This window comes from Bombina bombina, chromosome 3 (assembly GCF_027579735.1).
Source record: "Bombina bombina isolate aBomBom1 chromosome 3, aBomBom1.pri, whole genome shotgun sequence".
Lineage (NCBI taxonomy): Eukaryota > Metazoa > Chordata > Amphibia > Anura > Bombinatoridae > Bombina > Bombina bombina.
This window is the reverse complement of record NC_069501.1, coordinates 283,224,768-283,296,856: the sequence shown is the minus strand read 5'-3', so window position 1 is coordinate 283,296,856 and position 72,089 is coordinate 283,224,768. Positions and strand designations below refer to the sequence as shown.

The window sequence follows — 72,089 nt, the reverse complement described above, 5'->3', positions numbered from 1 at the left end:
GCATAACTCCCACTGCAACCTAAGCCAACTATACAATTAACACCTTAAGCACCATAACCCCCACAGCAAGCTAAACCCTGTACACTATTAGCCCCTAAAGTGACATAAAACCCACCCGCAACCTAAACCCTCTACACTATTAGCCCCTAAAGTTACATAACCCCCACCGCAACCTAAACCCTCTACACTATTAACCTTTAAAGTTACATAATCCCCACCGCAACCTAACCCCTCTACAGTAAACAAACAAAAAATAGCACAGATTAAAAAAGCAAGAACCACACAACAGTAAAACACAACAAATTAAATAAAACATTAAAAATAATGCATAAAAATAAATAAGCACAAAATACACAACAATAAACAAGTAACAACATAACCAACAATACACAACAATAAACAAGTACCAACATAACCAACAATACACAACAATAAACAAGTATCAACACAACTAATACTCAACAATAAACAAGTATTAACACAACCAATACACAACAATAAACAAGTACCAACACAACTAATACTCAACAATAAACAAGTACTAACACAACCAATACACAACAATAAACAAGTACCAACAGAACTAATACTCAACAATAAACAAGTACTAACACAAGTAATACACAACAATAAACAAGTACCAACACAACTAATACTCAACAATAAACAAGTACTAACACAACTTATACTCAACAATAAACAAGTACTAACACAACCAATACACAACAATAAACAAGTACTAACACAAGTAATACACAACAATAAACAAGTACCAACACAACTAATACTCAACAATAAACAAGTGCTAACACAACTTATACTCAACAATAAACAAGTACTAACACAACCAATACACAACAATAAACAAGTACTAGCACAACCAATACACAACAATAAACAAGTACTAACACAACTAATACTCAACAATAAACAAGTACCAACACAACCAATACACAATAATAAACAAGTACCAACACAACCAATACACAACAATAAACAAGTACTAACACAACCAATACACAACAATAAACAAGTACCAACACAACCAATACGCAACAATAAACAAGTACCAACACAACCAATACACAACAATAAACAAGTACCAACAGAACTAATACTCAACAATAAACAAGTACTAACACAAGTAATACACAACAATAAACAAGTACCAACACAACTAATACTCAACAATAAACAAGTACTAACACAACTTATACTCAACAATAAACAAGTACTAACACAACCAATACACAACAATAAACAAGTACTAACACAAGTAATACACAACAATAAACAAGTACCAACACAACTAATACTCAACAATAAACAAGTGCTAACACAACTTATACTCAACAATAAACAAGTACTAACACAACCAATACACAACAATAAACAAGTACTAGCACAACCAATACACAACAATAAACAAGTACTAACACAACTAATACTCAACAATAAACAAGTACCAACACAACCAATACACAATAATAAACAAGTACCAACACAACCAATACACAACAATAAACAAGTACTAACACAACCAATACACAACAATAAACAAGTACCAACACAACCAATACGCAACAATAAACAAGTACCAACACAACCAATACACAACAATAAACAAGTCACAACTAATACTCAACAATAAACAAGTACCAACACAACCACCAATGCACAACAATAAACAAGTACCAACACAACAACCAATGCACAACAATAAACAAGTACCAACACAACCACCAATGCACAACAATAAACAAGTACCAACACAACAACCAATGCACAACAATAAACAAGTACCAACACAACCGGCTCCTAAGCTTACATTTCTGCTTTTTAAAATAAAGATACCAAGAGAATTAGAAAGTTGTTTAAAATTGCATGCTCTATCTGAATCATGAAAGGTAAAATTTGGGTTTCATATCCCTTTAATGTTAGGAAGGGTTTACCACAACATGCTTCCACCACCACTATTGCTATGAACGTGACAATGTAAATCGCAAAATTTCTCATTAAAAATACAGTCACCACAGTAATTGTCCTGGCAATATTACATTTAGGATAATATTATTGGTTAGAACCACCTTGCCTTATAACTAGCTTGTGTGTTAATAGAATATATTTTTTATATATGTCCTTAGCTTCCTCATATCCAATATATTTCTTTCCTAATAATGCTTAAAGGGACATAAAACCCAAATTTTTTCTTTTATGATACCGATAGAGCATAAAATTTTAAAAAATGTGTAATTTACATCTGTTATCAAATTTTCTTTGTTTTATTGTTATCTTTTGTTGAAAAGCTGAGATCTAAGCTCATGGGTGTGCACATGTCTACAGCACTACTGTATATGGCAGCAGTTTTGCAACAATGTTATACATTAGAAGGAGCACTAGATGGCAGCACTATTTCCTGTCATGTAGTGCTTCAGGCATGTTTAATGTCCCTTTAAGAATACTTTTTTTTTTTTTTAAATGTCCAAACATTTTTTACCATGAATATTTAGTAATTTGTAATTTGCCTTTCCTAGGAAGTGTGCTAAAATAACTTATAGGAACATCTAACTATTGTGTAGGCATTTAATCATTTATGTTGCATTTATGTTGCTTGATGTTTGATGTTTCTGCTGCATGGGAATGACAGTAATTCCTTTTTTTTCTTTTCCTGTTTAACAACACTAGTGTGATCAATAATATATTTCATTACATAATGGATGGTGGCATTATATATAGCTTTATTCTTCTGCCAGACAAAATATAACTTAGGGGACGCTACAGCCTTTTGATTTGTTGAAATGTCATTCTCCTCACAGTATGTAAGCTATGCTTCTGACTGATTCAGATAATTGGACTCTAAAGAACATGATGCAAAGTGAGACCATGTGAAATTACAGGCTGTTACTGAAGGGACAATATGGTCCTGCTTTTAAACAGTGGAACAGCTCATGTATATGATATAAATGTAATGCTTCTGTCTTTATCTGCTAATATTGTACAGAATATTCCCTTTATTATTATTAACATTTATTTATGAAGCGCTAACATTATACACAGTGCTATGAACATTACAAATATGATCACATGGTACAAAAAAAACAAAAAACAAAAAAACAATTGCATGACGGATAGATTCCAGCCAGTGCAAAATGATCATTTTTGGATTTTTGGATTTGACTTAAATCATAAATAAAGTGCATTTCAAATGTTTTAAACTGTGCATAATTTGTTTTTTTAAGGGGAACTGTATTTTGAATTTGATACAAAAGGGACACAAAATCAAAATTAAGCTTTTATGATTCAGACATTGGGGCTGATTTATCGATGTCTGGTAGACATGATACGCTGTAGCGTATCATATCCGCCAGACATCACTGAATGACGACAGCATACGTTCTTGGCATTTAACATTGCACAATCAGTTCTGGTGAATTGCTTGTGCAATGCCGCCCACTGTAGATTCGCGGCCATTCGGCCGCTAGCAAGGGGTGTCAATCAACCGATCCTTTGCGATCGGGCTGATTGGTGTCCGCAGCCTCAGAGGCAGTGGACGAATTAAGGACCAGCGGTCTTAAGACCGCTGCTTCTTAACTCTTGTTTCTGGGGAGTGTAAAGGCTTGTGCGGAAACAGGGGTATTTGGCGCCATTCAGGCCATGATAAATCGGTTCCAGAGAATGCAGTTTTAAACTAACCAATTCACTTCCATTATCAAATTGTGCACAGCCTTGTTATATGCACCAACTACTACTGAGAAAGTGCAAAAGCTCATAGTGTATTCATATATGAGTTTGTGATTGGCAGATGGCTGTCATATGATACAGGGGATGGTCAATTGAAATAAAAACACCCAGTGTAAATTGTAAACACTATGCTCAAAATAGGGTAATTAATACAAAAATGTCATGCTCTATATTTTAATATTAGCACTAGCAACCCTGCAAGTCTATGGCCCAAATTACAAGTGGCACACTAACTAAATGCTTCCCTCTCGCACTAACTGCGCTCAAAGTAAAATTTTAACATGGCTGGATTAGCACGTGTATTAAGTAAAACGTTAGTACGAGAGCGAAAGTCCGATGAGCGGTAACTTCAGGACATCGCAACTGTGTTAACTTCTCCTCTCCACAAACTTCACCGTATATATGTAATCTCGCCCTAGATGTGAGTGCATTAATATATTTTAACCTGTTTTTGTAACAATAAAAGCAGTATACACTATGTTGGCTTCCTCTTGTCTTTATATCTGAGGAAAAATGCATCTTGCACTTACCTGGCGTATCGTATCGATGACACACAGACTACTGGATTGAAATTGCAGTGTGACGACTGAGTCCTCTCCCTTATACTGTGATCCACTTACCTCATAGGATTGAGGTTTATTCTTGTGAGTATTTTGTGGAAATGAAGTCTGCAGCCTGATATCTTCTAGCAACATATGTATCACTGTGGGACATGAATGTTGGATACTATGTTTTAGATACAAGTCCTTATAAATTGCAATTTATTTTTTTAAGGAATTATTTTCGACAAGTTTTTAAATTGACTGATTCATGTTAGCTTAAGTTACTGTTTTGCACTGCTAGCGCAGGTTATAATAGTTTTTTTCCTTGAATTTCTATTTTTTAATTAGGAATGTATTGAGGGTACTTTCCTTTTTCAATACGGTAAACCTGCTGCTCCAGTTTGGTTTTCTCTCAAAGCGCCACCCCAAGGACATTTAGAGACAGTTTTTTCTGACTCTAGGTTATCCTTTGACTCTTGTTTTTAGTATATATATATATATATATATATATATATATATATATATACACAGTATATATATAAAATCAACTTTTAAACATGTTAAAATACTATTTTTGCATGGAATTGTTTTTAAAAAAAGTAAAAAAAAATGAAAGCTCTTTATTGTTATTTTGAAGCTAAATGGAAGTGCATGTCTCTGTTCAATTGAGCTTTAATGGCAGATTGCTCTAATTAGCAGACCACCCACTGCTTCATCATTGATGAACTTACCTTACAAGTATAAAACCAAAACACTGAAAAATGCCCTCTTTAAGATGCAACAAATAAAAACAAAAATTGTCTTTTTGCAAAATGAATTATAGGATCACAATGCTGCTGCTGCTGCTACTTTAAAGAATACATTACAAAAAAGCTAGGATTTATAGTTAGTATTTAAGCTAAAATACATGCAAATGTATATTGCAGTACTACACCAAGGAACCATCCCCTAAAGGGATTGTAAACAAAACATAAATTAAACACATAAATGTTAGATATAATGATGGATTCAAAGCAATAATGCAGATTTATTTTTTTAATAAAATAAGTTGTTTACAGATTGAAGTATATGAAGGATATATTTTTAGTTTCTATAGGATTAATGGTTAGTGCTGTGTTGTAAATTAACCCCTTGTACTAACACATCAATTCCCTAGTGCGGAAAAATGCATTAAACCAAGAAAGGACCATATATTGTCATCCTGGGGGTCCTCCTTCTGATCCAGATTCTGGGGACCCTTTGCACTACAGTAGGGGAATGAGACTGCATTCTCTTTCCCCATTGCTGGCTCCTGGCAGAAAAGCCCCTTATGTCCCCATGGCACATATAATGATGTCAAAGGGGATGGGAACTCCCTTCTGATGCAGGGAGACCTGGGAAATAAGTCTTGGGAAGAGCACTACTGGTTTTGAGTGGAAACAGCAGGCACTTCATCATCAACAGTAGTCGTGCAACTACCTCAACTGTTTGGGTCAGTGGCGGTGTACAGTGAGGAACAACAGTTCTCTGCAGCTCCTGGGCAGCAATTTAACTATGTATTTAACAATTTTGCAGAGGTTAAAACATCACATTGGGTGATTGCTAGTGTTAAAATTGCATGCTCTAACAACTTAGAGCATGTCATTTTTCTAGTATAGTCACACTTTGATGTCCCTTTAATGCTTTAATTTACTTGAGAACTGGTATGCTTGATCTATAATTGTACTTATTAGAATTAACCAGTCCAGCCTTTTTTATTATTTCTACAAGTAATTTTAAATAGAACACATAGGCCATACTTAAATATGCAAAAATAAGAATAAGAACAGTTTACTGTGCAAACTCAAAAGAGCAAAAGAGAAGAACCCATCAAGGCTTAACCCATCAAGGTCTTGTTGACAAGTGGAGCGCAGGGAGCATTATACTTATCACTTGAGAGCAACACAAAATAGCCCTGGAAAATGTAGCGCTCCTAGAGACCTGAAGTAAAGTGGTAATGCTTAAATATATGATTAACAAAACATATGTATAATATATTTAATAGAAAATAAAGGTTTTAAGTCTAGTTTTAACGGTGTGCTCCTTTGTTGTCTCTGGAGATGCCTATGGCACTTACCAGAGTGTAAGTGTGAGAGCCTCCCCTTTCTTCATCGAGGACATACAAAGGTGGATTGGCAAGAGATTTCCTGGTGGGCTACAACAGCTGGGGCTGGAAAGCTACAATTTAAAGGGGTGATTAATGGATGCAATTGTGTTGTAGGTGCTTATATTACAACAATCTAGCCCTTTTCAAATACAAGCTAATAAAGTATAATTCTGAATAAAAATAATGGGGGAAGCAATCCGGAGATGGACACATCAGGGGGTAAGACATGCATCTCAAAAAAAGACATTAAACACATAAACAACCAAATAGGAACATTGGCTCTCCACGATGTGTGGCGCACATTTCACCCCTCGGTCAGGGACTTTACATTCTTCTCCAGCCCACATAGGAGCTATTCGAGACTTGATTATATCTTTACTGACACCATAGGCCTCACTCTGGTTAGACATTCCTCTATTCATCCCATCACATGGTCGGATCATGCGCCAGTCAGGTGCCAGATAGAATGGCCGGAATCTCCGGTCACACCTTATATATGGAGGCTAGATGACAATCTGTAAGATCATCCCCTAGTACAACCAGAAGTAGAAAAATCCCTCTTGGAGTATTTCCAAATCAACGACACTCCTGATGTATCATGGTCCACTATATGGGAGGCACACAAGTGTGTTCTCAGGGGGGTGTTTTTGAAGTTTAAGGCTAACTTACTCAAACAGCACAGAAATAAACACGATACAATACTACAGAACCTCAAACAATTAGAACTAGAGCACAAAAAGGACCCCAAAAATGAAGAATTCAAAGACCGTTTGGGGCAGACTAGAGCAGAGTTCAACATATATTTACAACAAGAGCAACAGAAAAGGGCACTTAAACTGCGTCAAAAATACTACGAGCAAGGCGACAAAGCAGGGAAACTTCTAGCCAGGACCCTAAAACGTAAACAATTAAAAACACATATACACCATATGAAAAGTAAAGATAACCAGATAAAACGCGATAGCACATCGATAGCTGAAGCTTTCCGTTCCTACTTTGCAACACTCTACAATTTAAACACAACAAATGAGTCAGCAGGCCCCACAGCTAACAAAAAATTAATTATAGATGAATACCTCAAGGGAATTACATTACCTAAATTAGATAAGAGTCAAGCAGAAAAACTAGACCTCCCATTTAATATTAAAGAAATTCAGGACGCAATTAGAACCCTTCCAAGTGGAAAAAGTCCAGGCCCAGATGGATTTGGCGTAAAATACTATAAAAAATTTATCCACATACTCGCCCGTAAATTATTACAACTCTTTAATTCTATCAGGCATTCGGGCGGTTTCTCGGCATCTATGCTGGAGGCCCACATCACTATGATACCTAAGCCAGGCAAATCTCCCGATAGCCCAGAAAATTTTCGGCCAATTTCCCTTCTGAACTCAGACATAAAGATTTATGCCAAAGTCCTAGCAAACAGGTTGAGCCCCCTACTGGTGCACCTGATATCAAACGACCAAGTGGGGTTTATACCAGAAAGGGAAGCCAGAGACAACACCATCAAGGTGTTACAGTTGATGGACTTGGCGCGCAATACTGGGCAAGACTTAGTTATGATATCCACGGACGCTGAAAAAGCCTTCGACAGGGTGGACTGGGACTTCCTCGAGTCCACCCTGCGAGGCATGAATATAGGCAAAGACTTTGTAGACAGTATATTTTCCCTCTATGCTAAGCCAATAGCGAGAGTCAGGACCAACTCGGTCCTCTCTGAACCCTTTAACATTAGAAACGGGACCAGACAGGGATGTCCCTTATCGCCACTGCTGTTCGCGGTATCCATTGAGGTACTGGCATGCAAGATCAGGTCACAAAAAGAAATAAGCGGTATACAAACAAAAGACAGAGAATACAAACTGGCAATGTATGCCGACGACATTTTATTGACATTGACTAAAATAGATAAATCCCTACCTCCTCTTCTAAATACATTTAGGGAGTATGGAAGGGTATCAAACTTCCACTTAAACCTATCTAAGTCTGAGCTGATCAATATAAATGCCCCAAAATCAGTTATAGAAGATATCAAATGCCATTGCCCCCTTAAAATACAACACACTCAAATTAAATACCTGGGTATACACATTACACAGCAGTTTGGAGACCTGTTCCCAAAAAATTACATACCCCTACTAAAGGAAATCACAAGTGACCTTTCTAGATGGAAAGGTAAATCATTATCTTGGTTGGGCAGGATTCACACTGTAAAAATGAATGTACTTCCACGTATTCTATACGTCCTACAGGCCCTTCCTATCCCATTGCCAAGAGATTATTTAAACCAATTACAGGGCAACATTGAACAATTTATATGGGGAGGTATTAAACCTAGAGTACCTAGGAAAACTCTATATCCACCCAGAGAGAGGGGAGGACTGGGTTTGCCAAATATAAGCTCCTACAGGACGGCAGTATTATTACAGAGAGTAGTGGAGTGGAGCCATAATTCAATATCTAAACAATGGATTGAACTGGACAGATATATATTGCAGGTTGACAATGTGGGAGGTCAGGCTTGGTTACACACTAAACAGAGACCCATGACTATAAATAGTTACCCATTGCTGGAAGAAGTGTTTCAGAACTGGGAAGCGCTGATAAATACCAGCACACACATAACAACAAGACCGGGACCACTGACCCCACTGTTAGGGAACCCCGAATTCACCTTCACAATTAAACCCAAGTCAGCCACGGATAGTCTAACACGTCTGAGAGATCAAACCCTTTATATAGTGATGAAAGAGGGCAGGATGCTGACATTGACAGATTTTGTAGAAAAAGTGGGAGATCACCCAATCTCCTGGTATACTCATGCGCAAATCTCCCATTACGTAAATTCTCATAAATTACAAACCCAAATAAAAAGACAGCTTACACAATTTGAAACCATATGCACATCTGCATTACCCCCACGACACCTCATATCTAGACTATATAAGATGCTCCTAAACACAGGGGGAGAACAACTACCTTCATATTGCCACAAATGGGTCAGAGAATTAGAGGTAGATATCCCATCAGAGGAGTGGATGCGGATATTCCGCAATCACAAAAAAGCCTCTGTTTCGGCCAAAATCCAGGAAACTAACTTTAAATTTATGTCTAGGTGGTACCTTACTCCGGTAAGACTACAAAAAATTTATAAACAAGCTAATGGTAGATGCTGGAGAGGGTGCGGAGAGCCAGCTGACATGCTGCATGTGTGGTGGGGATGTGCGAAACTAGAGACATTCTGGAACGAAGTTATAGACCATATAAATAAAACGCTGGACTCACACATAACTAAAGACCCAGGAATACTGCTGTTTCATGGCCTACCAAATTTCAAAGACGATATAAAACAAAATCTCCTGTACATTATGATTAATAGTGCCAAATCACTGATCCCGCAAAAATGGAAGACCACAGACACACCAAACCTCATGACTTGGAGAAAACAAGTTGATAACCTACTCCTTTTGGAAAGGTATCATTACTTGAACGTAGGCAAACTGGACCAACATGAATATATGCTAATGCGATGGAATGCTCACAAAGAGGACTGACTACCGAAGAAACGCAACATGACCAATGGTTAATACTCGGGCAACGGGTAAACCATGGTAAATTTGACTGTATGACAGACACATTAGGCACACTACACAAATATCTTCGCTGTGGAGTTGGACTAACCGTACCCTATCCTCCCTCACCCTTTCCCCTCCTAAGACAATTAAACCACATGTATCTATAATACCAATGATAATGTTACAAGAGATTTTATGAAGGACATAACCTTGAAGGCAATTGCTATCACTTATTAATTCTTTGCTGACAAAACTTAAATGTATGATATTTTGAAATTGGCCCAAAAGTGGCTGATTAATCTTTCCCTACAGTCGGTAAGGACTACCCAATGATAATAACTTAGAGTTCTTAATACCCACAAACATGTTAAAGTGACTCTTTTTTGTTATATCGGCTCACAATGTAACCAGAGCCATGTTTGTAATTCTGATAAAAAGTTTAATAAAGCTCTTTGAAAAAAAAAAAAAAAAAAATAATGGGGGAAGGAGTATCCCGGGAATCCCCTATGACAAAAATGGGGTGTGCGTATTCTACTGACTCAATGAAAAATAGGGCTGGTCTTCAAATTTTCCAGGGCTGCTTTTTATTCCCAGTCCGTCCCTGGGGTCATACCAGGAACAAAAATGTTTTCCCATGCAACACATACACAGGAAATCTGTACTGCAACCCATGATCTTTAAATTTGTTCCAGACATAGCTCTTTAAAAAAATAAAGTTTGTTTTTCCTGTCTAGTGACTCAAGAACAGCTGCCTTTGCTTTATCCTCACTGGCAGAACTTGTTCCTCCAAAGTGATCCTTTAAATTCTGCAAGAAGGTCTAAGTGAATATGAGTGATCCAGCGATCTGAATGCAACTTCAGCAAAAGCAGATATCACATGACAAAAAACAATTTGTGCATTGTGTTGTTGGAAAAGCACTTCCTGACTCACAATGTCCTTTAATTGCTTTGCACAATTTTCTAATAATCTTTCCACGATCCAGAAAGCCAATCATCAAAATTCCCTCTGTATTCCAAAACATGGATGCAATAATCTTGCCAGCACATACTTCAACACAAAATTTCTGAGGCTATGAAGCCATAGTACTTCTGCTGTTCAGATTGTGCTTTTGTCTCAGGATTGATGGGATATATTTACAATTCATCCAGTAGTGACAAATTGCCTATAAAAATCATCAGGATTCATTTGAATTCTTGTCAGACGTTCTTGTTAACTCACCGTTCTGCAGTCAACGTTCAGGGTACCCATAGTGCTAACACTTTATTAATGTACAAAGCGTTCAGTAAAATTGACGGTACTGTGTCATATGACACCCTGCGACTATTATGCCAATTGCCAATCTTTGGTTACTCATTAATATGCCATGAATTTTCTATAGTTTATTTAGTGGGAATCATTGTTGGATGACTGAAGTTAAAGGCATCTTCACTTCTCATCTTTCTTCCCAGCTTAAACTCCAAACACCACTTTTTAACTGTAGGGTAAAATGGAGTACTCCCCTAATGTATAAACCAGTAGCGGAACTTCTTAACAGAGGGTCCTGGTGCAAAAATGTTTTGCCCCCTCCAAAAGTAACTCCGTGGTAAGGAATAGTAATAATATTCATGCTGCTCTGTATAATGATTTTAAGAATAGATAGATGGAACTGCAACCTGCACTAATAAAAGTCTTCCCTGCATTAGAATTGTACATATTCTGCACATGCCTATAGACTGATATGGGCCCCCTCAGTACCTGGGCCCTGGTGCAACCGCATCTGCTGCACCAATGGTAGTTCCGCCCCTGGTATAAACCATATCTTTATCGATTTCTAGATGTTATATCTGCACAATATTCACTTTGTTCTATTTTCTACAATTTCCTCTAAGCAAAATGTCGAGTAAGCAGTGTGCCCTCTAAGGCCAGATTTTGTGAGCGTCCCAGCAGTGAAACTGTTAATAAGGTAACCATACCTTGCTGTCTGCATTGTGTAGTGTTTGCTAACTGCAGGGTGTGTTTAGAAAAAAAGATGATAATAAAAATAATAATAATAATAGTTAGTTGCTAAAGAGGTATTAAAGTGATGGTAAATCCAAGCGTTTAACAAACGCTAGGATTTACCATCACTAAAAATCAAGGGGAGTTTAATTCCTCAAACTTTTAAAAAAGGGTGCTAAACTCACCCTTTCTGTGCCGCTGAACAGCGCTAAATTCAGCGGTGCAGGCCACCCACGGCACAACGATCTCCTTCAATGAAGTGACGTTTGCACCTCTGAACCAATAGCGGTGCGTGTCAACTGATAGGTTTCTGTATCTACGTACCGCTATTTGTTCAGAGGGTCAAGCGGCACCTCATTGGTAGAAGATCATTGTGCCGTGGTCGGCCGGAGCCGCTATATTTAGGGCTGTGCAACAGCACAGAAAGGGTGAGTTTAGCACCCTTTTTTACAAGGTTAATGAATTAAACTCCCCTTGATTTCTAGTGATGGTAAATCCTAGTGTTTGTTAAACACTTGGATTTACCATCACTTTAAGCACACAATTATATCTTCTATAATTATCTGCTGTAAATAAGTAATGCATATTATTTATTTTGCTTGATTTCCCTTGCAATTTATCTCAGCAAATGGAGTTCCCCTCCACTAGAGTTCCTGGAGTATGTAGGCTGCAGTGTGTCTGGTATTTCTAATAAGTTTGAGTTCACCCTTTCTTCTAATTGGCTAGGATTATCTATAACAAGTCCCAATGGTGGTTAGTTTCAGAAGGATCATGTTAGTAGGGTGTTACTGATGTCTTGTCATGCAGCAGCAAACATGGAGTTATTACAAGGAACTAAAGTCTTAAAACAAAGATAAATTAAATCTCTACATTGCTCTGGGTTATAAAATATATAATTAAAAATATTTAGTTTTAATTTTTAAAATATTATTCATCATTCATTATATGAAAAACAGCAAAAGCAACACATATATACATTTAAAACAATATTTATCCATTCTGATCTTATAGTGACAGTCAACACCAGAATTTTTGTTGTTTTAAAAGAAAGATAATCCCTTTATTACCCATTCCCCAGTTTTGCATAACCAACACAGTTATATAAATACACTTTTTACCTCTGTGACTACCTTGTATCTAAGCCTCTGCAAACTGCCCCCTTATTTCAGTTCTTTTGACAGACTTGCTTTTTAGCCAATCAGTGCTCACTCCAGGGTAACTTCACGTGCATGAGCTCAATCTTATCTATATGAAACACATGAACTAATGCCCTCTAGTGGTCAAAATGCATTCAGATTAGAGGCAGTCTTCAAGTTCTAAGAAATTAGCATATGAACCTCCTAGAATTAGATTTCAATTAAGAATACCAAGAGAACAAAGCAAAATTAGTGATAAAAGTAAATTGGAAAGTTGTTTAAAATTACATTCCCTATTTAAATCATGAAAGTTTTTTTTGGGACTTGACTGTCCCTTTAAATTAGATATAGCTGTTTAAAACTAATTAATGAGTCAGTCTATTGTATAAGTTTATTGAGATAAAAGATTTTTGGTTACAATCTGCATTATTATGATGATAATGATTATTATTATTTATATTTTTAACATATTTTTAAAGAACAGCGGTGACCTAGAATCAAACAGGGGGAGTAGAAGGAGAATGGGAAAAAAATAATATGAGAATTATTTTCCTAGCAGAATAATTTAGATGAATTATCCATCTCCTTTTCATCAGCTCTGGATTCATTCAGCAGCATCATTTCAGATAATCTGTTAATTATGGTTTACAGACTAGCTTCTAATACTTGAACGGCTGTTTTTATTCTTCCTCTCCAATCTGTTCCCACTCTCTGTCCTGCTTGTTAAATCTTTTCATCTATCAATAAAATGTAATCCTTATTAAACATCTAACCAAAAGTCTCTGCTGGGTGTCATGTGATTCTTTAAACCTGTGCGTTTAGGCATTCAGAATGGCGTAGTGCACTGTATGCATTTCACCTCCATTTATTATTATTATTATTGTACTTTATTTATAAAGCAACAACAAATTCTACAGCGCTGTCCATGAGTACAATACAAATGATAACAGTAGAATGTTCATATAATATTTGTAAGAGAAGACAATTAATCAAACAAGTACTGGAGGAATTGAGGGCCCTATTCCTGTCGGAATTTATCATCTAGAGTTTATAATCTACTCACCTTCTTACTGTTTCCCCTTTGTGCCTGCAGCTCTATTTAAAGCTGTTCTCTTATTTTAACTCCTTTCTGTTGCTGGTTGGTGAAGCTCCGTCTCTTTATACTGGGCACGACCATTTTGTATCTCAGATATTCTTGCACCCTGTAACAAAGTGGTTATGTATTTACAGACCACTGACCCTGACAGCTTTTTGACAGCTGTACTAGACAATTTGGTTTAGCTTTTGCCTTGCAGTTTAAAGGCATCCTTTCAAATAATCATATCTCCCAATGTCAACAAAATGAAGGATAAACAGATTCTTAACTAAAACTGTGCTTGGTATCCATACATGTTTATTCATTTTATATTATCCCTTTCATAAATTTCTTCCCACAGAAACAATTCATTTAATTATTTTCTTATTTGCGGGTACTGTAATCCAATTTTATTAATCTCTGAAGTACAACGTGGTAGCATTGAATCTTCTACTTTTTGTCCACTCAGTAATTAAAAGACTATTACATTCAGCAGAAATTTATGTAGCATTTTTGGGAATGTTAATACTAGTGGTGTTAAGCGTTTGTTACCTAGTATATTTTAAAAATCTGATTTTATAAGAAGTCAGACCAGATAGATCATGCATATACCTATTTTTAGGACAAACAACTACACTTGTTGTAAACATACTTACTTCTTTTTCCATTATCAAAGAGATATTTTCTATAGCCAGAAGGCGCCCAATGACTTCTCTCTCTAACCTTCCTTAGTTCACCCCTCTTTTGTATTAGACTAATTTCCACTTAACACATAATTCTCAATTAGTTTTATCATTATTTTCTTTGCCATTAGTCTATCTCTAATCTATCCTGCTGGTAAAACAAACCTTTTTAAAATGAATCTATTCTTCCTTACAATACAAGTAAACCCCCAAAATAACAAAATCTAATCTAACTAAAAAAACTATCCTAGAAAAGAAAAGTAAAAATATGAAAGCCTATTCTTAAAAAAAAGCCTTAAATAACCCGAAAAGTTGCACTCACTGTTGGGAAATCCGACTCCTCTTGATCCAAGGTTGGGCCCTCTTCATCCTGGTTCCAAGCACCGGGGGCCCAACTTCGTGGAGGCAGACTTCGGTGGCCTCTTCCGCCGCCTCTGCTGCACATCTTCTTTTCTTTGGCTCTCTTCTGCTAGCCCTCATCTTCATGTAGTCACCGTCACACACTGAAATTCGGAAACAAGCAAGTTTTTAAACTTAAATTCTAATTATTTATTTACTATTTATTATCATTTATTTATAAAACGCCAGCAGATTACGCAGTGCTATACAAAGAATAAAACATTACAGGGATGCATTACATTCACAAACAAGTACAATTGTCCCGCTGCGCCACTATAGCTGTTGCTAGGGGGGTGGCATCTCCTTCCCTGCTCGTTATCAGGGGCTGTGTCTGGTCTGGATGCGTGTGGCGCTGACGTCATCGCTGCACGCTCCTCTCTCTCAGATGCTGGTCCAGATTCCTCTGGCGCGAATCCTGCGCCTATGTAAGTCGCTCAATAACGATCTATCACTGCCTAAGTATAGGTGTTACTTTGTGTGCTCCTGGGTGTGATAGATCGTTACTACTGTATTGCCTTTATCTGTTTGAACCCTGCCTGTCTGACTACTCTGCCTGTTATACCCCTGAATTGCATGATTGATATACTGCTGCTGAACTCTGCCTATCTGACTACTCTGCCTGTTTAACCCCTAAATTGCTGGATTGATATACTGCTGCTGAACTCTGCCTGTCTGACTACTCTGCTTGTTTAACCCCTGTTGTTCTGGATTGCCTCTTTGTTGCCGAACCCTGCCTGCCTGACCATTCTAGTGGTGTGCCCTTGGACTGCTTTACCGTTGCTAAATCCTGCCTGACCATTCTAGTGGTTTGCCCTTGTACTGCTTTACTGTTGCCACATCCTGCCTGTCTGACCATTCTAGTGATTTGCCTTGGACTGCTCTGCCATTACCGCTGAGGACTGTCCTGCCTGTGGTGAGTGCCGCCCTCCTCATCTTACTAACTTTCTCTGCTCTGGGATATTCCCTATCATTACGGCTTGACGCCAGGAAAACAAGACTACTGGCCGAGTTCGGTCTGATAGAGGAGTATCCCACCCACGGGCATTAAAACAATAGGCGTACATTACAGTTGTAGGTGCAATAATTGAGTTATACAAAATAAAGGGAATTATCCTTTTCTTTTGGATGATAACAATTTACATTTAAACATGTTCTTGCTACTGACACTTGAACTTTTTACTTTAAGGGGTAGATTTATCATAGTGCGAGCTGACATGATACAATGTAGCGCATCATGTCTGCTGCACATCGATAAATGTCGACAGCATACAGTGTCTGCATTTGTCATTGCACCAGCAGGGCTTGATAAATAGGCCCCTAAGTGTTTATAGGTTTCTCTTTCACCCACACCAATGCTACTCTAGAATAGACTTCACTATGGTAGACGTAACTAGCATGCCCCTAGTGCAACAAGCTGATATATTACCAATCACATGGTCAGACCATTCAATTATCAACATTGTAATGCAATGGCCAACAACCCCAGCTAAAGAAATTACTTAAAATTAGTTGATCATCTTTTGAGTGATCCTCTTATCAAAACACAAATCCAAAATTCAATTCTGGAATTGTAATCTGAAATTATTCGTGAAATCGAAGAAATATTACACAGGACCTGTTCTATTGACCCATTAATTTGGCTTCTGAATAAAGATCCAAAAATTCTGATTAAATATAAACGTAAAATGTTCCAAATTATGGTTAATAGCATTAGATTTATCATTGCTATAAATTGGAAGAGTAGGAATCTCCCAAATATCCCCATGTGGAAAAATAGAGTCTCTGAATTTATAGAACTAGAGGAATTCCACTATCAAAAACAAGGTAAACTAGAAACTTACTTAAAAAATACAGACAATGTGGGAATCCTACCTAGAAAATTATTACAAAACGAAATAATTACTGTAGGATTTTATTGAAATTAATCTATCATAATACTTGACACGTTCTCCCCCTTATTTATACAATTGTACTGGACCTTTTAACATTCGAGTTACTTGACAACCAACATTTTTAGTTACCCTTAAAGGCATATATTAACATTTTATAAATTGCTTTTACAGTAACATATATGTTTGTTCTCCTTTTCAGGTTACTTATTATATAATGTATAAAAGAAATGAATCCACAACACGTTTTTGTTTATACAATTGTATTTTATTCTTTTGTCTTTTTTGGACCTTATATTTCTCAATAAAGTAAAAAAAACAAAATGTACTGGCTCATTAGTCAATTCAAATCTAATCAAGTATGACGGAACAGAATTTGTTTTACAGTATATTACCTAGCTAAACTTTCTCCAGGATTTTATCATGACATTTTGTGGATTAACTAACTTCTATGTTATTCTACTGACACAGGAATTAGTGGCAATACACACACGTATATATACGTCTAGTGAGGGATTTCTAGTTTGCTGCAATAATCCTGTTAAAAGGATAGCTGTGTTAAAACAGTATTTTGAAGCAAAAAAAATGAGAATTTGCATATCTAATTTGCATATCTTACCCAGAATTCTCTTGTGCATTGGTAACATTGTATATGAGGTATTTCTGGGGAAAAGTGAGCGGGGAATCTTGCCTAGATGTGCTAATTTCCTATGCAAATATTTACATTGATTTAATTTTGAGACATGGAGGATTTTAATTTCAGTTTTTTTATCTCCCCCATAATTTTAATGAATTTTGGTTTAACCTTGAAAATAGCTTTACCAATGCAGCAACCGGAAATCTATCTCCTACTGATGAGTTCCAAAAAGAACGAAACAGGCTGTCTAGTGAGTGATTTCTAGTTTGCTGCAATAATCCTGTTAAAAGGATAGCTGTGTTAAAACAGTATTTTGAAGCAAAAAAACTGAGAATTTGCATATCTAATTTGCATATCGTACCCAGAATTCTCTTGTGCATTGGTAACATTGTATATGAGGTATTTCTGGGGAAAAGAGAGCGGGGAATCTTGCCTAGATGTGCTAATTTCCTATGCAAATATTTACATTGATTTAATTTTGAGACATGGAGGATTTTAATAAAGTAGTTGCAAGATTCTTAACAATAATAGTATGCCGAATTGAACAGGGCCTGTCAGCCCACTTACAAGTAAATAAGTGGGCTGACAGGTCCTGCTCAATTCGGCATACTTTTACTTTTATAACAGTACTTTATTTTTACCTAATCCCAATAGGTAGCGCTTCACACGCAAACATTGGATACACCGTTATATCCACAATTGTCTATTTCATATCTTTAACAAAAGACTACTACCTATTATTGTTAAGAATCTTGCAACTACGTTATAACAATATTTAAGGTCTACAGAAAAAAAATAGATTGGGGCTAATTGTGTCTCCAAACATACATCAAAAAAACGGAAATTACCTACAGACTTCTTAGACTGAGCTAACAGCTCTGGGTCAAGATAATATACCGTCTACAGTAACATTTTACTCACAACAAAGGATATACCTCAGCATACAACATTGGTGCAGAGTTTTTTTAACATGCAAGCAACTTACCTCATATCTGATTGAGGGTGAAAAATGTACGCATATGTGATTTGTACATGATAAATTTGCTTTTCATACAAACAGTATTATGCTATGTGCATTTATTTTTTCTTTTCTACCTACTACTGATATGACTGCACAAGGGGACTGAGATTCTTACCACCAGGAGAAAGATAAAGAAAGAAAACTAAGAGAATCCAGGATTTCCATTCCTGCATCACTAGGAGAAGGACAAAGAAGGAGAGAAAAGAGAGTCCAGGATTTCCATTCCTGCACCACTAGGAGAAAGACAAAGAAGGAGAGTAAAGAGAGTCCAGGATTTCCATTCCTACAAAGAAAATATCTACAAAAGATACCATTGCCTGAAGAGCCAAGGGATCACCTTTAATTACAAGAGCAGACTACTTACCTCATAGGATTGAGGTACCCTCCGGTAAGCGCAATATACTTACCTTAAACAAGGAATTGTTGAAAATCAAAGGAACTATTTTATTTAAAAAGAAACATTTATAGATCAATCTGTATACTTCTAGCAGTTACACCAGAGAGAAAAATTAGACCAGCTTCTTACTGGATTACTATATATAGCTGTGCGACTTTCTTTTAGTTTTGATTTCCACTTTCCTATTGCTATTTCTAACAGTGACAAGGGTACACTGTATCAACTCATAGGCAGCACGCATACACAAACATTGATACAAGTATTCGGAGCACTACATCTTTATACAACGCTGTATCACACAGAGTTTTTGCATTTTTTCATAAGTTTAATACTCCTAAACTCTAATATAGTAACAGGTGTTATAGTTTTAGCGCTGGTGTCATTCTTGATTTGTAGATATATATATATATGGAGATAGAAATGCCTACAAGAATAACATCGTCTTTTATAGACGTTATATCGATGACCTGCTATTTATTTGGCAGGGAGAAACCGAATCTGTGGATTTGTTTGTACAAGGTCTGAATAACAATTCGATGGGACTTGAATTTACATTTGAAAAACATGAAACCTGTATCAATTTTTTAGATCTCACTCTAATGCATAAAAGTAACGGACAGATAGTCAGTGATCTGTATAGGAAACCCATTACCAGAAATACAATTTTACATGCTAAGAGTTGCCATCCTAGGCATGTGCCTTTTGCGGTTGCTAAGGGACAGCTTATACGGATTAAAAGAAACTGTACAGAGGAAAAAGCCTATATAAAGCAAAGTACTGAAATGAAAGAGAGATTAAAACATAGGGGTTCTCCGAAGCATGTATTAGAGAGAGCACAAACACAAGTAGACAGACTTGATAGACAGACATTGTTACAACAGTCCAAAAACAAAAAATGTGTTTCCACTCAAAGTGACCAGGTTACTTTTGTAACTGAGTACAGCGAAGAATATAGAAGTATATGCAAAATAGTGAAAAAACATTTTGCACTTCTAGTGGCTGATAACAAATTGACTAAATGTGTGGAACAAGGTTTACGCTGTTCCTACAGAAAGAGTAAGACCATAGGGAACTACTTGTCTCCCTCTGAACTTCCCAGTCCAGCTGATCCCCCGAGTGGGTCTTGGCTTAGACATAGGGGGATGTACAGGTGTGGCAGGTCTAGATGTAGACCATGTGAATTTGCTACCCTCTCAAATAAATTTCAGTCAACAGTGACTGGTGAGGAGTTCAGCATTGATTCCTGCCTTAACTGTACATCCTCCTATGTCATTTATGTCCTGACTTGTATCCAATGTAACCTTCAATATGTGGGTCTCACCACGACAGATGTCAATACGAGGATAAGAAATCATCTTTCCTCTATTAAGACTGGTGAAGCAACCACACCCTTGGTGAAACATTTCAAAAACATACATAATAAAAATAACAACACATTAAGATGGCAAGCCATTGAATGGGTTAAACATCCCCCTAGAGGTGGTAATAGAGATGAGGCTTTGGGGAAACGCGAAATGTTTTGGATCTTTAGATTGCAAACACGCGTACCCAAGGGCCTCAACTCAGAATATGACTTAATCAATTATTGGAAATAGATCAGACTGTGTACACCCTTGGGCTGATTGTATATACACACGTACAGCCATATATGACTATTATTATTGTGTTGTAATCTACACTAATGTCCTTCCATTCCAGTATATTTTTTCATTACTACTGTTTATTGATACCAACCATAATAAGAGAGTTGTTTTGGTTTTGTGTTTGTTTTGTTTTGTATCGATTGACATTTCATTTATATATTGGTTCACCCCTACTTATTTACTTTGAAAATCGGTTTAACAGTGTGTATGAACACTGTGCTGCATACAGAGATTGAGGGTGGTTATCAACATAAGCATCGGACATTTTAATAAAGGAAAAGTTTTATTTTTAGCTCTATACGGAATTGAGCCTTTTCAATTTAATTATTATTATTATTTCCATGCTTATGATATTCCATTCCATATGCAGTATTTGTTCAATTTTGTTCATCTCATCATGCTGTATAGACTCGTAATTGTGCCAGTTTGACCATATATATATGTATCAGCAATAGTATTGCTTCTTTTGAATTGCTCCCTTTGACTTGATTCATTTATTTATTAACTTGATACATAATTACTAAGTATTATATAGATCTTATGTTTAAAAGTTTATGTACATTACTCATGTAATTGTCCTTCAGACTAAAATGTCTATAATTTAAGTATGCATTTTTGTATTTATGGAAAAATGATGTGCAAAGTTTTCTATGTATCTTTTTGGTAACTAACGGGTTAAATGTCTGTATTCACACACTTAAAATGAAGGTTCATGATTGGTCTCTATTTGACCTATCATTGAACAGATGTTCCTTTAAATGCTTCACACGCTTGCATTACTCCAGCTACGACTACGGCATCAGGCCGAAACATGTTAGCCTATGCTTTCGTGTGAATATTCTTTTTATGTGTTTTGGTACCTCCTTATGCTTTTACCACAAGTGGAATCTAATAAAGACTTTTTGTGCTTTTAAATACCTCGCCTGGGATCAAGTTTGTTACCGTTGTCTAAATTTGCACCAGGATTTCCTAGTGCGAGGAGAAGCTCGCAGATTTAGCACCACCTGTTGACACGCTGGATTCACCTATGCTGTTGCTTGGTTACGACAGCAATCAAGTCGATTGGCCGTGACAAGGTCACGTGAGAGGACACTCCTCCCGGCACCACGGCGGAACGCCGTACTCGAACAAACAGAGAGCCGAAGGATTTCGGAGATCACGGTGGTTGTTCCAGACGCTGGAGGCACTAGGAGAGCGGTGAGTGGGTACAGCATATCGCTGTAATTGGGCACAGATTGCTCTAGGAGGTCCCACTAAGCACCGCCAGTGTCAGTAACACCGGGGATAGAGTCCGTCTCTGTTTGTCTGTTTGCATCATTGCCGATATACTGCTTTACCAAGTGAACTATCACATATCACAGGAAGGAGATATATATCATGCTGAATCTTGCTTACAGTTTCACACCTCTCTGTGCAGTTTATTGAACTTTTTTTTCCTTTGATTATTATTTCAGTGCCTCCTGGTAGCACTGTCTCAATTTAAACTGCACCCTCTAGAGCTTCTAAACAATAATACATGGAGAGTACCACTACAGACTTTTATTCCCTGTTACCGGTCACTGAAAGGAGCAATGACTGTTTGGTTATGGACAGAGTCTTTTCAACTGATATAACTACATATTGTTTGGGGGATCTATTTGATGAAATTGAAAAATTGCTTGTAAAAGAACATAAACTTCAGTTTGATGTTTGGACTCTTGATAAGTATATAAAATTGCAGATTATACCAAGAGGTTTGAGGATAAACAAATTTCCGACTTTTGAGGTTAAAGAAATAGATCTAGTAGAATCCTGGAATCTTATACTCACTGAATGTTCTTTCAGGCTTATGCATTGGCTTATTTCTTATAAAACACAACAGCTTGATACTATTAGAAATAAGATTGGCACACTACAACTTGAGCTTAACAATAGGAGGGATGATATTGATTTTTCCAAATTTGATGGGATATTAAGAAATACTCTCTTAGAGTCCAAGAATCTTGTATTAAATTTGAAACATACGAAATATCTCAGAGATTCTGCAGACTATGAAAATAAAATAGTCTATAATTGGCATCATCAACAGAGTAACCAAAACAGGAGATTTAATCGAAGGGGGAGATCCAGGAGCAGGAGTAGAGGTAGGGGTGGCAGACAAGGGGTCTCCAATAAGGAGACAACACTCTCTGGTACTTCAGATAGTGAAGGGGAATCAGGTGAAGATATTGGTGCGTGCAGTGAGGATATACCTGTAACAACAAAAGGTATACTTAAAAACAAGATCCCTGAAAAACAGGTCACGATACAGTTTCCCACGCAAGAACAGTGCACCAATAGTCAAACAGTGAGACCGAAAGAGCAAACTACCAAGAAAGCATCCCCACATACAAACTCAGGATCTAAATATATAAGTCACACCACTACTACACAAATTGCACCTACCACTACTAACACTAGTGTAGATCGACAAGTTTTTGAACAGGTTTTTTACAAACCAACAGAGAAAACAGGAATAGGCCAAGAGAAGCAAGAGAGATACCCACGGAGGAGGAACAGGAACACAAAATACAAGTAAACAATGTTATTAATCTCTCTGCTTATTGTCTATCGGAAACACAATTAAGGGTATTAAGTTATGGCTTAAATTTTGCGCCAACATGCAATTTTAATTTGTTTCACACCATGTTGGATATTAACAAATTGATACGTAACTTAACCCTTAAGAAACATTTTAGTGATATTGAGCAGGGTTCTATAGAAATGACACAAAATGGGGCTACTTCTGGCACGACTCCGCATGCAGTTTTGAATTTAAATTTTGAAGAGACATGTGATGTGATTGCCTTGGAGAATTTGGGGAAACAGGGAGATATTGTTGATGATAGAGATTTAGTCAATAGCTTTAATGGCTTCAAGAATCCCTCTGAATTCTACCCAATTCAGAGTAGGGGGTCTATTCTTGAAACCTTCTACCATAGAGTGGAAGCTGATTTAACTAGACTTTCTGAAACTATTCGATCAGGGAGTGTGGTTCAATCTAAGAGACAGAATCTCAGCAAAACCGAAAAACAAGCAATGTTAGAATTACGTGAAAACCAAGATATAGTCATTCGTTCAGCGGATAAGGGGGGGTCAGTAGTTGTTATGAGCAGAGACAAGTATATTGAAGAAGCCTACAGACAACTACATAATACTAACAACTATGAACCCCTTACTCGAGACCCCACCAATTTATACCAAAGGGAATTAATGTCACTTTTGGACGATGGATTGGAAGATGGGCACCTCGATCAATCTACCTTTGACTATCTTTTGGTCCATAACCCTGTGGTGCCCATCTTCCACCATCTTCCAAAGGTGCACAAAACACTTACCAATGTAACAGGTCGCCCGATAGTGAGTGGGATAGGTTCCATGTTGGAACATCTATCCCAATGGCTTGATGCCATACTTAACCCCTTTGTCACGTCCCTACCAAGATACTTAAAAGACACCAAAGACTTGGTTAATTTAATTGAGACATTACATTGGGACACTAACAATGTTTGGGTCACAGTAGATGTAACAGCCCTCTACTCGTCCATTCCACATGACCAAGGTATACAGGCTCTTTCATTTTTTCTCAAAAGTTATTCTAACTTTTCTACCAAATTTGTGGATTTTGTATTGAGGGCAGCATATTTTCTCTTGACACACAATTTTTTCAGATTCGAGGGCAAGTTCTATCTCCAGAGATGTGGGACAGCCATGGGGGCAAAATTTGCCCCCTCTTACGCCAACCTTTTTATGGGTTGGTGGGAGCTGTCCCACATCTATGGAGATAGAAATGCCTACAAGAATAACATCGTCTTTTATAGACGTTATATCGATGACCTGCTATTTATTTGGCAGGGAGAAACCGAATCTGTGGATTTGTTTGTACAAGGTCTGAATAACAATTCGATGGGACTTGAATTTACATTTGAAAAACATGAAACCTGTATCAATTTTTTAGATCTCACTCTAATGCATAAAAGTAACGGACAGATAGTCAGTGATCTGTATAGGAAACCCATTACCAGAAATACAATTTTACATGCTAAGAGTTGCCATCCTAGGCATGTGCCTTTTGCGGTTGCTAAGGGACAGCTTATACGGATTAAAAGAAACTGTACAGAGGAAAAAGCCTATATAAAGCAAAGTACTGAAATGAAAGAGAGATTAAAACATAGGGGTTATCCGAAGCATGTATTAGAGAGAGCACAAACACAAGTAGACAGACTTGATAGACAGACATTGTTACAACAGTCCAAAAACAAAAAATGTGTTTCCACTCAAAGTGACCAGGTTACTTTTGTAACTGAGTACAGCGAAGAATATAGAAGTATATGCAAAATAGTGAAAAAACATTTTGCACTTCTAGTGGCTGATAACAAATTGACTAAATGTGTGGAACAAGGTTTACGCTGTTCCTACAGAAAGAGTAAGACCATAGGGAACTACTTGTCTCCCTCTGAACTTCCCAGTCCAGCTGATCCCCCGAGTGGGTCTTGGCTTAGACATAGGGGGATGTACAGGTGTGGCAGGTCTAGATGTAGACCATGTGAATTTGCTACCCTCTCAAATAAATTTCAGTCAACAGTGACTGGTGAGGAGTTCAGCATTGATTCCTGCCTTAACTGTACATCCTCCTATGTCATTTATGTCCTGACTTGTATCCAATGTAACCTTCAATATGTGGGTCTCACCACGACAGATGTCAATACGAGGATAAGAAATCATCTTTCCTCTATTAAGACTGGTGAAGCAACCACACCCTTGGTGAAACATTTCAAAAACATACATAATAAAAATAACAACACATTAAGATGGCAAGCCATTGAATGGGTTAAACATCCCCCTAGAGGTGGTAATAGAGATGAGGCTTTGGGGAAACGCGAAATGTTTTGGATCTTTAGATTGCAAACACGCGTACCCAAGGGCCTCAACTCAGAATATGACTTAATCAATTATTGGAAATAGATCAGGCTGTGTACACCCTTGGGCTGATTGTATATACACACGTACAGCCATATATGACTATTATTATTGTGTTGTAATCTACACTAATGTCCTTCCATTCCAGTATATTTTTTCATTACTACTGTTTATTGATACCAACCATAATAAGAGAGTTGTTTTGGTTTTGTGTTTGTTTTGTTTTGTATCGATTGACATTTCATTTATATATTGGTTCACCCCTACTTATTTACTTTGAAAATCGGTTTAACAGTGTGTATGAACACTGTGCTGCATACAGAGATTGAGGGTGGTTATCAACATAAGCATCGGACATTTTAATAAAGGAAAAGTTTTATTTTTAGTTTTCAAAAAAGCTTTATTGGCGAAATAAGAAAGATACAGAGCATTAATATGAGTACAATACAATGTCAGTTGTACATAATTTGCAAACATCTGTACTATTAAGGTTTGTTTGTATAATTTCGCAGATAGGAATTAGATCAATTCAAACAGTATAAGAGAAAAAAAACCTAGTCAGGTACTGCAGAAATGTGTACCGACTACATTACTCAAATATCCAACTGTAACTGTTTAGTGATACCAGTTAAAATAACAGCAAAAACATGAGAAGAAAATAAAAATATAAATCCTCGGGTACAGATCATACGGTATTTATAGCTTTTAGCAGCTTACACTCCTTACACAGCTGCTTATAATACTGCACTCGATTTAAAGATAATGCTTTAGGAAGGAAGAAGTAGTAGGATAGGGCTACAGGGCAAAAAGAGAGGAGGGTGAGAAGGAGGGGGGGTGAAAAAAAAAAAAAAAAAAAAAAGGGGGGGGGGTTGGGAGGAAATGAACCTCTCTCACGTTATTAACTCACAGTCCTCGTCCCTCCCAGGTCAGCAGCATCATCTCGTGTATGTCAAGTTTTCCAATTTTAAGATAATGATATCTTTCAAGTCTCAGCAGGTCTGCTACTTTAGTTTTCCACTCCTGAACACTCGGGGTGGTCTGTTTTTTCCAGTAAACGGGAATCAGGCTTTTTGCTCCATTGAGCATCACCAGGAAGAGCCTGGATTTGTCTTCCCTTGTGATCTTAGGTAATTGATGGTATAATAAGTAACTTGGATTAGGAGGGATGATCACCTCGAGCACCCTACTCATTTCAGCCATTATATCATTCCAGTAAGGTGTTAGTAGGGGACAGGTCCACCAAATATGCAATAGGGTGCCATTTTCTCCGCACCCTCTCCAGCATCCCCCATTTGAGTGAGGGTATATGTGTTTTAACCTGTGGGGGGTCAAGTACCACCTGCTCAGCAATTTATATTGTGTTTCCTGAATTCTAGCCGAGATTGAGGCTCTCCTTGTCTTGTCAAATATCTTGTTCCACTCTTTGGGTCCAATTTCTAGGCCCAGCTCATTTTGCCATGTCTGTGTGTAACCCGGAAGACAGTCATCCCCGCCTAGCTGTAACATTCTATAAATCTGAGATATCAAATGAGATGGAGGCGCGGACATTGTGCACAAGGTTTCAAAATGTGTTCTGCGTCTAGTCAAGTCCGGTTTGGCTTTATGAGTGTCAAGGTAGTGCCGTGTCTGTGTCACTGTGAACCATGAGGCAAAAGCCCTCCTGTTCCACTCAGCTAATGCCGCTTGTGATTTCAATTTACCTTGACAGAGTATATTATACATTGCTGAGTCACCAAGGCTGTAGGTCTTGTTCGGGAAATTGAGCCTTGATAGAAATTCCATATCAGGATTTTCTCTGATTGATGTGATTGGTGAGGATTGCGTCGATACGTAGGTGGCTGTTTTAATCAGTTTATCCCAAGTCGAGAACACTTCCTCGATCATTGGGAAGAGTTTGACCTCTAGAGGTCTGTCTTTAGAGGGGGTCCACGCGAGAGCTCCCACGTTGCCTCTCTTCAGCAGCACGCCATCGACCTGAACCCAGGCCTTTTGGGCCGAGTTATGACACCATTCCACCAATCGTTGAAGAGATATTGCTGTATGATACGTTCTCAGGTCTGGAATACCTAGTCCGCCTCTATTCCGAGGGAGGAAGGTAGTTTTCCTTTTGATTCTAGGCTTTAGATCTCTCCAAATATAGGACTCAAGAGCAGACTGTATTTGATGAATGATGTGCGAGGCCGCCGATAGTGGGATGGTCTGCATGACATATAGCACACGTGGCAACACATTCATTTTAACCACTCCGATGCGGCCCATCCAAGAGATGGTTTTATTTCTCCAAGACGATAGATCTTTAAGGATCTCGTCTCTTATGCCCTTGTAGTTCATGTCTACAGTCTCTTTTATGCATGGGGTTAAGTGAATACCCAGATATTTTAGTTTGCCATGTGCTATTTTTATTGGGCATATACCTTCCAAAATTTGAAAGTCGATGTGGGGGATCGAGATATTCATAATCTCTGACTTGGAAGGGTTTAGGAGAAAGTTCGATACTGTGCCAAAGAGTTTGAACTCCTCTAGGGCCACCGTCAGGGACCCCTTCACATCCGATATCATAAGTAAGACGTCGTCTGCGTACATGGCAAGCTTATGCTCATCACTTCCTACAAGGACACCATGTATTTCTGGGTTTGTCCGGATCCTGCTCGCCAAGACTTCAATTGTCAATGCGAACAAGAGCGGAGACAGGGGACATCCCTGCCTGGTCCCGTTACGAATCATAAAGGCGTCAGAGAGTACTCCATTCACCCTAACTCTAGCGTTCGGCGCCGAGTATAGGGACATGATCTGATTTATAAATTTAGAGCCCAGCCCAAATTTCTCCAGAGTGTGTCGCATAAACTCCCAACTGACCCGGTCAAATGCTTTTTCTGCGTCTGTGGAGACCAGGGCCAGAGGGGTTCCAGTGTTGTGGGCATGCGTTATAATCTGGAGGACTTTTAGGGTATTATCCCTTGCCTCTCGTTTCGGAATAAATCCCACTTGATCAGTAGAGATCAGTTGTGGTAAGTATTTGTTTATGCGGTTAGCTATAACTTTCGCCAGAATCTTGATATCTGAGTTTAGTAGCGATATCGGACGATAGTTCTCTGGTCTATTGTCTGGTTTGTTGGGCTTAGGGATTACTGTGATATGTGCTTCGAGCATCGTATGAGGCAGGATCGGAGAGTCAGATAGCCGGTTAAAGAGAGTCAACATTTCTGGTGCCAAAATGTCACAGAATGTTTTATAGTATTTAGTTCCAAATCCATCCGGACCTGGACTTTTCCCTGTTGCTAGATCCTTAATGGCTTGTTTAATTTCTAATAGTGTGAATGGAGACTCCAGTGCCTCGGAATCTTGGTCGGAGAGCCTGGGGACCTCCACTCTTTCTAGGTATTCCAATATCTGTTGCGTTTCTCGTGCTCGTGGGGGGGGCTCATCTCCTACTTCATTTACTCTCTGTATGTTATAGAGGTTCTCATAGTAAGATCCGAAGATCTCAGCAATTGATTTACCGTCTTCTCTCTGACCCCCATCTGGATGAGTCATGCTATATACATAATGTTTGGGTTTTTTCCTAGCTATTGCTCTGGCTAGTAGACGTCCAGCTTTATCTCCTTGTTCGTAAAATTGTTGCCTTAAGATTAAGGCAGCTTTTTGATAGTCTACTTGAAGGAACTTCATGAGTTCCGATCTCGCTTGAGTCAATCTCTCGGCTAGTGTAATATCTGCTGGTATTCTTTTATGTGCTTGCTCCGCCGATTCTACATCAGCGAGCAACTTGCGATATTTCTCTCTCCTTCCCCTTATTATTCCAGCCTTTCGCTTGAGAAAGAGGCCTCTGATTGTACATTTATGAGCTTCCCAGATCACTGAGGCCTGGGAATCCGAGTCTTTGTGTATTTGGAAATATTCTATTAGTGCCCTTTCTATTTCCAGTTTAAATACTGGATCCTCCAGGAGGAGGTCATCCATCTTCCAGATGTATGGGGTGGCTGGTACATTGGACCACAATACGGTGCATGTGACCGGAGCATGGTCTGACCATGTAATGGGGAGTATATTGCTGTTCGTGGAGAGTGTGAGTCCGATCGTGTCTGTAAACCAGTAATCGATTCTGGAGTATTTTCTATGCGGGTGAGAGTAAAATGTGTAATTCTTAGATGTAGGGTGGTGCAACCGCCAAACATCATATAGTGCTGAGTCCCTGAGGGTGGTTAGTATGCGTTTAAGCGCTTTATGAGGGACGCTGGAGAGGCCGTCGGAGGTATCTAGGGCTGGGTCCAAGGAGGCATTTAGATCACCACCCAAGAATAGAATACCGGATTGGATCTCGTGTATTTTATGAATTACTTTCTGAAGGAAGACCTGCTGAGATTGATTAGGGGAATAAACATTAACTAATGTTATAGGTCTATTGTATAGTGAACCTGTGAGGATCAGATATCTACCCTCTGGGTCTCTATATATTTCTGCAAGTTTGAATGGTAAGTCTGCACTGAATAGGACACCCACCCCATTTTTTTTCTGGGGACCTGAGGCGAAGAAGGCCAAAGGGTACTGACGACTATACCAGCGGGGTTCATGGCCTATAGCAAAGTGTGTTTCTTGAAGGTAAACGATGTTACCTCCCTGTCTATGTAAGTCTCTCATCACCATAGATCTCTTAGCTGGGCTATTCAGGCCTTTTGCATTTATCGAAATTAATTCTATGGGACGGGATACAATTCCCAGGCGTGGGTTCGTCATGCTTACCTTATTATTTTGGGAGAGAAAAAAGAAAAAAAAAAAAAAAAAAAAAAAAGAGGGTAGAGGAGATTAGACTAAAGTTAGGAAAACCAAGAAATACTTACAAGGGATAGGGAAGAGTGAGTCACGTCACAATGAGGGAAGCTTAAATGTGAAGCACTCTGTATAACAGAGTCTTTGTTATAGAAAGAAACTGTAACTGGTATTATGCAGAAACTAATCCGTCTAGAAAGGAACGGATAATACTAATAAACAACAAAAGCAGGGGTAGTGTTCCCCGCCTACTTACGCTACATATATTTAACATTGAAAAAATAAACAACAGTAATAAGTGCATAGAAAAAGGTGCATTTTTCCCGACCTACCCTCCATATGTTACTGGGAGGGCTCCTGTGATGAACCTCTTTCCAAATTCCAGGGGGAAACCTAATATGAGGATGTTAGTCTATGTGATGCGAGGGTCCTTGCCCCTTATGATACTTGATAAATTTAGTAATTGCTTTCAGGTGTTTTATGTACCTGTGGTAAACAGGATTGTTATCAACCACTTATATGCTTCTTGGGTGTTTTCTGCCTCAAGTGGGTAAGGGAAGACCCCTATAAAGATCAAAACTAAGTTTTCTAGGGAGAGGAAGGCCTAACGGTTATATATCCTCTGTTCGGTCCCAATTTGTCCTATGGGTTTAACTGCATTATTTATTCTAAAACATTCTCTTCTTATATACTAGTCTATAAGTCTAGGGATCGGCTGTATAATATTTTCCTGTATCCCACAGATCTTGGTTATTATTAAATCAAGCATAACTATTGCTCTACTTATTTAGGGAGGGGCGTAGAATAAGGGCTTCTGGAATTTACTCCAGAAGATTAGGGCTGCTGGACCGGAAACTCATGTCTCAGAGTTTTTCTCTCAACAGTGTTCCCTCTATTTGCCTCGTACTAGCTAGGGTACCTCCATTGGACTGTGAATAACAAACCATTTGGGCCAGATGAGCCATGATTCAGTAAGATCTTATTAATGCCCCTGGGTATTGTGATGGTAACTATAGGATCAGGTTCTGGTCTAGGTAATAACATATAAGTAGCCACATATGTATAGACACAATTGAACATCATTAGTGTTATAATTATAGACAAACATCTGATTATGCTACTAACATTATTCTACGGGTTGCGATAACTCTGGGGATCCTCTGTATACTATATCCCTTTATCCCATAGTTCTTGGTTATTATTAATACAAGCATAACTATAGCTCTACTTATTTAGTAAGGGGCTTAGATTAAGGGCTTCTGGAATCTGCTTCAGGAGAATGGTACTGCGGGGCCAGAGACTTATGTCTCAGAGTTTTTATCTTAACAGTGTTCCCTCTATTTGCCTCATCCTAGATAGGGTATTCCCCTCATACTGTGTGTAATAAACTAGCTTAGTCAGATGAGTCATAATTCAATCAGAACCTAGCAACATATAGGGATATCATGGTAACAGTTACAGAAACAAGTTCTTGTCCGTAAAGTAATAACATATAAGTAATCAAACATGTGCACACACAACTAAACATCATTAGTACTGTGAATTATATACATGCATCAGGTATTGCTACTAATGTTATACTATGGATTGATCATAGGGATTACCATCAGTTAAGAATTGTAACAATTTAAAACACTAATAGGTTATAACTTATCTGAGGTGGTTCTCAGTGTCCAGGAGGTTAAAGCCCAATTTCAGGGCTACTGCTAGGGAGGGTAGGTCATATTGTCCAAGTAGTGAAAGAAAAAAGGAGAAAAGAAATGTTCCTTATGTTCAGTCTGGGAGATGTTGCAGGCCGCTAGGTTCCCCTTCTGCTGGGCCCTCCGGGGCTACAGGGGCCTTTACAGGAAGTCTTATATTGAGGCCAAGAGCCTGATTGAAGGACGGGAGATCTGATGGTGTCTTGAGGACATGTGTGACATTATTTTTAGTGACCATGAGGCTGGTAGGAAAACCCCATCTATATGGGATTCTATTGGCTTTTAAGGCAGAGGTGACAAACCTGAGGTCCCTCCTCTTTTGGAGAGTAGCTGGACTCAGGTCTGAGTATACTTGCAGTTCAACACCTCTAAATTCTATCTGTTGCTTGTTTCTAGCTAATCGAAGCACTTCTTCCTTTTCTTTAAAGGATAGTAGCTTTAAAATGATGTCTCTAGGTGGGGCCCGTCCTGGAGGTTTAGGGCGCAGCGCCCTGTGTGCCCTTTCAATCTGGATCTCAGGACCCATAATTTCATTTCTGAGATACTTGACAAAATCTTGAATATATTCCTGTATAGCAGGGGGTTCGATTGACTCTGGAACTCCTCGCAGTCTGAGGTTGTTCCTCCTACTGCGGTTCTCGAGGTCCTCAATTCTCTCTAGCAGTGTATGTACTGTGCTCTCTTGCGCCTGCAGAAAGCTAGCTTGGTGCTGGAGATCAGAGCTGAGTACTTCATGCTTTTCTTCTACCTGGGTTGCCCTGCGGTCTACAGCTGAAATATCTCGTTTAAGTTCGTGAAACATAGATTTAAAATCTTTCATGGCCTCTTTTATATCTGCTTTGGATGAGAGAAGCTTTATATCTTCTTTGGTCACACAGTTCTGGTGGGTGTGCATTGTGTCAGTATTATGAATCTGTGCAGCTACTCTTTTCTGTTGTGTCTCAGGCTTCTCCAGAGGAGCTGTAGAGTCATTTGCAATTAAAAAATTGTCCATCACTGTGGTTTGAGAATTCTTAGGGAGTCTAGCCTGTCTTTTGCTGGTCATTACATATACACCACCAGCCCAAAATGTATGACCTGAAAGCAGTGTAACAGTGTAACAGGCCAAATGACAAGAGTTTAATAGGAATTATGTCTCTGTAAGGTAGTGGTGGCAACACACATGCAGCCGTTATTATACTATAAGAGGTTAGATTTATCTTGAGGAAACTGAGGCACTGAAATTATAGTAACAGTCTAATGAATTTGCTTTGCATGCAGTGTTTGCGGCCTATGTAGTTGTAGCCGTGGATATTCCACTGATCTCACATAAGAAGCCTCTCATGCAGAACCCACTAGGGGGTCCTGGGATGTAGTACTGGTAAGGGGATAGCAGAGTTCAGTACCTTATAAGTGTTAGATGGAGAGTGTCAGTTCCGTTCGCCACGTGGCTAGACCTGATGGTGCGGTCTTGTTCGGGCCTGCTCCGCTCCCACTCTGCTACGCTGTTTGAACAGGCTGTGAGGGTTCACCGTGAAGGAGGTCAGTGTCTGGTATAGAGTTCCTCCTGATCGCAGCTTGCAGACAGCCTCAGTCGATGTAGCCGTTAGTCTCCTCGGTATGTGCGCTACAGTGCGTGAGTTCACCTTAGTGCAGGACGGCTCCGGAGGTATGCCAGTGTAGCCTGCTCCCGGTGCTATAATGCACCGTTTGTGATCCTCCTCCTAATCGGTAACTTTTTTTGTGTATCGGAGGTATTTGAGTGCGATCACTCCCTCCGGGTGCTGTCAGGTCCAGTGATGGCGGAGCTTCTATCAAGTGTAGCTGCGGCTATTAAGCTGCCTCTGGGTTGTAAAAAGTGTCTCCGATTAGAGGGTTAACGTTAGGAAAGTAAAAAATGCTATTTTCTGCTTAAAATTATTTGATATATGCACTTATTTTAGCGTAAGTTCAGCAGGGACATCAGAGCTTTTCTAGAAAGCAGCCATCTTCAGCTATGGCTAGGCTCCGCCCCCAGGAAAAGTTTTATTTTTTGCTCTATACGGAATTGAGCCTTTTCAATTTAATTATTATTATTATTTCCATGCTTATGATATTCCATTCCATATGCAGTATTTGTTCAATTTTGTTCATCTCATCATGCTGTATAGACTCGTAATTGTGCCAGTTTGATCATATATATATGTATCAGCAATAGTATTGCTTCTTTTGAATTGCTCCCTTTGACTTGATTCATTTATTTATTAACTTGATACATAATTACTAAGTATTATATAGATCTTATGTTTAAAAGTTTATGTACATTACTCATGTAATTGTCCTTCAGACTAAAATGTCTATAATTTAAGTATGCATTTTTGTATTTATGGAAAAATGATGTGCAAAGTTTTCTATGTATCTTTTTGGTAACTAACGGGTTAAATGTCTGTATTCACACACTTAAAATGAAGGTTCATGATTGGTCTCTATTTGACCTATCATTGAACAGATGTTCCTTTAAATGCTTCACACGCTTGCATTACTCCAGCTACGACTACGGCATCAGGCCGAAACATGTTAGCCTATGCTTTCGTGTGAATATTCTTTTTATGTGTTTTGGTACCTCCTTATGCTTTTACCACAAGTGGAATCTAATAAAGACTTTTTGTGCTTTTAAATACCTCGCCTGGGATCAAGTTTGTTACCGTTGTCTATATATATATATATATATATATATATATATAGATATAGATATATATATATATATATATATATATATATATATATATATATATATAACTTTATTTGGAAGTGAAGGGCACTCTCAGGTTTTTTTTGGAGAAACACAAAATGTTTTATTGAGTCATCAAGAACAGAGTCGACGTTTCGGCTCACATCAGAGCCTTCTTCAAGACAAAGAAAATCTGTAAAATATATAAAAAAAAGGAAAAAAAGTATGCTATATACAGTGATAACAAACACCCAACACCATAGTTAATCTAAATTAAAATCTTTTTGAAAGGATAAACTCTAACTCAAAACCAACAGAGTGGCCATGCTAACCACCTAATCACACTAATATCAAACACACATTTGAGCAAAACTGATATAAATCCAAGATTATATTTGATGGATACATCCGAATATATGACAAGAGGGTGGTATGAGCCCACATTGCAAGACTCAGCATTTTTAGACTTAATGCAGTATCCAAGATGAAACTAAATAATGCACTAAAACTCAATCATAAGTGATATACCGGTGAAGCAAATAAATATCAATCAAATATTAAAGTAACAAGCTATACATATGATATAGTATAACCATTCTGTCCTATAAATGAGATCCAATAATGCCACGGCAGTAAACAATGTATGTAATGCATTATAATCAACCAATATGACCACAGCAGGGGATGTAAACTTTTATGTGAACAATCATAAAAAGAACAGACCTTGTATTTAGTCAAAATATAAATTTGTTACACAAAAAACATTTGTCCAATCATAATTGAATAGTCGACCCATTAACTAAAACTCTAAGTGGTTTCCAATACACATATACATTAAGAACGCAACTAGCGATATATACAGCATGAGTATAACCTAACATATAAAGCACGATAACAATTTATGCGGTAAACCGGGTGGAACATAATAGCCGTGTGAAAAGATGGAACAAACAGAATCTATACTCAAATAGAGAGGACCAGAACCAACGCTCTTATAAATACGAGCTAGATATCGGCAGCGGTGCCTTTATACTAAATAAATACATCCTCATTATACAGGGAACAAACAGAGTCAGAGCCGCGCCATCTATTTAATAGCAAGGCATAAATCAAACATTAGCCTGAACTACACAAGAAGAATAAAGAACCACCAAAAAAAGCCGTCTATGTGTATCGCATGAACAACCCAAGTTTTAACAACTATGTAACTACATGGCAATTTACGGGAACAACTTAGAAAAGAAACAAAGTAGTATAGTGCTGTAACAAACCGCAGCTCCTACCTCCAGTCGGCGCGTAGCCATGCTCCCAAAACAGGAAATGAGCTCATAGACACTAAACCACCTGTGCTTACTAATAAGGCTAAGAAAGCGCATTCATTGGTTTAAGCTAGGGGATTGTCAGTCAGTAGCCCGAGCAGCTGTTAAATCACGGCAACACGTAGGCTAGCTAATGTCACTTCAATATTTATGTGATTCCCTTATACACCGAAAAACAGACAATCACTTGAACCGCTGCAATAAAGGACACCCTTAGCTTAAAGAATAAACTCCAAATGTACCCATATATCAAACAAACAGATACTACCAAAATTACAGGGAACCGTATCATACCAATGATCACACAGATAAGCCAACAAATCACATAAACATCACAATCAGGATGGAAAGGCAACCTACAACTGTGTTAAAGCCCAGACCGAGGGCACACTGATATTGCCTTAACCTTAACACAGTGGTCCAAAAGGAATGCAAGAAAAAATATAAATATCAATAGTCAAACACATACAAAGATAAGAAGGCCAAACCTCCAATCAGGAGAAATAAAAATAACTTGGAACTGACATCCTAATATGTACAAAGGCTAGCAATATTAATAGCCCTTGTACAATGGTGTGGGTGTTACACAACTGGTATGTGTTATAAAACAACATCACTATATTATATTACCAACTACAGGATTAGTTGGTAATATAATATGTACAGAAATTTAATAAAACAATGAGTAATCCAGATGGACATTCATCACATGTGGACTGAGAGTATTCAACCTGTAAATCCATCTCGCAACGAAGAAGTTCCTTATGCCTATCACCACCCCTCCTTGGGGGGACCACCATATCTATGAGCATTGCCCTTAAGGTGGAAATTGGATGGTTAGATTCCAGAAAATGACGGGCAACAGGTTGATCTGATTGTCTTTCTTTTAGCGCAGCCCTGATGGCACTCTTATGATTTGCCAATCTTTCTCGGAAGGTCGTGCTCGTTTTTTCTACATAATACCTTCCACATGGGCATGTAAGGAAATATATCACAAATTGGGACGTGCATGTAAGTTTATGTCTAATCAGATATGTTTTTGTAGAGTGTGGATGATGAAACATCGGTCAGTCTTCATCAAAAGTGTTTTTAGACTGCATCTGCTCCTGTAGACCACTCTAGGTAGAGGTGTTTCATTAAACGGTAACGTCAAATCCCCTTTGATGAGATGCAAATTCTTCTTAAGTATATTCCCAATTTGTTTGGTAGCAGGACTAAAGCCAGTGATAAAATTGATGCATGTATCACTTTTTTCATTATCAACCCTCGGTTTTCTTTGGATTAGGGTAGTCTGGTCCAAATGGATTACCTCATTCATTTTTTCAGTCACAAATTTTGGCTGTACCCTCTTTCCAGAAATTTGCTTTTCATTTCATGTAATTGTGTAAGTTTTTGCACAGGGTCAGAGTTGTTCCAAACAACCCTTAAAAGTTGAGATTTAATGATACCCTTCTTTAACTGTGCAGGATGGAAACTGTTAATTTGGAGGAGGGTATTACGGTCAGTCGGTTTAGAGAAGAGGGTGGTTTTGAGAATACATACTTCATCAGTGATACATTTAAAAATACACAAATCCAGAAAGTTTATCCTGGAGCTATCACTTTCACTCTTTAGTGTTATCGATGCTTCTACATTATTGAGAAAGTGTATCCATTCTGTTAGTTCCTGTTGAGTGCCACCCCAAACAACAAACAAATCATCAATGTACCTACGATAAAGTAGGACATTGGAATTCCGTTCTGAGAAGATGTACTGATTCTCGAACCACGCCATAAAAAGATTGGCGTAGGATGGGGCCAAACTCGACCTCATAGCCGTACCGACCAGTTGTAAATAGAATGAGTCCTCAAACCTAAAATAGTTGTGGATGAGACACATCAACAGACAGTCCAGGAGAACCTCAATTGGAGGGCCATCATAACTGGTGCTGGTTAATAAGGCTTGGCTGACTGCCTCTACACCTACATCGTCCGGAATTATTGTGTAGAGGCTATTAACGTCGAGAGTGACTAAAATACATTGTGTTGGAAATGTTCTATTGTGAAGGAGTTGGATCAATTGTATAGAGTCCAAAAGGAATGCCTCAGTGCTTTTTACCAGATTGTGCAAATGGAAATCGATATAAATAGATAAGTTCTGAAACAGAGACCCTTCAGCTGATACTATGGGTCGTCCTGGAGGATTACTTAGGTCTTTATGTATCTTGGGAATAGTATAAATTATAGGATACATGGGATAGTTAGTCCTCAAAAAAAACTCAAAAGTTTGTTGATCAATGTGGCCACTGTTGAGTGCAAAAGTCAAACTATTGTCCAGCTTCTTTTTATATAGGGTTTTAGGGTTATGTGCAAGTTTCTTATACGTTGAAGTATCATCCAATTGATTCAATAACTCAGTCCTATAGTAAGAGTGATCAAAAATCACTATGGCTCCACCTTTGTCAGCGGGACGAATTATGATCGTATCATCGTGTTTTAGTCTTTCTAGAGCACTCCATTCATTCTTATTTAGGTTAGTTCTAAACCAGTTTCTTCAGGCGGGTGATTGGATTTTGTTGGTCATTGAGGAGGTCACCCGCCTGAAGAAACAGGTGTTGGATGAATTGACAACAATTGTGTCTGAAAAGAGAGATGACAGTAATTGAGGATTGGTTGAATAAACTGAGTACACAATTGGACAAATACAGGAGGGATCTTATCAGCTTTAAAAACAAGAAATTAAACACAGTTGAGATTGACTACAGAGAGAAGAATGTGTATCAGTGGCTCTCTGGTATAAATAATTTGTTTAGATGTAGGAGAAATGATTGAAGACAGGTCTCTTTGGCCAATACCATTGACACTAGTGGGGGCGATTCTAGTGGTTCCGAAAATACAGCAGGGGCATTAACAGATCTCAACAGAGCAAAAGAATTGTCACTAGATCCCAAAGAAAACCTCCCTCCGCATCAAAAAACGACAATATGCAAACAAAAAAAGACACAGGCCAGCTAATAGGAGAGGAGGCTGGTGGAAAAAGGCCTCCAAAAAGTTAAACAGTGTGGAAAGTGTTGTTATTAATTTGAGCAGCAGAACTTTAGACAATGATGAGAGTAATGTTCTGAGTAAGGGCTTGAACTTTGTACCCACACCTAAAGTTAATGTTTTTGATCATTTGTTTGACTTACATAGACTGCAAAGGACACTAAAGCTGAAAGATTTTTTCAAAGCATTCTGTTGACACCAGGGCAAGGCCAGGACCTTTCAAAACCTCTAGCTTTGAATCTAAAAACACACACCCCACCATAAAAACATTTACAAAGATTTGTATCAGAGATATTGAACAAGATTGTAAGACTCAAGCCCCGTATAGAACTAACCTAAACAAGAATGAATGGAGTGCTCTAGAAAGACTAAAACATGATGATACAATCATAATTCGTCCCGCTGACAAAGGTGGAGCCATAGTGATTCTTGATCACTCTTACTATAGGACTGAGTTATTGAAACAATTGGATGATAATATGCATATAAGAAACTTGCACATAACCCTGACTATCCCATATATCCTATAATTTTTACCATTCCTAAGATACATAAAGACCTAAGTAATCCTCCAGGATGACCCATAGTATCAGCTGAAGGGTCTCTGTTTCAGAACTTATCTATTTATATTGATTTCCATTTGCAAGATCTGGTAAAAAGCACTGAAGCATTCCTTTTGGACTCTATACAATTGATCCAACTCCTTCACAATAAAACATTTCCAACACAATGTATTTTAGTCACTCTCGACATTAATAGCCTCTACACAATAATTCCACACAATGTAGGTGTAGAGGCAGTCAGACAAGCCTTATTAACCAGCACCAGTTATGATGGCCCTCCAATTGAGGTTCTCCTGGACTATCTGTTGATGTGTCTCACCCACAACTATTTTAGGTTTGAGGACTCATACTATTTACAACTGGTCGGTACGGCTATGGGGTCAAGTTTAGCCCCATCCTACGCCAATGTTTTTATGACGTGGTTCGAGAATCAGTACATCTTCTCAGAACGGAATTCCAATGTCCTACTTTATCGTAGGTACATTGATGATTTGTTTGTTGTTTAGGGTGGCACTCAACAGGAACTAACAGAATGGATACACTATCTCAATAATGTAGACGCATTGATAACACTAAAGAGTGAAAGTGATAGCTCCAGGATACACTTTCTGGATTTGTGCATTTTTAAATGTATCACTGATGAAGGATGTATTCTCAAAACCACCCTCTTCTCTAAACCGACTGACCATAATACCCTCCTCCAAAGTAACAGTTTCCATCCTGCACAGTTAAAGAAGGGTATCATTAAATCTCAACTTTTAAGGGTTGTTCGGAACAACTCTGATCCTGTGCAAAAACTTACACAATTACATGAAATGAAAAGCAAATTTCTGGAAAGAGGGTACAGCCAAAATATAATGACTGAAATAATGACTGAGGTAATCCATTTGGACCAGACTACCCTAATCCAAAGAAAACTGAGGGTTGAAAATGAAAAAAGTGATACATGCATCAATTTTATCACTGGCTTTAGTCCTGCTACCAAACAAATTGGGAATATACTTAAGAAGAATTCGCATCTCATCAAAGGGGATTTGACGTTACCGTTTAATGAAACACTTCCACCTAGAGTGGTCAACAGGAGCGGATGCAGTCTAAAAACACTTTTGATGAAGACTGACCCTTGGCGCAGTGCCAAGACTTGGTTAGCCAAGACTAAGACAGGCTGCTTCAAGTGTGGCAGCTGCGTTACTTGTAATTCTTTATTGACAGGACCGAAGTTTCACCATCCACACTCTATAAAAACATATCTGATTAGACATAGACTTACATGCACGTCCCAATTTGTGATATATTTCCTTACGTGCCCATTTGGAAGGTATTATGTAGGAAAAAAAGGCACAACATTCCGAGAAAGATTGGTGAATCATAAGAGTGCCATCAGGGCTGCGCTAAAAGAAGGACAATCAGAACAACCTGTTGCCCGTCACTTTTTAGAATCTAACCATCCAATTTCCACCTTAAGGGCGATGCTCATAGATATGGTGGTCCCCCTAAGGAGGGGTGGTGATAGGCATAAGGAACGTCTTCATTTCGAGAGCAGATGGATTTACAGTTTGAATACTCTCAGTCCACATGTGATGAATGTCCATCTGGATTACTCATTGTTTTATTACATTTCTGTACATATTATATTACCAAGTAATCCTGTCATTCTATTCTGATTCATTTATCTATCTAGACCACATGCCTAGTAGTGATGTTGTTTTATAACACATACCAGTTGTGTAACACCCACACCATAGTACAAGGGCTATTAATATTGCTAGCCTTTGTACATATTAGGATGTCAGTTCCAAGTTATTTTTTATTTCTTCTGATTGGAGGTGTGGCCTTCTTATATATGTATGTGTTTGACTATTAATATTTATATTTTTTCCTGCATTCCTTTTGGACCACTGTGTTAATGTTAAGGCAATATCAGTGTGCCCTCTGTCTTCGCTTTAACACAGTTGTAGGTTGCCTTTCCATCCTGATTGTGATGTTTATGTGATTTGTTGGCTTATCTGTATGATCATTGGTATGATACGGTTCCCTGTAATTTTGGTACTATCTGTTTGTTTGATATATTGGTACATTTGGAGTTTATTCTTTAAGCTAAGGGTGTCCTTTATCGCAGCGGTTCAAGTGATTGTCTGTTTTTCAGTGTATAATGGAAACACATAAATATTTAAGTGACATTAGCTAGACTACGTGTTGCCGTGATTTAACAGCTGCTCAGGCTACTGACTGACAATCCCCTAGCTTAAACCAAAGGATGCGCTTTCTTAGCCTTATTAGTAAGCACAGGTGGTTTAGTGTCTATGAGCTCATTTCCTGTTTTGGGAGCACGGCTACGCACCGACTGGAGGTAGGAGCTGCGGTTTGTTACAGCACTTTAATACTTTGTTTCTTTTCTAAGTTGTTCCCGTAAATTGCCATGTAGTTACATAGTCGTTAAAACTTGGGTTGTTCATGCGATACACATAGACGGCTTTGTTTGGTGGTTCTTTATTCTTCGTGTGTAGTTCAGGCTAATGTTTGATTTATGCCTTGCCATTAAATAGATGGCGCGGCTCTGACTCTGTTTGTTCCCTGTATAATGAGCATGTATTTATTTAGTATAATGGCACTGCTGCCGATATCTAGCTCGTATTTATAAGAGCGTTGGTTCTGGTCCTCTCTATTTGAGTATAGATTCTGTTTGTTCCATCTTTTCACACGGCTATTATGTTCCACCCAGTTTACCGCATAAATTGTTATTGCGTTTTATATGTTAGGTTATACACATGCTGTATATATCGCTAGTTGCGTTCTTCATGTATATGTGTATTGGAAACCACTTAGAGTTTTAGTTAATGGGTCGACTATTCAATTATGATTGGACGAATGGTTTTTGTGTAACAAATTTATATTTTGACTAAATACAAGGTCTGTTCTTTTTATGATTGTTCACATAAAAGTTTACATCCCCTGCTGTGGTCATATTGGTTGATTATAATGCATTACATACATTGTTTACCGCCGTGGCATTATTGGATCTCATTTATAGGACAGAATGGTTATACTATATCATATGTATAGCTTGTTACTTTAATATTTGATTGATATTTATTTGCTTCACCGATATATCACTTATGATTGAGTTTTAGTGCATTATTTAGTTTCATCTTGGATACTGCATTAAGTCTAAGAATGCTGAGTCTTGCAATGTGGGCTCATACCGCCCTCTTGTCATATATTCGGATGTATCCATCAAATATAATCTTGGATTTATATCAGTTTGGCTCGAATAGTGTGTTTGATATTAGTGTGATTAGGTGGTTAGCATGGCCACTCTGTTGGTTTTGAGTTAGAGTTTATCCTTTCAAAAAGATTTTAATTTAGATTAACTATGGTGTTGGGTGTTTGTTATCACTGTATATTGCATATTATGCTAGTATACTTTTTTCCTTTTTTTATATATTTTACAGATTTTCTTTGTCTTGAAGAAGGCTCTGATGTGAGCTGAAACGTCAACTCTGTTCTTGATGACTCAATAAAAACATTTTGTGTTTCTCCAAAAAAAAACCTGAGAGTGCCCTTCACTTCCAAATAAAGCTATACATGACCATTTGAGGATTGCACCCAGGTGGCCGATACAGTGCCTAGGATGGAGTGCTGGGATACCTGCTAGTAATATATATATATATATATATATATATATATAGATAGATAGATAGATAGATAGATAGATAGATAGATAGATAGATAGATAGATAGATATAGATATATAGATATATATACCTGTGTGTGTGTGTGTATATATATGTATATATATATATATATATATATATATATATATATATATATATATATATATATATATACTGTATATAAACACCAAACTCCAGTTTCACTGTGTGTCTGTCTTTTTGTCACTTTGCTCTTTTGTCTTAATTTACAAATATACATTTTTCCACAAACCATCTGTCGCTCTACTGCTTTCCTCTGCTGTTTTGCTCTATCTCTCTGTTGGTGTAGGAAGCACAAATATATCTCACTGTTTCTATCTTCTCTGAATTACATAGCTGTGTTCTTTTTCAAGTTTACATTCTGGTCTAATCAGTGGTCAATTCACATAACATCCATTTCAAAATCCATATCTAACTCTAAATAATTGTTGTGTAAACTAGATAGGTATTGTACTTTCTCAAACATGTATTGCTACATCTCACACCTAGTTATTAAATATAATATAATTTATCCCTATTTCACAGCTGTTTCTGCATAACAGGTGAAACCCCTCCCTGTGAATAAACTGTATATATAGCCCTTGCAGATTTTTTGAGAGGAGCCTAATTCCATGCAGACCAGGATGGGTAAGACAAACTTGGTGTTTTTATATTGCACTGCACTATATTTAAAATGTTTTCGGGTTTTCTGTGTTAAAGGATAGTAAAGTTGAAATTTGAATCTTCCTATATAGATGCAGGCATATACATAGTGTGCAATAGCTCCTTTCATACTGATTTTATTTCACAGAGTATCATAGAATTTTACCTTTGAATATCATTACTGTACAGGTCCACTGGCCACCTATGTCCATATTTTTTTCCTTTAAATTCTGCACCAGGTGTCTCTATCAAACCCCCCCCCCCCCACACACACACACACACACACACACATACACTTCCCAAATGATTTTCTATAGCGCAGGTTCCCTTGGGTGCCATGTCTGGGCAATAGATTACAGCAACCAGCAGCTATTCTCACTTTCTGCCAGAAGCAAAGCACACCACCAACATACTATCTACATTGCTCTGTTGGGTTACTGGAAGCCGTTGCGTATACACTGCTTGCCCAGTAAGCATCCTCTAGAGAAAATGAATTGGGATGTGTAATATCTTTCTGGTTGGTGGACATGCCCACAGCAGGACAAAATAAAAAAACAGGGTCATGGGAGCAGACAGGGGATCCATCCAGCAGGGATAATCAAAGGAAAATTTCTTTATATGCAAATTAGTCTAAAACTTATAAGGGCACATAGAGTGTTATGGGACTGGTCACCCTTATCTAAAGTAATTACTCTATTCAGAAATATTATATTTCTGTTTTCTATAAAATTGTAGTTAATATAGAACATAACTTTTATTTAAACATGTTATCACAGAGATTGAATAGCATACAGACTGCTAATGTAAAAGATCAATTGATTTTGAATAGTGTTAAAAGGCTTTAAAAATGCAACCAGTGTCAATTAAAAAGCAACATATCAAGTTACTTTGGCAAACATATTCCTCTCCAGAAATGGAAAGAAATAAAACAGAAAGATGTTGTATGAAATGTCATTTATACAAAGCAAAATGTTACTTTGTTTATGGGTTTGCACAAAATTCAGAAGTTTTGGTAAATGATTAATTATTGCATTAAAGGGAATTGCATTGCAATGCTCAAAATGTTGTTAGATTTCAACGCAACTGCTGAAACCCATGTCGTCCGTTAGTTTACCTTGCACATCAGGTGAATCACATAACACACGCCACCATATAATGTACTGATAGGCCAAACTGGTGAGGTTCAGAAATATGCGCAACTACACATTTCTGGCGTCGCCAGTAATTTACTCCAGTATATTGCACGTGTAAGTTAAAAATAAAGAGTAGTTTTTTTATGTTTAATTCACACGTAAAAATGTAATCCGAAAAAAGTTAATGAACCGACACGCAAACCGACTGCAAGGGAAACATGATAGTCAGGGTGTGCATTGTCTGTCAGGTATTTTAAGGCTGCAGGTGAGAGGTTGTGCTGTTTGTGTTTGGTTTGACACACTTGCAGAGAGCGGATACTGGTTTGATTAATTAAATGACCAGAAAAGGTTTAACTGATTGATATGTGCAACTCAAATGTATGCAAGTGTGCATGCGTTAGGTGTTTGTTAAGCCTTCCAGGGACTTACGTTGCTTTTTAACTGTGCACAAGGGTTGCTGCGCCTGCCTATGTGTGGGGAGCTGAAACTGGGGTAAAATATATCCATGCGCGCATAAGTCCATGTGCTGCCTTTGTGATACCGACTGCCAACGTTCTTTGTTAGTCTATGTTAGTCTATGGGATAAACAAATGTGCACGCCGTGAAAAATCTATGCGTGTAACTGCTGCGCCAGGTTTGTGATCGCACGATTTGAGAAAACATGTAAACGCTGGTTTTTGCGCACAACGGGAGGTCATTATCCTTATGTTTAATGACAAAAGCCACATTTTTTTATTTTTATTGGTAGGAATTTAATTTTAAAACAATGGAAGCTTAATAAAGAGCCTATATTTAGTTAATTCAGTTGTACGCTTCATAAATGTGTTTCATTGAACAATATGAAATTCAGCTTAGCTCTAAATCCAAAATAAAGGGCACAGTAAATGTTTTATAATAAATGAGCAAATAATGAAAATATATTTTAAAGTTGTTTCTTTATCCATAAATAAATATTTTATATAAAAATCTTAAAGAGATAGTAAACACCAAAAAGGTTATTGTTTAAAAAGATAGATAATCCCTTTATTTACCATTCCCCAGTTTTGCATAACCAACACTGTTATAGAAATATACTTTTTACCTCTGTAATGACCTTGTATATAAGCCTCTGCAGACTGCCTCCTTATCTCAGATCTTTCGACAGACATGCATTTCAGGCAATTAGCCACGTGCATGAGCACAATGTTATTCATATGAAACACATGAACTAACGCCCCCTAGCTGTGAAAAACTGTCAATGCATTCAGATAAGAGGTGGCCTTCAATAACTTAGAAATTAGCATATGAACCTACCTAGGTTTAGCTTTTAGCTAAGAATACCAAGAGAAGAAAGCAAATTTGATGATAAAAGTAAATTAGAAAGTTGTTTAAAATTACATGCCCTATCTGAATCATGAAGGTTTAATTTGGGCTTTACTATCCCTTTAAGGTAGTTGCTGTCCTTTTATGGCCTTTTTTCAGAAATGTGGCACACTATATTCTAGAACAAGATTTACAATTTCAAAAACATACTATTGATATAGCAGAATGGGATTTTAAATAAAAATAAAGTAAAGCATTTTGTTCGTTTCTCTTTCTCTCCCTTTCCTTCCCCCTCATCAAACCTTAATGGAAAGTAATTTGTTGGTAAAATATGAAAGGGACAGTTAATAGCAGTAATATGTTTTTTGTAATTAGTTTTTAATTATCTATGTTACTAATTATGGTATTGGTGTAATTGGAATGATTTGCTTCATTGTAATTTTGTTTACTTATCTTAAAGGAAATAAGTGTCGGTCAATGATTTATTTACTTATTTAATTATTTATTTAACAAAATGTACTTTTGTATGTTAAATTTTTTGGCATTGTATACATTGTTTAAAATTTCAATACAAAATGTTTGGTTTGCTGTTCTAGGAAAAATAATTACAAATATGCTTGTGTCTATATAGGAAGAAAAGCATTTCATTTGTACCGTCCCTTTAATTTTGCTTGTGCACCTGGGTGTCTGGAGGAGGAGGCAAGAGGAGTCAAATGCCCCCCCCCATGGAATTTTGCTATTTGTATCCAATTTGATAAATTAGCCTTTGTCTATATTAACATTATATTAAACATATATTTTTGTCCCCTCCAGAAAAATTTCTGTGTGAACACCTACAAGAAAACATATTTTAGGCTGAACAGAAACAAAACTCCACAGTATTCTAATATTTATTTATTTTTTTTTTAACCCAAGAAGGTCCTTCCTTTTCCCTTAAGGGAACATTTTTTTTTTTATTTGCAGGGTCGGTGAGCACATTTTGAAAATACTATAACTTGACACAAAAACATAGACATAACCTCCAAGCGTTCCAAGCTTCTAAAGTCTCAAACAAACATTTACACATAAGCAGCATTATTTGACAGTCAGTTCCTAATACAGTAAAATGACATCATCCCCTGTAGCAAATATTCTGAATAAGAGATTTCAGTTATTTTTAACCATGTACAGCAGAGCAGATTCTCTTCTGTTCTCTGCTTTCACAAGGACATTTAGAAAAATGGTTTATTGATAAAGAGTCATAAAACCCAAACATTTTCTTTCATGATTCAGAAACAACTTTCTAATTTACTGCTATTAAAAATGTTTCATTCTCTTGGTATCTTTTATTGAAGTAGCAGCAATGCAGTGCTGGGAGCTAGCTGAACACATCTGGTGAGCAAATGACAAGACGCACATATGTGCAACGACCAATCTGCAGCTAGCTACCAGTAGTGCATTGCTGCTCCTGAGCCTAAGTATGATTTTTAACAAATGGTAGCAAGAGAAAGAAGCAAATTAAATCATAGCAGTAAATTGGAAAGTTGTTTTAAAGGGCATGCTCTATCTGAATCGTGAAAGATTCATTTTGACTTTACTGTCCCTTTAACCTTCAAATGTAGACATTAATAAAATTAAATAATAAAAAAATATTTAATCTAACCTATTTTTAACGCCAAAATTCCCACTCACACAGCCGTGTGTGATTGGTAACTGTCACACTAACATGTGAATGGTTTATATGCAACAATCAGCAGCTCCTCTAAGAATAGCCCTGGGCTTGTGCAAAAGGTTCCAAACTCACAGTCATTTTCAGTTACAAGCATTAAAATAATACAAACTCGCTTAAAACAAAATGCAGGGTCTATACCCAACATAATTTACACTAGAATGTCTCTTTAAAGGGTCTTGAAACGCCACATTTTTCTTTGTCGATTCAGATAGAATATACCATTTTTTTAAACCAATTTACTTCTATAATCTAATTTGCTTCATTCTCTTAATATTCTTTGTTGATAAGCATACCTAGGCGGGCTCAGGAGCAGCAATACAATACTTGGAGCTTGCTACTGATTGGTGGCTGCATATCAATTTTTCTTGGCATTTGCTCACCAGATGTGTTCAGCTAGCTCCCAGAAGTGTGTTGCTGTTTCTTCCACAAAGAATACCAAGAGAAGCAAGCAAACATTGTATGCCCTATCTAAATTGTAAAATAAAAAATTGGGGTTTTATGTCCCTTTAAAGGGACATTGGAGTCTAAATTAAACTTTCATGATTCAGATAAGGAGGCCTATTTAACAAATGTCTGTTGGACCTGATCCGACAGTGTGGATCAGGTCCGACAGACATCGCTGAATGCAGAGAGCAATACGCTCTCCGTATTCAGCATTGCACCAGCAGCTCTTGTGAGCTGCTGGTGCAACGCCGCCCCCTGCAAACTCGCAGTCAATCGGCCGCCAGCAGTGAGGTGTCAATCAACGCGATCGTACTCGATCGGGTTGAATTCCGGCGACTCCTGTCCGCCTCATCAGAGCAGGCGGACAGGGTTATGGAGCAGCGGTCTTTGTGACCGCTGCTTCATAACTGCCATAGATAGATAGGCCCCAAAGGGTTCAATTAAAAAAAAATGTTTTACAATATTCTTCAGTTATAATTTGCCTCTTTTTGTATCCTTTGTTGTAACGCTTCCTTTGTATTCTGCGGTGTGCCTGGTATTTGTAATGAGTTCACCCCTTCTTCTAATTGGCTATGATTAAACTATAAGCGGTAGAGAAAATTGGATGATGGCACCACTTACTATCAGTAATGAGAGTCTCTTTACCATACAAATAAAGTCAAATTGGCCTCAAATTACATCTTGTAATCTGTGGTATAGGTGCTAAGTATCAAAAATACAATTAACCGGTGATCAATACAAGAGATTGAACAGAAAAGTATACTATATAAGCACTCATTAGAGACTCATAAGAAAATGAGGTTTTAGGAAAAAAAGTCACACACAACTTAAAATATAAATCTTTATTATAATATAATTAAAAAAACTGGGAGTATTTAAAACTAAAATGCTAGCAGATAGTAGGTCCAGTTAATTATCTGGTATAATATAGGTGAGTACTGGTGGCCTAATAAGAGTATCAAAGTATTGACTCAGGGCAGCACAGTGTATATCACCTACAATGTTTAGAATAATACTCCTATAATTGCTATTTGATGGGTATCCAGTTATATTAGCTGTACACCTGTAATGTATCATGAAGAGTATTCATATGTTTATAAAAAACATTTGCACTTAGATACTTATATACATATTGGCTAAGGTTGCCAGTGATAATTCCCATTAAATCATTATATTAGAGTATGAGTATATATTCTAACAGTTTAAATATGATAGCATCAGTTAAGGTTAGATACTTGCTCTCTGTATCAGGTTGCACTACTGATACTAAAATATTACCCTTCTAAAAGGTTAAATTATTTGACCCGTTTGAATAACGGACGATATATAGCAGTACCACACAGTGTGCTTATTCATAGTTACATTCGCAACCTAAAGTGTTAACCTGTTTCTTTGTATCCATACTACTCAAGGACTTATTGTATTCCATTGACTACAGGGAGATACCCATCAAATAGCAATTATAGGAGTATTATTCTAAACATTGTAGGTGATATACACTGTGCTGCCCTAAGTTAATACTTTGATACTCTTATTAGGCCACCAGTACTCACCTATATTATACCAGATATTTAACTGGACCTACTATCTGCTAGCATTTTAGTTTTAAATACTCCCAGTTTTTTAATTATATTCTAATAAAGATTTATATTTTAAGTTGTGTGTGACTTTAAAATATAAGGGGTCCCAATGGCATTTATTTTTAGTAGGGTGTTACTGAACACGGATACATTCAAGCTCTAAACTCCTCTGAGTTATGAAATATATAATTAAACATATTTCATTTAATTTTTAAAATGGTATTATTCATTATTGATTGTATGGAAAACAGCAACAGCAACACATTATGCATTTAAACCATTATTTATCACTGCTGATCTAAAATATAGATATAACTGTTTAAAACAAATTAATAAATGAGTCTATTATATAACTTTCTTGAGATAAAAGCATATCTAGATAGGTTCTTGATTGTATATGAGTTTTGAGAATTACATGTATAACATTGTTGCAAACGCTGCTGCCATAATAGGGCTTAAAGTAATGGTAAATCCTATCATTTGTGAAACGCTAGGATTTACCAGTGGAACAAAGAAAGGGGACTTTCAGTCATGAAGCATAAAATACTTCATGCTGAAAGTTCCTTTATTTGTCTGAAGCATACGCCGCGCTGAGCGCCTCAGCAGAATGCTATTTTGCTGTGAGGTAACGTCTCCACCTCTTAGCCAATAGCCGTGCGTGCCAGCTGGCACATCACTTTAAGATGTGTGCAGACACAAGTAACTGTTGCAAGAAAGGATAAGAAGAGAACAAGATAAGATTGATAATTGAGATAAATAGGAAGGATTTTGTTTTACATTTGCTTTCTTTATTGAATCTTATCTCATTTCCATGAGAGCATATCTAGATAGGCTCAGTATTATCCATGTGTCTTGAGCACTATATGAATAACATTGCCACAAACATTTGTTGCTGTAGATTGTTTAAGGCATGTGCACATTCATGAGTCTATCTCAGTATGCTCTCCTAGTAAGGAGCTAAGTTTCCTGAAAAAGATACCAGGAGAAAAAGGGCAAATTTGATGAAAGAGGTAAATTGAAAACATTTTTGAAATGGTATCTGAATCATGAAGGTTTAATTTTGACTTCTATGTCCCTTTAAAGGTAACATTTAAAGTAGCATTATAAGTGCTACAGGGTCATATGATTGCTGAGGATATATCAAAGTTAAGGAAAATACCAACTTATCACATAATTTAAAGGGACATGAAACCCAAAGCTTTTCTTTCATGATTTAGATGAGCATGCAATTTTAAACAACTCTCCAATTTACATCTATTATCAACATACACTAAACAATTTATAAGTTTGCAGTATAATGGGGATCAGAAAAAAAAAAAAAAAATCTTGTATAATCTCTTACAGGGGTCTGTGGGCCTATACCGTGGCTCCTTTTGCTCGGAGGGGCACTAAGTATTGTCTACGGAAACAAACTGCAGAAAACTACAGAACTAGATGTTGCAAATCTCCACTTGCTAAATGGAATCAATTACAATGAAATACGGAACTACCCTTTAAGCAGTGGTAAGTAATAACGCCATCAAAAAAATTGGGGTTTTTTTACACATTTTATTGTGATCCTTGATAGAAATATTATTGTTCACAGTAATTTGCAGAGCTAAGTCTAGAGCTGGAAGACAATCACCCAGAAACTAGTTACTAGAGCTGTTGTAAAATGAGAACATCTTCTATATAGATTCCCTCAACCTCAGAAAAATGTAATATTCCAAAATTATTCTTTATTACCTGAAACGGTTGAACCTTCTATAGATTGTGGGCTGGAAATCAACCCTTACCTAAACATATCCCTTTAATTTACAGAATGACAGATACAGTACATACCTATTCACCACTATATTTACAAATCAGAAACATTAAAGAGAGAGAGAGAGAGAGAGAGAGAGAGTACTAATTATTTACAGCTTATAATTGAGAAATTTAGCTTTTTCCTATATTTAAATGGATACTGAACCCACATTTCTTTCATGTAATTGGCAAGAGTCCATGAGCTAGTGACATATGGGATATACAATCCTACCAGGAGGGGCAAAGTTTCCCAAACCTCAAAATGCCTATAAATACACCCCTCACCACACCCACAATTCAGTTTTACAAACTTTGCCTCCTATCGAGGTGGTGAAGTAAGTTTGTGCTAAGATTTCTACGTTGATATGCGCTTCTCAGCATTGTTGAAGCCCAATTCCTCTCAGAGTACAGCGAATGTCAGAGGGACGTGAAGGGAGTATCACTTATTGAATACGATGATTTCCCTAACGGGGGTCTATTTCATAGGTTCTCTGTTATCGGTCGTAGAGATTCATCTCCTACCTCCCTTTTCAGATCAACGATATACTCTCAATTTACCATTACCTCTACTGATAACTGTTTCAGTATCTGCTATATGTGGATGGGTGTCTTTTGGTAAGTATGTTTTTTATTACTTAAGACACCTCAGCTATGGTTTGGCACTTTATGCATTTATATAAAGTTCAAAATATATGTATTGTACTTATATTTGCCATGAGTCAGGTTCATGTATTTCCTTCTGCAGTCAGTTTCATATTTGGGAAATATAAACATTTTATTTTAAGAAATTTATTTCTTACCTGGGGTTTAGTCTTTTTTTCAATTGACTACTTCTTGCAAATTTGTGGGCAGTATTAGGCCCGCGGGTGCATCAAATGCTAAACTTTATTGCGTCATTCTTGGCGCGAAAATATTTTTGGCGCGAAAAAATACGTCTATGACGCAACTTCATCATTTCCGAGACCTTTCACATGGTTGCGTCATTAGTGATGCGAGTGTGTCATTTCCGGTTATTTTTGGCGCCAAAAAACTTTTTCATTATTTCAATACCCCACTGATGTTTGCCTCTTGCCTTTTTCTCTTTCAGAGGGCTATGCTATTTGCATTTTTTCCCATTCCTGAAACTGTCATATAAGGAAATAGATAATTTTGCTTTATATGTTGTTTTTTCTCTTACATTTTGCAAGATGTCTCAATCTGATCCTGCCTCAGAAGTTTCTGCTGGAACATTGCTGCCTGACATCGGTTCTACCAAAGCTAAGTGCATTTGTTGTAAAATTGTAGAAATTATTTCGCCGAATGTCATTTGTAATAGTTGTCATGATAAACTTTTACATGCAGATAGTGTATCCATCAGTAATAGTACATTGCCAGTTGCAGTTCCTTCAACTTCTAATGTGCATGATATACCTGTAAATTTTAAAAAATTTGTTTCTGATTCTATCCTGAAGGCTTTGTCTGCATTTCCACCTTCTAATAAACGTAAAAGGTCTTTTAAAACTTCTCATTTAGTTGATGAAATTTCAAATGACCAACAACATAATAATTTATCCTCTTCTGATGAGGATCTATCTGATACAGAAGATCCTTCCTCAGACATTGACACTGACAAATCTACTTATTTATTTAAAATAGAGTATATGCGTTCTTTATTAAAAGAAGTGTTAATTACTTTGGATATTGAGGTAACCAGTCCTCTTGACGTTCAGACTAATAAACGTTTAAATGCTGTTTTTAAACCTCCTGTGGTTTCTCCAGGGGGTTTTCCTATTCCTGAGGCTATTTCTGATATGATTTCTAAGGAATGGAATAAGCCAGGTACTTCTTTTATTCCTTCTTCAAGGTTTAAAAAATTGTATCCTTTACCAGCAAAATCTATAGAGTTTTGGGGAAAAATCCCCAAAGTTGATGGGGCTATTTCTACTCTTGCTAAACGTACCACTATTCCTATGGAAGATAGTACTTCCTTTAAGGATCATTTAGATAGGAAGCTTGAATCTTATCTAAGGAAGGCCTATTTATATTCAGGTCATCTTCTCAGACCTGCAATTTCTTTGGCTGATGTTGCGGCTGCATCAACTTTCTGGTTGGAGAATTTAGCACAACAGGAATTGGATTCTGACTTATCTAGCATTATTCGCTTACTGCAACATGCTAATAATTTTATTTGTGATTCCATTTTTGATATTATCAAAATTGATGTTAGATCCATGTCCTTAGCTATATTAGCTAGAAGAGCTTTGTGGCTTAAATCTTGGAATGCTGATATGACATCTAAATCTAGATTACTATCTCTTTCTTTCCAAGGTAATAATTTATTTGGTTCTCAGTTGGATTCTATTATTTCAACTGTCACTGGGGGAAAGGGAGTTTTTCTGCCTCAGGATAAAAAACCTAAGGGTAAATCTAAGGCTTCTAACCGTTTTCATTCCTTTCGTCAGAATAAGGAACAAAAACTCAATCCTCCCCCCAAGGAATCTGCTTCCAATTGGAAGCCTTCCTCAAATTGGAATAAATCCAAGCCATTTAGGAAACCAAACTCAGCCCCTAAGTCCACATGAAGGTGCCGCCCTCATTCCAGCTCAGGGGCAGATTAAGGTTTTTCAAGGATATTTGGATAAAATCTGTCCAAAATCAATGGATTCAAAGCATTGTCTCTCAAGGGTATCGAATAGGATTCAAAGTAAGACCTCCTGTGAGAAGATTTTTTCTCTCACGTATCCCAGCAAATCCAGTAAAAGCTCAGGATCTCCTGAAGTGTGTTTCAGACCTGGAGTCTTCAGGGGTAATCATGCCAGTTCCTTTTCAGGAACAAGGTTTGGGGTTTTATTCAAATCTATTCATTGTCCCAAAAAAGGAAAATTTATTCAGACCAGTTCTGGATCTGAAAATTTTGAAACGTTATGTAAGACTACCAACTTTCAAGATGGTGACTATAAGGACTATTCTGCCTTTTGTTCAGCGTGGACATTATATGTCCACAATAGACTTGCAGGATGCATACCTTCATATTTCGATTCATCCAGAACATTATCAGTTTCTGAGATTCTCTTTTCTAAACAAGCATTACCAATTTGTTGCTCTTCCATTTGGCCGGCAACAGCTCCAAGAATCTTTTCAAAGGTTCTGGGTGCCCTACTCTCTGTAATCAGAGAACAGGGTATTGCGGTGTTTCCTTATTTGGACGATATCTTGGTACTAGCTCAGTCTTTACGTACTGCAGAATCTCACACGAATCAACTAGTGTTGTTTCTTTGGAAACATGGTTGGAGGATTAATTTACCAAAAAGTTTCTTGATTCCTCAGACAAGGGTCACCTTTTTAGGCTTCCAGATAGATTCAGTGTCCATGACTCTAACAGACAAGAGACCTTTAAAATTGGTTGCAGACTGCCGGCACCTTCAGTCTTAGTCATTCCCTTCAGTGACTATGTGCATGGAAGTTTTAGGTCTCATGACTGCAGCATCGGACGCGATCCCCTTTGCTCGTTTTCACATGAGACCTCTACAGCTTTGTATGCTGAACCAATGGTGCAGGGATTATACAAAGATATCACAATTAATATCCTTAAATCCCAATGTATGACACTCTCTGACGTGGTGGATAGATCACCATCGTTTAGTTCAAGGGGCTTCTTTTGTTCGGTCAACCTGGACTGTGATCACAACAGATGCAAGTCTTTCAGGTTGGGGAGCTGTTTGGGGATCTCTGACAGCACAAGGGGTTTGGAAATCTCAAGAGGCAAGATTACCAATAAATATTTTAGAACTCTGTGCAATTCTCAGAGCTCTTCAGTTTTGGCCTCTGTTAAAGAGAGAACCGTGCATTTGTTTTCAGATAGACAATATCACAACAGTGGCATATGTCAATTATCAGGGTGGGACTCACAGTCCCCAAGCTATGAAAGAAGTATCTTGGATACTTGCTTGGGCGGAATCCAGCTCCTGTCTAATCTCTGCGGTGCATATCCAAGGTGTAGACAATTGTGAGGCGGATTATCTCAGCCGCCAGACTTTACATCCAGGGGAGTGGTCTCTCCATCCAGATGTATTTTCTCAGATTGTTCAGATGTGGGGTCTTCCAGAGATAGATCTCATGGCCTCTCATCTAAACAAGAAACTTCCCAGATACCTGTCCAGGTCCAGGGATGTTCAGGCAGAAGCAGTGTATATGCTGACACTTCCTTGGTGTCTTCTCCTTCCAAGAGTGATCTCCAAAATCATCATGGAACAATAATTTGTGTTGCTGGTGGCTCCAGCATGGCCACACAGGTTTTGGTATGCGGATCTGGTTCGGATGTCCAGTTGCCCGCCTTGGCCACTTCCGTTACGGCCAGACCTACTATCTCAAGGTCCGTTTTTCCATCAGGATCTCAAATCATTAAATTTGAAGGTATGGAAATTGAACGCCTAGTACTAAGTCATAGAGGTTTCTCTGACTCAGTAATTAATACTATGTTACAAGCTCGTAAATCTGTCTCTAGAAAGATTTATTATAGAGTTTGAAAGACTTACATTTCACGGTGTTCTTCTCATAAATTCTCCTGGCATTCTTTTAGAATTCCTAGAATTTTACAGTTTCTTCAGGATGGTTTGGATAAGGGTTTGTCTGCAAGTTCCTTGAAAGGACAAATCTCTGCTCTTTCTGTTTTATTTCACAGAAAGATTGCTATACTTCCTGATTTACACTGTTTTGTACAGGCTTTAGTTCGTATTAAGCCTGCCATTAAATCAATTTCTCCTCCTTGGAGTCTTAATTTGGTTCTGAAGGCTTTACAGGCTCCTCCATTTGAACCTATGCATTCTTTGGACATTAAACTACTTTCTTGGAAAGTGTTGTTCCTTTTGGCCATCTCTTCTGCTAGAAGAGTTTCTGAGCTATCTGCACTTTCTTGTGAGTCTCCTTTTCTGATTTTTCATCAGGATAAGGCAGTTTTGCGGACTTCTTTTCAATTTTTACCTAAGGTTGTGAATTCTAACAACATTAATAGAGAAATTGTTGTCCCTTCCTTATGTCCTAATCCTAAGAATTCGTTGGAGAGATCCTTACATTCTTTGAAGAGCTTTGAAATATTATGTGGAAGCAACTAAAGATTTCAGGAAGACTTCCAGTCTATTTGTTTTATTTTCTGGTCCTAGGAAAGGTCAGAAGGCTTCTGCTATTTCCTTGGCTTCTTGGTTGAAACTTTTGATTCATCAAGCTTATTTGGAGTCGGGTCAGGCCCCGCCTCAGAGAATTACAGCTCATTCTACTAGATCAGTCTCCACTTCGTGGGCTTTTAAGAATGAAGCTTCAGTTGATCAGATTTGCAAAGTGGCAACTTGGTCCTCTTTGCATACATTTACTAAATTCTACCATTTTGATGTATTTGCTTCTTCGGAAGCAGTTTTTGGTAGAAAAGTTCGTCAGGCAGCTGTTTCAGTTTGATTCTTCTGCTTTTTATTTAATTTTTTTTCTTTCAATTATGAAAATAAACTTATTTTTTTGGGTTGTGGATTAATTTTTTCAGCGGAAAATGGCTGTTTTTATTTTATTCCCTCCCTCTCTAGTGACTCTTAAGTGGAGATCCACATCTTGTGTATTGCTATCCCATACGTCACTAGCTCATGGACTCTTGCCAATTACATGAAAGAAAACATAATTTATGTAAGAACTTACCTGATAAATTAATTTCTTTCATATTGGCAAGAGTCCATGAGGCCCACCCTTTTTTATGGTGGTTATGATTTTTTGTATAAAGCACAATTATTTCCAAATTTCTTTTGTTGATGCTTTCTACTCCTTTCTTTATCACCCCACTGCTTGGCTATTCGTTAAACTGAATTGTGGGTGTAGTGAGGAGTGTATTTATAGGCATTTTGAGGTTTGGGAAACTTTGCCCCTCCTGGTAGGATTGTATATCCCATAAGTCACTAGCTCATGGACTCTTGCCAATATGAAAGAAATTAATTTATCAGGTAAGTTCTTACATAAATTATGTTTTTTTCTTTAATGATTCAGATAGAGCATGCCATTTTAAGCAACTTTCTAGTTTACTCCTATTATCAATTTTTTTTCTTGCTATCTAATCTTGCTATCTTTATTTTAAAAGCAGGAATGTAAAGCTTAGGAGCTGGCCATTTTTGGTTCAGCATGCTGGATAGGGCTTTATTATTGATGGCTACATTAAGCCACCAATAAGCAAGCGTAACCCAGGTTCTCAACCAAATATGAGCTGGCTCCTAAGCTTTACAATTCTTGCTTTTTAAATAAAGATAGCAAGAGAATGAAAAAATTGATAATAGGAGTAAACTAGAATGTTGCTTAAAATTGCATGCTCTATCTGAATCATGAAAGAAACAATTTGGGTTTAGTATCCCTTTAACATTGAGTGCACTTTGTGCTTATGTTCATTGGCTTATAGGTTCTTCCTATTAATGCTCTTGTTTAAATGCTGCTTTTTCATATCCATGATAGAACATTTATGAGTACAATGTCCTTTTAAAAATGACCTGATATTATTGCTGACTTGCATTGTTTTTCTTTATAGGGGGACAATACCCAACAAGCTGCACTGCTTTAAAGGAGGGCATCAGTGGTCTGTATATTGTGGAGCCACTCCCAGGGAAACGGATAGTAGTACACTGTAAATTAGGATTGGCAGATGGGGGATGGACAGTAATTCAGGCTAACTGTCAAAAAAAACCAAAACAATGGGATGCTTTATGGGAAACCTATAAAAAGGGATTTGGAGACCCAAGAGGAGACCATTGGCTGGGTAATGAATTTATCCACTTACTAACTTCCCAACAGATGCAAAGAATACGTTTTCGATTACGCACTGCCTCAGGACAAGAAGTTTTAGCCGACTATGACTCCTTCTCCCTGGAGGGGGAAAATAAATGTTACACAATTCGACTGGGAAAGTATTCTGGTAATGCTGGAGATGCAATGACCTCTGGAGTAATTCATGCAGGGCATGATAACATGAAATTCACCACAAAGGACAAGGACAATGACTTGTCTGGTATGAACTGTGCAAATATTGGTGGGGGAGGTTGGTGGTATGATAACTGTCGATATGCTAATCTTAACACTGCCAATGGTATTTATTGGCAGCAGGCTTGTAAAGGAGACTGCCAAGCTAGTGAGATTCTTATTCAGCCTGCACACAGTTGCCCAGATGGTGGTGGAGATGGTGGAGGAGATAGTGGAGGTGGCGGAGATGGAGGTGGTGGAGATGGAGGTGGTGGAGATGGAGGAGGTGGAGATGGAGGAGGTGGAGATGGGGGTGGTGGAGATGGGGGTGGTGGAGATGGAGGGGATGGAGGTGGTGGCGGAGATGGAGGAGGTGGAGGAGATGGTGGAGATGGGGGCGGAGGTGATGGTGGAGGTGGAGATGGAGGAGGTGGTGGAGGAGGAGACGGAGGAGGTGGTGGAGACGGAGGTGGTGGAGGAGGCGGGGGAGGAGGTGATGGTGAAGTTGTTGATCCAACACCATGTGAATAGGATCAATAAATAGTAAATCAGTAGTATTTTTTTATGATGGTGTTTTTATGTGTTTGCAAATCAGTTAGATTTTTAACAAATAGTTTCAGGTTGTTTTCCTAATGTCAATTTTAACATATTATTGTTTTTATTTTTATATAGAGCTAATTTATAATGACATGTGATGAAAGAGTCACAGTATCCTTAATTTGCTTTAGTCACAATTTTCGCATTAATAAAAGATTGATGAAACTGTGGTTTCCATTATGTGAGCAGAAGACACCTTCTAGCACAGTACATTTGATAACAACACCTTTTGCATTAAATATCTCAGGTTTTTATTTTGTATTTCTTTTTGCTACAGCAGTGTTACATATGTCCAAGTAGATACATTTATTAAAACATCCAAAACATATTAAGAAGATTATACTCACAGCCAATTGCACTAAAATAATTAGGTGGATGCATTAGAGAGGAGTGGGAAAAACACTCTCTTCTTTATAATAAAAACAGTTAACTGTGCTGTATCTTCCTCCTGACCTACTGCTTTTGTTCTCAGTAGTTTTCTCCCTCTCCAACAAATTCATTCTTCCATGTCACATATGATTCCCCTTTTCTCATTTCCCACATTTCCACAGTTGTGATCAACACATAAAGACTGCATGACTAGTCTTCATATATCAGCATAGCACACTCACTGACAACTTGCAGAGCACATGTCCTGATGACCACACCAGGGGAGGACATTGGACCATTCCAACACCAACACAGTGTCAACACACTAAGCACCTTCATGACTATTCTACTCCCTATCATAGTGTATCTATTGGCCATTTCCAAGTCATCATAGAACATCCAATTACTACTGCCAGCACCAATACAGCATATCTGTTCAAAGTGTCAAACACATTAACCACGTGCAACGCCCTCATAATACATTCAATGACCACTCTGTGCAAAGCTCCTAACCAGCTAAGCATGAGGACTGATCCATTCATTAGTACAGTTCATCATGACTAAACCACACTCCAGAAGAGCATATCCTCTGAACACACATATAATCTCTATGTAGAATAACCCCTAAATAAATTGGAGAAAATAAATATTCAGATAAATATTGTTACCAGGATTCATCACACCTTGTTATAAATGATACTGTGAAGCGCGTAATATTTTCTGTAATAAGAATAGCACTTAAAATACAATGCATTTCCTTTTGCATTTCTGCAGCTTATTATACTGGCAATGTGAGTATTGTACTATATGGTATGGTATACAACCACAATCTAGTGCACTCCATGTTTCCTTTTAAAAATACTCTGAAACTTCCAGTAAGTAACTTTTTAAATTATATGGGTATAAACCAAACAACTTTATGTCATCAAACGCAATACCGCAAGTGTCACATAATAAAAGTAATCTAACAAACAAACAATCAGACAATGGCCCCATACGGAGCTTGAAGGGCCGTGTTTCTGTCGAGTCTTCAGACTCGCCAGAAACACAAGTTATGAAGCAGCGGTCACAAAGACTGCTGCTCCATAACCTGTCCGCCTGCTCTGAGCAGACGGACAGACATCGTCGGAAATCAACCCGAGTACGATTGGGTTGATTGACATCCCCTGCTGGCGGCCAATTGGCCGCGAGTCTGCAGGGGGCGGCGTTGTACCAGCAGCTCTTGTGAGCTGCTGGTGCAATGCTGAATACGGCGAGCGCATTACTCGCCGTATTCAGCGAGGTCTGGTGGATCCGCACTGTCGGATCAGTTTCGCCAGACCTTGATAAATAGAGGCCAATGTGTAAATATACATCAGATAAACAAAAGTGACAACAACACTATAACAAAAATCAATTTAAAGGATAAAAAAGCATAAGGTAAGGGAAGAATGGATGCTTTGAAGCAAACTTAAAGGGACATTAAACACTTTGAGATGGTAATATAAATTGATAAATTGTATATAATGAAACAACTCTGCAATACACTTTCATTATTTATTTTGTCCTCTGCCTGTAATTCCATTCTGAAATTGTGAGATTTTCAGTTCCTGTTAGATTTTCAGTTCCTGTTAGAAATGTAAGTGCAGAACACTGTTAAATCCAGGACAACAATTGGCTGCACACTCTAGTGACCTATTTATAACTGTCTCTAATTGGCCACAGCATAGAAGGTAACACAAGTTACAACATGGCAGCTCCCAGTGTTTTATAGACACTAAAACTTTACACTTATTTTGTCACTTTTTAAACAACTAATGAAACTTTAAAAAATACATCTACATGTTAGTCATGGACTAATCTTTTCTTTGAATGCATCATTCTATCTAGCATGTATTTAGTGTTTAATGTCCCTTTAAAGGGATATGAAACCCAAACATTTTATTTTGTAATTCAGATAGAGCATATCACTTAATTTCATTATTAAATTATTCTATTATTAACGTGCCAGTGGTATTCTTTGTTGAAAAGATACCTAGGTAGGTGTCTGGAGCACTTCATGGCAGGAAATAGTGCTGTCATCTAGTGCTCCTGCAAATGGATAACATTCTAGCAAAACTGCTGCCATAAAGTGTTCCAGACACGTGTACTCCTAAGAATAGAGCAAGTCTATCTCTGTTCATAAGTTCAGGGCTGTTACTTGTAAGGTCAGTTTTGCTGATTACCATTACTAAACGATTACCCACACCTATTGCATTAAACATATATGCCTAGATAACAAGTGGAGCGGTCATTTGTCCAAGATTTCTCGTGTAAATTGTGTTTGAGTGAAACTGACACTGCTAGTATACTGCAAACTTCTGTGCGCTGTATTACAAGTTGATAGTACAGTTTTTTCACTAAAGCACATGTTGCCATACTAAAAAATAAACTATGATTGAAATTGTGAAGTTAGCAGTTTCATGTTATACGAATGCAAATGATTAATACAATAGCCCTTCAGTTTGTGTAACCACTGGTTTTCAGACCTGTCCTCGGGCCTCCTTAACAGGCTAGATTTTCAAGATGACCTTATGTAAGAGCGGGAAAAATAACCGTGTTTACTAATCAGCTGATTACTTCACCTGGGCTCCAGTTCAGGTATCCTCAAAATCTGGCCTGTTAGGGAAACCCGAGGACAAGTTAAAAGCAATGGTCTATACCTTACAATACAGATGTTTGCATTGATACTGTTATACAATGTAAATTAATAGCAATTTACATGTGTGAACTGAATTATTTATGAGCTGGGGCATTGTGGGTATACAGTGCATGTATGTAGGATGTCTTATTGATATGCATTATACTGTAAAATCATATATTTTTTACAGTATGTTGAAAATTCCACTGAAAACATGTAAAATCACTGCCATTTTTTATGCAAGATATTAATATCTTTACTCTAGAACAAAACCTTGCAAAATTAAAAAACATGTTTTTTACAATAAACAAACGGCTACATTATGAGTTGTGCGTTAGGCTTAAAAAGCAACGTTAGCCGGTCCTAACGCTGCTTTTTAATGCCCGCTGGTATTACGAGTCTTACAGGTACAGGTCTACCGCTCACTTTTTTGGCCAGACTTGGAAATACCGCAAATCCACTTACGTGAATTGCGTATCCTTTTTTTTCAATGGGACTTGCATAGCGCCGGTATTACGAATCTGACAAAAAGTGAGCGGTAGACCCTCTCCTGTCAAGAATGGTCCCGCATTTAAAAGTCAGTAGTTAAGAGTTTTACACTACAATGCCGTAGCATAAAACTTTTAACTAAAGTGCTAAAAAGTACACTAACACCCATAAACTACCTATTAACCCCTAAACCGAGGCCCTCCCGCATCGCAAACACTAAAATAAATGTTTTAACCCCTAATCAGCCGAACCGGACACTGCCGCCACCTACATTATACTTATGAACCCCTAATCTGCTGCCCCCAACATTGCCAACACCTACATTATATTTATTAACCCCTACTCTGCCGCCCCCAATGTCGCTGCCACCTACCTACACTTATTAACCCCTAATCTGCCGCCCCCAACTTCGTCGCCACTATAATAAACATATTAACCCCTAAACCGCCGCACTCCCGCATCACAAACATTAGTTAAATATTATTAACCCCTAATCTGCCGCCCCCAACGTCGCCGCCACTATATTAAAGTTATTAACCCCTAAACCTAAGTCTAACCCTAAACCTAACACCCCCTAACTTAAATATAATTAAAAGAAATCGAAATAAATATTCCTATCATTAACTAAATTATTCCTATTTAAAACTAAATACTTACCTGTAAAATAAACCCTAAGCTAGCTACAATATAACTAATAGTTATATCTAGCTTAGGGTTTATTTTTATTTTACAGGCAAGTTTGTTTTTATTTTAACTAGGTAGAATAGTTACTAAATAGTTATTAACTATTTAATAACTACCTAGCTAAAATAAATACAAAAGTACCTGTAAAATAAAACATAACCTAGGTTACACTAACACCTAACACTACACCATAATTAAATGAATTCCCTAAACTAAATACAATTAAATACAATTAAATAAAATTAGCTAAAGTACAAAAACAAACACTAAATTGCAGAAAATAATAAACAAATTACAAGATTTTAAAACTAATTACACCTAATCTAATCCCACTAACAAAAAATAAAAAAAAAACCCCGCAAAAAAAATCCCTACCCTACACTAAATTACAAATAGCCTTTTGCGGGGCATTGCCCCAAAGTAATCAGCTTTTTTACCTGTAAAAAAAATTAAAAATCCCCCCCCAACATTAAAACCCACCACCCACACAATCAACCCTACTCTAAAACGCACCCAATACCCCCTTTAAAAAACCTAACACTAACCCCTTGAAGATCACCTTACCGGGAGAAGTCTTCATCCAACCGGGCCGAAGTCCTCAACGAAGCCAGGAGAAGTTTTCATCCAAGTTGGGTGAAGTGGTCCTCCAGATGGGCAGAAGTCTTCATCCAGATGGCATCTTCTATCTTCATCCATCCGGCGAGGAGCGGTTCCATCTTCAAGACATCCAAAGTGGAGCATCCTCTTCTTACGACGTCTAATACGAATGAAGGTTCCTTTAAATGACGTCATCCAAGATGGCGTCCCTTCAATTCCGATTGGCTGATAGAATTCTATCAGCCGATCGGAATTAAGGTAGAAAAAATCCTATTGGCTGATCCAATCAGCCAAAAGGATTGAGCGGGCATTCTATTGGCTGTTCCAATCAGCCAATAGAATGCCAGCTCAATTCTATTGGCTGTTTGCATCAGCCAATAGGATTTTTTCTACCTTAATTACGATTGGCTGATAGAATTCTATCAGCCAATCGGAATTGAAGGGACGCCATCTTGGATGACGTCATTTAAAGGAACCTTCATTCAGTGTTAGACGTCGTAAGAAGAGGATGCTCCGCGTCGGATGTCTTGAAGATGGACCCGCTCCGCCCCTGATGAATGAAGATAGAATATGCCGTCTGGATGAAGACTTCTGCCCGTCTGGAGGACCACTTCGCCCGACTTGGATGAAGACTTCTCCCGGCTTCGTTGAGGACTTCGGCCCGGTTGGATGAAGACTTCTTCCGGTAAGGTGATCTTCAAGGGGTTAGTGCTTTTTTAAGGGGGTATTGGGTGGGTTTTAGAGTAGGTTTGGTTGTGTGGGTGGTGGGTTTTAATGTTGGGGGGGATTTGTGATTTTTTTTTACAGGTAAAAGAGCTGATTACTTTGGGGCAATGCCCCGCAAAAGGCCCTTTAAAGGGCTATTTGTAATTTAGTGTAGGGTAGGGCTTTTTTTATTTTGTGGGGGCTTTTTTATTTTGTTAGTGGGATTAGATTAGGTGTAACTAGTTTTAAAATCTTGTAATTTGTTTATTATTTTCTGTAATTTAGTGTTTGTTTGTTTTTTGTACTTTAGCTAATTTTATTTAATTGTATTTAATTGTATTTAATTTAGTTAATTTATTCAATTGTAGTGTAGTGTTAGGTGTTAGTGTAACTTAGGTTATGTTTTATTTTACAGGTTCTTTTGTATTTATTTTAGCTAAGTAGTTATTAAATAGTTAATAACTATTTAATAACTATTCTACCTAGTTAAAATAAATACAAACTTGTCTGTAAAATAAAAATAAACCCTAAGCTAGCTATAATGTAACTATTAGTTATATTGTAGCTATCTTAGGGTTTATTTTATAGGTAAGTATTTAGTTTTAAATAGGAATAATTTAGTTAATGATAGGAATATTTATTTTGATTTCTTTTAATTATATTTAAGTTAGGGGGTGTTAGGTTTAGGGTTAGACTTAGGTTTAGGGGTTAATAACTTTAATATAGTGGCGGCGACATTGGGGGCGGCAGATTAGGGGTTAATAAATGTAGGTAGGTGGCGGCGATGTTAGGTCCGGCAGATTAGGGGTTAATAATTAACTAATGTTTGCGATGCGGAAGTGCAGCGGTTTAGGGGTTAATATGTTTATTATAGTGGCGGCGACGTTGGGGACGGCAGATTAGGGAGTGGGAACTACATCAGAGTGCTAATTGAGCATGGGAAATGTTATTACAAGGAGTAAGGTATTAGCATTTGAGAGGATTTCTGAGTGTGCACTAAACCCCTATGCACAGTGTGAGACAGACTTGACACTTTGTTTGTACGGTGTTTGCCTGAGTCAGACAGCATTGCAGAGGAGGTAGGACTTACTTAGTAAATGTTTTTTATTTCTTTGTGCAATTTCGAAAAGTAACTTCAGTGTGGTAGTAGTTGTATGGTGGGGCCAGAGGTCCATAAAAACACATTTTTTTAGCAGCAGTGTATTTATGGTTATTTGACAATGCTGTAGAAATTCTATATTTAAAGCCATGCAGAAATGTTTCCTCCTCAATACACAAATGGTAGGTGCCCTTTTGGCGGATTTTTTTTTTATTAATATATCTATATTAATTACATTCCAGTTTACTACCCCTTTATGCAAGAACTTTCCAGATGCAAGGCGGCATTTTATCTAAGATTTTTACATCTGCATAAAATGTTATACTCTCAGACTAAGATTACTCAGTGTTTGAAATGAGACAGGTTAACTTAAAAATGTTCAGTTTACACTACAGCTTACTTAATTTTGAAATACATACAAACAAGCCTAAATCCTGCATTTAACCAGATCTAATGGTATGCGTACCACAGCTTTTGGTTCCACCAAGACCATATAGAGTACAGCATTTTCAAAATCCATAAGTACAGCTGAAAGATGGGAACATTTGTACACTATATTTGAAGGGGTGCTCTTGGTTGGGGAAAATGGGGAGAGAAAAAAACATATGTCAACCTTTTAAAAGTACTTTTCTTCATCTAGCCATTTACCCAAATCATTAATGTACAATTTTAAATCCATAGAATTATTTTTGTTTGCACATTTACAAATATGATTCTTTAAAAAGTGATCTCTTAATTTCTGCAATTTTTTTTATCATGCATGTCACACACTGTTGATTTAGGGGATGCAATGTGCAGAAATGTTACTTCCTGTGAGTGTTTCTGTGGGTGTCTGTGTTTGTCTTTGTGCTTTTGCTTGTGTCTCTATGAGTGTGTATGTATTTTTTTCTGTTTGTCTCTCTGTGAAGGTGGGTGTATGTCTTTGTGCATTTTCTGTGAATGTTTGACTGTGAGGGTGTGTGCGTATGTCTTTGTGCTTTTTCTATGGGTGTCTCTTTGAGGGTGTATGTATGTCTTTGTGTATTTTCTCTGGATGCCTCTGTGAGGGTGGGTGTGTATGTCTCTGTGTTTTCTGTGGATGTCTCTGTGAGGTTGGGTGTGTGTATGTATGTTTGTCTGTGTTTTCTGTGGATGACTCTGTGAGGGTGTGTATTTTCTGTGGGTGTCTCTGTGTGGGTGTGTGTATGTCTGTGCATTTTCTGTGAGTGTCTCTGTGAGAGTGTGTGTATGTCTTTGTGTGTTTTCTGTGGATGTCTCAGTGAGGGTGTGTATGTATGTCTTTCTGTGTTTTATGTGGTTGTCTCTCTGTGTGTGTATGTTTTTGTGTGTTTTCTGTGGGTGGGTGGGTGGGTGTGTGTGTATGTCTTTGTGTGTTTTCTGAGTCTGTATCTGTCTGTGTTTCCTTGGGTGTTTGAGTTTGTGTGTCTGTGTCCATTGTCTGTTCCTTTTTAGGACATTTTGACCTTACAACTGATTATTCACATCTTTCTGCAGACTTTGAGACTTATGAGACCTTTCTGGAAGTCACCAATCCAACATTTAACCTTTAAATTATTGTTTAGGCAGTTCAGGGCCCTTCCTTTCAGCCACTGCATGCTGTTGTCATCATTTAGTTGGCATCTTCCTTGACAAAAAGATAATCAGAACTCCATGTTTTGTAAATCTCCTTTTTTGACAAAACTGTAGTCTACCTTATTACTTGTCAGGTCAATGTAAACAAGTGCTGAGTGTCTGTGTCTGAGTGTGTTTGTGTATTTCTTTGCATGTCTGCTAGAGTGTCTATATGTGAAGCCTTATGTGTGAGTGAGTGTGTGTGTTTCAGTGTGTGTGTGTCTCTGTGTGTTTCTGTGTGTGTTACTACCTACTTTACAACATTTCCAAGTTTGACTACACTTAAGAATAAAGTGCATATACGTTTTAGACACTTGGTCAAAAATTGCACATGTCAAGGGGTGGGGGTGGGACCCTGATCAATGGTTAAGTCAGGAGCCCCAAAATTTCTAGTGGCGGCCCTGGCGGTGTCCGGAGCAGCAGATTAGGGGTTAATAATTATAATTTAGGTGTCGTGATGTCGGGGGCGGCAGATTAGGGTTAATAAGTGTAAGATTAGGGGTGTTTAGACTCGGGGTTCATGTTAGGGTGTTAGGTGTAGACATACATTTTATTTCCCTATAGGAATCAATGGGGCTGCGTTAAGGAGTTTTACGCTGCTTTTTGGCAGGTGTTAGACTTTTTTTTAGTCGGCTCTCCCCGTTGATTCCTATAGGAAAATCGTGCACAAGCACGTTACACCAGCTCACCGCTAACGTAAGCAGCGCTGGTATTGGAGTGCGGTAATGAGCAAAATTTTGCTCAATGCTCACCTCTTGTCTGGTTTGTAAAAACCCGTAATACCAGCGCTGCAGGAAAGTGAGCGGTAAGTGAAAACTGCTCGTTAGCACCGCACAGCCTCTAACGCAAAACTCGTAATCTAGGTGTTTGTCTGGAAACATTTTCATTGAACAATTTGACATTAAAATGCATGTCAATAACAGATCCTAGACACATATACTGCATACCCATTATACCCCAGCTCAAATGGATTCTACAATAATGTTGTTGTTTTTCTTTTAAAAAACAAAAACAATTGATTTCACAACCTCTAAATATATTTGTTAGTGTCACAACAACACAAAATACTGTACTCTCAAAATGGCGCCTGTTACTTACATATGTATTTCATCTTGATGTTTTGGAAAACTCATATAATGGATCTTGAAAGTGAACAAACACGCTTAAGCACAAAGCCATGATGTGCGTATGGATAAAAATTGTCAAATCTTAACAACGTTTGCATAACAGTTTTACTGATGATGCAAATCTGATTTATGTATTCTCACATTTCTATTGATTCTCATGTGCTGTAAGACATTACACATAACTGGCCAATTAATATAGTAAAATATTCAAATTTCCGGACAAGCCAATAGCAATCGATATAAAACAGCTATAAATTTAGCCTTAAAGGGATACTTAAACCACATTTTTAAAGCAATGCTCCTATGTACTCCTATTATTCATTTTTCTTTGTTCTCTTGCTATCTTTATTTAAAAAGCAGGAATGTAAAGCTTAGGAGCCGGTTCAGAACCTGGAGTACGCTTGCTTATTGGTGGCTACATTTATTGGGTTTAGTATCCCTTTAATTTAATTTCGGCTGTTGTATAATAAGTACATGTTTTTTATGAACAAAAGCAATGTTCCTTTATAAAAAAAAAAGGCCTTCAAATAGTGTTAAAAGTAAATCCGAAGAGGCCAGTTTTGTTGTTTATGAAGCACTGTATGAACATTTACAATGACCTTACCAGAGCTTTTAACTTTGGTTAGCAATTCCAGAGTTAACACTATTATAGCTGAAGTTCAAAGGTTATCTAAGAACTTGTAATATGAGCATGAGTTAACAATAATGATTGTGCTCCACTTGTAATCTAGGCCTTAATACATAGTAGCAGTATGAAATACATGAGTTGCACCAGTGAGAAAGAGGGGAAGTATGAAGAGATACAAGAGAGGCATTTGATTCATTGAAAATCACAAGATCTGGGGGTCGATCCGATAAAAATCGTCGCCCGCAAAAGCCGGCGACGCCAATATTTGCGCGGGTTTGGTATCACATATATGGCGTAACCTAGAAGTTACACGCGTATATTTCTGCCGTCGCCCGTAGTTTTTTGGGCCATAGGCAGGTATACCAAACCCGCGCAGTTTGGTATCCAATATGCAGCGTAAGGACTTACGTGGCGAAAATGGAGAAAACTTACTCCATTTTCACCTCGCCACAAAAAGCAGCCGTAAGAAGCCTTACGCTGACTATTGGAGACCCGTAACTTCCTAAACTGGCTGCTAAAATAAACCTAACACCTAACGCATGCGCAATCTCTATCTCCCTGTCAACCGCGATCTGCTAAAATAAACCTAACACCTAACGCATGCGCAATGTCTATCTCCCTGTCAACCGCGATCTGCTAAAATAAACCTAACACCTAACGCATGCGCAATGTCTATCTACCTGTCAACCGCGATCCCCCCCCCCCGAAATCCCTAATAAAGTTATTAACCCCTAAACCGCCGCTCCCGGACCCCGCCGCCATCTACATAAACTAACCCCCTACTGTGAGCCCCTAAAACCGCCGCCATCTACCTTATCTATCCCCTAATCTGGCCCCTTACACCGCCGCCACCTATATAAAAATTATTAACCCCTAATCTAATCCCCCTATACCGCCGCCAGCTATATTAATATTATTAACCCCTAATGTAAGCCCCTTACACCGCCGCCATCTCTATTAAAATGATTAACCCCTAATTTAATCTACCTACCCCGCCGCCAGCTATATTATCTATATTAACCCTAAGTATATTATAGTTAATATAGTTATTACATTATATATATTAACTATATTAACCCTAATTATATTAGGGTTAATATAGTTACTATAGTATTTATATTAACTATATTAACTCTATCTAACCCTAACACCCCTAACTAAATTTATATTAAATTAATCTAATTCATTTATAAACTAAAATATTCCTATTTAAATCTAAATACTTACCTATAAAATAAACCCTAAGATAGCTACAATATAATTAATAATTACATTGTAGCTATGTTAGGGTTAATATTTATTTTACAGGTAAATTGTTAATTATTTTAACTAGGTATAATAGATATTAAATAGTTATTAACTATTTAATATCTACCTAGTTAAAATAATTACCCAATTACCTGTAAAATAAATCCTAACCTAAGTTACAAATACACCTACACTATCAATAAATTTAATAAACTACAAACATCTATCTAAAAATACAATTAAATTAACTAAACTAAATTACAAAAAAAAACAAACACTAAATTACAAAAAATAAAAAAAAGATTACAAGATTTTTAAGCTAATTAATTACACCTATTCTAAGCCCCCTAATAAAATAATAAACCCCCAAAATAAAAAATATTCCCTGCCCTATTCTAAATTAAACAAATTTCAAAGCTCTTTACCTTACCAGCCCTTAAAAGGGCCTTTTGTGGGGCATGCCCCAAAGAATTCAGCTCTTTTGCATACAACAAATACAATCCCCCCCCCCCCATTACAACCCACCACCCACATACCCCTATTCTAAAACCACCCAAACCCCCCTTAAAAAAGCCTAACACTACCCCCCTGAAGATCTCCCTACCTTGTCTTCACCACACCGGGCCGAACTCCTGATCCGATCCGGGCGATGTCTTCCTCCAAGCGGCAAAGAAGAATTCTTCCTCCGGCGATGTCTTCCTCCAAGCGGCAAAGAAGAATTCTTCCTCCGGCGACGTCTTCCTCCAAGCGGCAGCAAAGTCTTCATTCTTCCGGCGGCATCTTCAATCTTCTTTCTTCGCTCCGCCGCCGCGGAGCATCCATCCCGGCCGACTGCTGTACTACGAATGAGGTACCTTTAAATGACGTCATCCAAGATGGCGTCCGCCGAATTCCGATTGGCTGATAGGATTCTATCAGCCAATAGGAATTAAGTTAGAAAAATCTGATTGGCTGATTGAATCAGCCAATCAGATTCAAGTTCAATCCGATTGGCTGATCCGAACAGCCAATCAGATTGAGCTCGCATTCTATTGGCTGATCGGAACAGCCAATAGAATGCGAGCTCAATCTGATTGGCTGATTGGATCAGCCAATTGGATTGAACTTGAATCTGATTGGCTGATTCAATGAGCCAATCAGATTTTTCTAACTTAATTCCGATTGGC

The 72,089-nt window shown here is 37.7% G+C and overlaps 1 protein-coding gene across 1 annotated transcript; it reads left to right on the top strand.

Moving 5' to 3' along the window:
* The first annotated feature begins 40,712 nt into the window (after positions 1–40,712).
* LOC128652315 (fibroleukin-like) lies at positions 40,713–59,641 on the top strand. The gene is made up of 3 exons (XM_053705250.1): positions 40,713–41,037; positions 51,713–51,871; positions 58,683–59,641. Exons 1-3 carry the CDS (start codon positions 40,713–40,715, stop codon positions 59,639–59,641), a joined length of 1,443 nt encoding a protein of 480 aa, XP_053561225.1.
* The last annotated feature ends 12,448 nt before the right edge of the window (positions 59,642–72,089 follow it).

Excerpts from the sequence above, each read along its gene's own strand:
- LOC128652315 (XM_053705250.1), top strand. The coding sequence starts at position 40,713 with ATGACTGAGGTAATCCATTTGGACCAGACTACCCTAATCCAAAGAAAA. Across the intron at positions 41,038-51,712 it reads GTGTGGCAGCTGCGTTACTT|GGGTCTGTGGGCCTATACCG; the intron begins GTAATTCTTTAT and ends AATCTCTTACAG. Across the intron at positions 51,872-58,682 it reads GAACTACCCTTTAAGCAGTG|GGGGACAATACCCAACAAGC; the intron begins GTAAGTAATAAC and ends TTTTCTTTATAG.